This window comes from Ctenopharyngodon idella, chromosome 14 (genome assembly GCF_019924925.1).
Source record: "Ctenopharyngodon idella isolate HZGC_01 chromosome 14, HZGC01, whole genome shotgun sequence".
NCBI lineage: Eukaryota > Metazoa > Chordata > Actinopteri > Cypriniformes > Xenocyprididae > Ctenopharyngodon > Ctenopharyngodon idella.
Genome location: NC_067233.1, coordinates 2969893 through 3041981, shown reverse-complemented (window position 1 = coordinate 3041981; position 72089 = coordinate 2969893). Strand labels below are relative to the sequence as shown.

Genomic DNA, 72089 nt, shown 5'->3' with positions numbered 1-72089 from the left:
GGTGTAAACAGGGTGTGAAATGTTTTGAGCTTGTCCACTTTCAACCACTTCCATAGGTAGTCGAAAACGCATTCAACCAGATTACTTTCGTAAACATTCATGTGGTTGAACAGCGCAAAAGACCTATGATACTGACTTAACATGTAAATGTTATGGAAAGTGCGCTATTTAAACTTTGTCGACTGAAGACCCAAGCTTGGTTTGAAGATGAAAAATGTACCAAGCACAATGATCTCTCACCATTCCTGATTACTAACACACACTCACCGGGTTCAGCGTGGTCTTGCAGCTATTAAAGCAGAAACAAAAGCTGATGCTCTCCGTGTGTTTTTCCGTTATCATGGGCGTGTTCATATGTAAACTGCGCAAGCTTATTTTGTCCTATTAGATTGATAGATCTGAAAAAACCTATACATTTACCTTCCCATAGACCCTCCCCTCGAAGAAATCAAGACAGAAGTGGTTGAAAGTGGACAAAAGGGACGGATTAAAACACCAGGTGTCAACGGCAATGTGTCTCCCTCGTCCATTTGTGATCCGATCAATCAAAACGCATCTTAATACCAGGTGGAAACAGGGCTTTTGTTATCCTCAGTTGTTGGTTTTACTCCTGTTGAAACCAAGAAAACAATGTGCTTCTTCATTCATGAACATGATTTCTGCTCCCATCAGACTGATTCCAAAGATGACAACTCCCATGATTCCACACTCCTTCACAGGATCATCAAGCTACAGCTTTGTTAATGCTTGAATAAGAGACCTCTAGTGGCGAAACTTACCTGCAGTGCATTTAAGCATAAGCATGTTTCCAATTCACTAGATAAGCTTTAAGCAACAAGCATGTTCCTGAGTTAAACACAGCATGCTGGCAATAATAATCAGAAAAGTTTAAAGAAACAAGAATGTTTCCAATAACCAGATGAGCTTTAAGCGCAAAGTATAGTTCACTTTGTATGCGTACGCGAGGGTGAGTGTACGGTGTGCGTGGCGCGAATTTCATCATCAGAAGCGTACGCTCGTACACTTGTACATGCACATTGATTTTTTTTTTTTTGCAGTAATTAGTTTATCCACGTTGATTGGCGTTGATTCAAAGAAAAACTGCATAAACAGAACAGATTGGAACAGATGTGAAGAAGTTAGAAAGTACCCTCATTTGTACAACTCTAGCATGAAAGAATACAAAGATGTTTACATGGGTTGTAACTCGTGGCGAGAGACTGCTCAAAACTGCGCACGTGTTGAATGCTTGCAAAGGTGACCTGACTTTAAAGGGTTAGTTCACCCAAAAATGAAAATTCTGTCATTTATTACTCACCCTCATGCCGTTCCAGACCCGTAAGACCTTCGTTAATCTTCGGAACGCAAATTGAGATATTTTTGTTGAAATCCGATAGCTCAGTGAGGCCTGCATAGGGAGCAATGACATTTCCTCTCTCAAGATCCATAAAAGTAATGAAAACATATTTAAATCAGTTCATGTGAGTACAGTGGTTCAATATTAATATTATAAAGCGATGAGAATATTTTAAGGTGTGCCAAAAAAAAACAAAATAACGACTTATATAGTGATGGCCGACTTCAAAACACTGCTTCATGAAGCTTCGGAGCGTTATGAATCAGCGTGTCGAATCAGCGGTTCAGAGCGCCAAAGTCACGTGATTTCAGCAGTTTGGCGGTTTGACACGTGATCCGAATCATGATTCGATACGCTGATTCATAACGCTCCGAAGCTTCATGAAGCAGTGTTTTGAAATCGGCCATCACTAAATAAGTCGTTATTTTGTTTTTTTGGCGCACCAAAAATATTCTAGTCGCTTTATAAAATTAATATTGAACCACTGTACTCACATGAACTGATTTAAATATGTTTTTAGTACATTAATGGATCTTGAGAGAGGAAATGTCATTGCTCCCTATGTAGGCCTCACGGAGCCATCGGATTTCAACAAAAATATCTCAATTTGTGTTCCGAAGATTAACGAAGGTCTTATGGGTGTGGAACGGCATGAGGGTGAGTAATAAATGACATTATTTTCATTTTTGGGTGAACTAACCCTTGAAGCACAGTATTTGGCAGCAACAAGCATGTTGCCATTGACAATAGATAAGTAACGCACATTGTCAATAGGATCGCAAGCCTTGCAACAAGCATGCTACTGAACATCTAGGTAAGCCTTAAGCAACACTTGTGTTGTTGATACCCAGATAGCCTTAACCAACAAGCATGTTGCCAATAATCTGATAAAAAAGAAAAACTTAGCTTCATAAAGATGTTCAAAGATTAATGGAGGGTGAAATACAGCCAGCTGTGACATGGATGCTTGATCTCTTTCTTAAAAACTTTCTCCTTCATTTGTGGAGTGCAGATCTCATCTAAACTTGTTCTTGAGGCAGTCATGTTAGTATAACTTAAGCGAGATTGCAGGCAAAGAGTCCACGTCAATAATGCAGTGATGCGAGAAGCAGTGCTAACTAAGGTCACTTCCAAGTAAAGCAGCTTATGATCAATGCAGTGAATTTGCATGTTCAAGTTTACAAACTTGAATCTGAGGTGAAATCCATATGGGGAACGAATCCCTCTTGCTAAAATTCCAGATTGCACAATTCCTATTGAGATGATGTAGTTTTGTAATTATTGAAAAGTAATTATATTACAGTAATGAATTAATGCATTACACCCGTAGATGATGTAAGAGTAATACATTACACTCATAGATAATAAATAGCAATAATAAATTATACCAAATTTCCTTCAGTGTTTAGTGTCTCTATCAATATTTAGGACAGATGTGATTACATTCTATTAAAATTTCATTAAAAAAATTATTAAGGAGAAGTGTTTAGATTTCATCCATGCTACATTTTGAGTATTTATCTGTTTATTTGTGCAGTTACATGTCGGTCACATTCAAAGCACCAAAACTAAGTTGCTACATAAAAACGAAAGAAATTTTAAAAACCACCAAAGAATCAGATGAAAAACAGCCAAAAGGAAATAAATGCGCTGACAAAAATGCATTGATAATGAAAGTCTATGTACAACCGCAACCCATAGATTTATGCTGAAAGTGTTCTTACTAACTGGTACAAGAGAAGAATCAAAATCAAGTCCTATCAACAGCATAACGGACGCTATCTGATTTTCTAAATTGTTGAGCAAGTTTCATGACATACTCTACAATCTCTTTCTTTTTACATTTGATTAAAATAAATTAAGCTCAGGTACGTTTATTTATCATTTAGTAAGTAGCTATTTAATAATCAGTATATTGTACAGTCAAAATTACACTGAAACGAAGCCTTTCAGGAACAGGCATTGCTGGGCCCTCAGCAGGTGTAAATATTCATTTGATGAAAACCTCTGCTTCACGTAAGGGTCCTGATCACACTGTTGAGTTTCATTTCGACTGGTTACCTTTACATTATGCCTTATGTACTTTTGCAGTTTGACGAAGCTAGTTTAATTAGAAGTTTTGCATTTTAAAATGGTATACTTGACCAAAAAAAAAAAAAAAGCCCTACTAGAAGCAATTTGTTAGAAGTTTAACTTATACAATATGGCAATTTGGAGATTTTACTTTACAATATGGCAATTTATATATGCCTTAGATATTTGATTATGCTTGTGTCATATGTAATATATTTTTAAAAATATAAATGTCAGCACATTTTTATGTATTGTAAAGATGCAAGTTTAAGTGCTTCAAATGAACATGGGAAAGAGAACTGACTCATTTCAGGTGATCAGCATGATGAGTCTACATTTCTACTACTTGTCTTGTCTTAACACCATCAGCTGCTTAAAAAAAAAGAGGTTTAAGTGTTGTCAACCCACAGTCTCTATTTAGTGGAATTCACCCTATGTGGTTCTACCCTACTGAAAAAACTCAGCAGCCTATGGTCACACTAATTTTGTGTGTATGTGTGTATGTGTTTTATATATATGTATATATATTTAATACAGTATATAATATCTGCATATAATGTAGCACTTGACTTTTTCCAAATTTGCATCGCTAAGCACATTTGTCATCAATGGGCTTCATGAAACATTTTCATGAAACATTTTTGATCTTGAGGTCAATGTGGTTTGTGAACTGAGAAATCCATGGATCATTCCATTAAAAAAAGGAATAATCAGACTCATCCGTACCAGCTGAACTTCCCCGGCTTCATTTTCTCAAGCCTCTGGAGACTTTTTGGGCCATGACAGCATTAGCGTGAGTGTCACTGGAGGTAGCGGTTGACACTGCGTTGTTGAACTTCGAGGGAGGGCAAGCATTTTTGCATACATAACAGAGATGGTGCGGTGATATGCCAAACACGGTAATTTCAAACCCAGGTTATACCATTGCGCTCCTTCTCCGCAAGGGAGAAAACAGCTTACCGAAGAGGAAGCAGCTAACACGAATACGAAGATATGACTCACATTTTAGATCTTCAGAGGTGCAAGGACATGACAAATCATGGACATTTTGTGCAAATTCCTACATGCTTAAATGCTTAATTAATGTTCCACTAATTCATTATTAAAATCAAACGTTATATCTGTTAATATTATTTAATGGACCTGAGCTAACATGAACTATAATAATGGATTAACGTTAATGAAGATTTCTAAACACTGTAACAAACGAATTGGGACCCACTTTATAGGCCTATTAGGTGTCTTTACTATGTACTTACTTAAAAAAAAAACATTTTTTTTTTTTTATGTATGATACACTTAATGTGTTTATGCTGCTATTGAGGTTTGGTGGTCTGGTTAGTTTTAAGGGTGGGTTAAGGGGTAAATGAAGGTCAACAACAGAGGCAAATTACAGCTGTATTTACATAAAATGTTTGTGAACATTACAGTCTAAAAATCTTGGGTTTTCTACCCAAGTCCTGGGCCTTTTGGCTCTTTTTTTTATTTTATTTTATTTATTTTTTTTATTTTTTTTTGTTTGGGGTTATTTTTCAGAGTTTTTTGGTAGTTTTTGTGTTACCCAGATCTTGGGTCAGACGTAATAACCCAGGGGTTGAGTTATTTTTCGCGGGCTTTTTGCGACCTCTTCAGGGGAGAGCAGTGCAGCTCCGTCAAATTGGTGCATGTCTTCGGTAAAATACAGGTTTGTGTATGTTTTATTTGATCTAAAAATGCCTTATTGTTCTGTATATCGTTTAATTTTATGCAAAGCAACGTTCAGGGGCGCGATGTGAGTCACCTAAATGAGTGTCGCGTCGGTCTTTTCGCGTGATGGAAACGCCTGATGCCTTGCATAAAATTGTATGATTTTATTAAAAAAGATACAGAATTTAAATAACAAGGATGTTTAAATCTGTTGTCAGAATTGTACACTGATTATTTATGGATAGGTTATGGAGTCAGTCACAGCATTTTTCGGCTACGAGTGAAACGCAGGCGGCGGTCTGAAGTTAGCAGCTCCCCCGCCGAACGCGAGCCATCTCCGGCTCGAGAACCAGCGCCGTTACGGTGGAAACAAGACAACAGAAGACTGGTCGATTACACTTGAATTACTTCTAAATGTTTAAGTATTACTTGTAATATTTGTTAAACGAGCTTAAATGTAGGCAATATGTATTAAAAACTATATAAAATATGCTATACTATAAAATATGATCGAAAATATAGGAACCAGTGGTTGCGTGGAGTGTTTAAAAAAAAGTTTAGAGGATTTAAATTAATCCACAAACATCAATTCATGTATGAAGTAAAAAAAATAGAAGCAGTATTATAGGAAAAAATGAATCAACCTAATTTGCTGGGTAAAATTAACCAACATGTGTTCTGTCCTGTATTTACCCAGCCCTTGGGTTGTTTTTAACCCAGTTTTTTTAAGAGTGTAGTAAAACATATATACGCCATAAGTGCACTGTATCAAAGGATTAATTAAAATTTTAGTACATAGTAGTTAAAGATACTTAATATAAAGTAAGTCCATGATTTGTGATTAATATAATGTTTATATACTACAATGTTTATTTTAAAAGGGACACTGCACATTAATTGACATGAGCACATTGACAAGTCAAAAATGCTAAAAGTGTTCAAACTAGCATAGAGATGCAAACACTATAGTGAGAGTTATTTTGAGTTTCCGGAATGAAAATGTGTCTTAGTGCAGATATTTCTGATTCAGAGCTGTAAAGAGCTGAGAGCTGCAGTCTTGTGTAAAGTGTGATGAAATGGCTGGATCATTTCACCAATGAGGGACAGAGAATGTGAAGGGCTGGAAATGTGCTAGTAATTCCTAAAATGCGGAGGTCATGAACTATCATCGATGTGCGCGAGTTGTGGTGAGGGGATGACGCTCTGGATCATATGCATCAGCTTGAACTTATAATGTGGGCAGAAATGACATACTCATAAGTTGCTTGGGGTCAGTGATGTTAAACTGTAATTGCACGTAAAACACAACTAAAACTGCTCAGGAAAATCTTGTGGTTTTTAACCTATTAATGACAACACAACAAAGATGTCACTTCCCACTGACAGTGTTGTGCATAAATTTTAAGTTGTTGCTGCTGCTTGATCAGGCTACTAAGATGACCAGTCAGGTCATAAGAAAGTTTCAGCTCTTCGGCTAATTGCAGCATAAGACTGAGAACTTCAGTGAGCAGAGCATCTCCACATCAGTGCCACTAGAGAGCACTATATAGCCATAGAAACTAATGCCCAGCACAGCACCAGCACTTTCTTCAGGTCTGTGTGGTTGGCTGATGTAGAAAGGCTATTGTATTGCATCAGTTGCATTACATTAGGGGGCAGTTAGCATCCCTCAACAAAAACCCAATAGGATTTTTCCATAGGCTTATTGGATTATTGATGGACATTTTGTCCATCAAGATAATTTTCACAGATGAACACAACTTTGATGAATTGTTCAGTCACCAGAAGAATTAAGCTAAAGTTAGGCTATAAGCGAACTACGCCACAGTTGCACAATTTCAACGTCACCATCAAAAATCCTCCGACAACATTTTCAGTCTTTATTTAAAAACATTTTCCATGAATTGGCCTCCATGGATCGGACTTGTTTGTTCAGCACATCCCACAGATGCTTGATTGGATTGAGATCTGGGGAATTTGGAGGCCAAGTCAACACCTCAAACTTGTTATTGTGCTCCTCAAACCATTCCTGAACCATTTTTGCTTTGTGGCAGGAGCATTATCCTGCTGAAAGAGGCCACAGCCACCAGGGAATACCGTTTCCATGAAAGGGTGTACATGGTCTGCAACAATGCTTAGGTAGGTGGTACGTGTCAAAGTAACATCCACATGGATGACAGGACCCAAGGTTTCCCAGCAGAACATTGCCCAAAGCATCACACTGCCTCCGCCGGCTTGCCTTCCCATAGTGCATCCTGGTGCCATGTGTTCCCCAGGTAAGTGACGCACACGCACCCGGCCATCCACATGATGTAAAAGAAAATGTGATTCATCAGACCAGGCCACCTTCCTCCATTGCTCTGTGGTAAAGTTCTGATGCTTACGTGCCCACTGTTGGCGCTTTCGGCGGTGGACAGGGGTCAGCACGGGCACCCTGACTGGTCTGCAGCTATGTAGCCCCATACGCAACAAACTGTGATGCACTGTGTATTCTGACACCTTTCTATCAGAACCAGCATTAATTTGAGCTACAGTAGCTTGTCTGTTGGATCGGACCACATGGGCCAGCCTTCACTCCCCACGTGCATCTTGGCCGCCCATGACCCTGTCTCCGGTTCACCACTGTTTCTTCCTTGGACCACTTTTGATAGATACTGACCACTGCGGACCGGGAACACCCCACAAGAGCTGCAGTTTTGGAGATGCTCTGACCCAGTCGTCTAGCCATCACAATTTAGCCCTTGTCAAACTCGCTCAAATCCTTTCAACTTTGAGGACAAAATGTTCACTTGCTGCCTAATATATCCCACCCACTAACAGGTGCTGTGATGAAGAGATAATCAGTGTTATTCACTTTACCTGTCAGTGGTCATAGTGTTATGCCAGATCGGTGTAACAAATGAGGGTACTTTTAAACCTTTTTGCACAATTTGTTGTCTATGTAGGCCTCCATTGTTGCACTTACGCTGACCCTCGTGTACGCGTAAAAAGTAGTATTGAAGTATACTTTGGGCTTTAAGTTTAGTGGAGAAGGGATAATGGTATGGGGCTGTATTTCAGGGATTGGCCCCTTACTTCCAGTGAAGGGAAATCTTGATGCTTCAGCATACTAAGACATTTCAGAAAATTCTACGCTTTCAACTATATAGGAATGGTTCTATTCCAGCAAAACAGTGCCCCCCTGAACAAAGAAAGGCCCATAAAGACATGTTTGGATGAATTTGGTGTGGAAAAACTTGACTGGCCCGCACAGAGCCCTGACCTCAACCCCATCCAACACCTTTGAGATGAACTGGAATGGAGATTGCAAGCCAGGCTTTCTCATCCAGCATCAGTGACTGACCTCACAAATGCTCTACTAGATGAATGGGGAAAATTTCCCACAGAAACACTCCAAAATCTTGTGGAAAGCCTTCCCAGATAAGTGGAAGCTGTTATAGCTGCAAAGGGATGAATGTCTATTTATTTAGAATGCGATGTCATTATGATCAGGTGTCCCAATACTTTTGTCTATATTGTATATTGCTCATGTTAGCTAATGCATTCACTGATGTTAACAAATGAGACCTTGGGTGTGTCTCAATCAGCTCCCTAGTTCAGTAATCAGGACACTGATCAGGGAGTCGGACATTTTAAGTGCCGTCTAAATTGCAAAATCCTTCCATTGCACTGAAAAGCACCCAAAAAAGTCCCATAAAGAACTGTAAACACCAGGGAGCAACAGTGCTCAATATTTTCCCTTTACGGAAATTCTGATGTGTGAAACATAAGTCACAGAACCAACTTGTAACATACTATGACACATGATAGATGTTTTTCAGAACGAACCATTATTAAATTATATTTCAGCATTGATAGCGAATATAAGCATTATGTTGCTGGAAAGAGAGGAAGGAAATAAATCCTTATCAGTGTTTGTTTCATGCACATGATATACTAACCTAAGGAGCTGATTGAGACGCACTCCTTATTGTAAAGCTCTACCAAAGTGGCATCTTCAGACAAACAATGCTGGAGCTTTTCTCTGAACTAACAAGATCATTTTAGTGAAGGAAAGCCTTCCCAGATAAGTGGAAGCTGTTATAGCTTCCACTTCCCTTTAAGGTCCCGCAGGTGTCGCAGCAGAGTAACCACAGATCTAGTTCATCACGATAACTGTGAATATAATCCACTAATGTCTGACACATAAAAGAGCCAAATACTGTTTGTCCTCAGCATTATATCTGTTTTGTCATTTAAAGTGTGCTTGAGCTAACTTTCTCTAAAATAATTGCCACTTGGTTTGATATTGTGTATCTAATACAATGATATTCATATGGTTTAAAATGTAATTTAAGTGTTCAAATACTTTTTGGGGTCATTGTATGTACTTTACATGTGTATTATAACATTTAACAATACGAATTGGGAGAACCTTGGAGAACTTTTCCATTGCACAAAAGATTATGTATAGTGGGAAAGTGTTCTTTGGATTTTTAAAATGTTTGCCAAACTAAGAAAAACAGGGTTCTTTTAAGAACTGTTCCCTGAAAGGTTCTTTGGGAAGCCAGAAATGTTTCTTCTATGGTATTGCTGTGAAAAACCCCTTTTGGAATCTTTATTTTTAAGAGTCAGCATTTTATACTTCAAAAATTATTTCGGAAATTAAGAGTTATGGTTTCCGTTTTGTCCCCTAATCATTTCTTTATCTTTAATTGATTGTAATTATAACTGCTTGGGATAAATAAAGAGGTGTTTCATATTAAATAAATCAACATGAACAGTTATACTAACGCTTATTAGGCCGAGAGCAAAGTCAGCAGAGAGCATTGATCACACAGGAAACTGCACAGAGCATTTCTAGAAACAGAGATAGGAATCACAATGCAAAGCCACATCTGAGCAAGAGCTGTAATACACGTCTGACTAAAAATGCTGAAGCCTGATTTCATAGACAGTTATTAAATACACACCGACAGTTATTTTTTCCACTCAAAAGCCATGCGGGCTTAGAAAAGTTTTATGTATAAATTAACAATTCTATACACAATACAAGTATTGTGCTGTGAACGAAGTGCTACGTGAATTTCTTCCGTGCTTCAGGACTGGTGTAGATCATATATGTTAAAATGAACAGATATGATAGTGTGAGATGCAGGTTTTTATCAAATGGCGTACGCTTACTTTACAATAGTTTAACTTTAAAACGGACTTATTCAGGTCATTTGTATACATATGGCTAAAGAGTAAAACCAAGTAAAGAGATAAAACTAGAGTAAAACTAGATCCCAAATTTAGCTTGTAGACTGATCACAAACAACAGTTCAGTTCACTCTAGTTTATAAATAAAGTATTGACTGTTTTGTGTTTTAGTATATATTCCGAGAGTTGAAACGGTGATTTGTTTTAGTTTTAGCAATGTTAATGTATTTGGTTTTGGCGGACTAGATCTGTTACGCTGCTGCTGCAGAGCAAGTATAGACTTGCTAGTGCTAATAGACAAACAGACACATTGCAGATCTAGGTAGGTGGAGCTGGGGACGTGGAGGGGTTCAGAGGAACGTTGTTACAGCAAACAATGAACTAGACTATTTAAATGTTGAGCAAGCAATCTCATTGGCTGCAGGATCAGCAGAGGCCAATCAGCTTGTGCCATGTGGTAATGATGCGATTGCATGTAAAGTATCAGGTTGCATCCTCTAGAGTTTCATGACATTACCTTCCGATTTCGCAGACGAGACTTAAGCCTAGTCCCAGACTAAAATGCATGTTTGAGCTGTTATAACTGAAAGTAGCTTGCACTGACATATCTTAAAATAGGTCAGTGTCATTGTTTTGTCTCAAGATGAACACCAGTAATGTTTTTTTCTAAAGCACATTTATAAAAGCTGCCCTAAATGAACTAAGGCCTATTCCTGGTTTAATCGAAGCCCTGTCTGTGAAACCAGGCCTACATTAGACTATATTTAGGATTATAGTTTCTCTTTATTTACTACCTGAAGGCACACTAAGCCTGATCAACTGCTAAGGCACTTTCTAAGAACTTTTTCTAAGATCTTTTAGCTTCTCATAAAACAACTCTTGTACTTTTGTGACAAACTGTGAAACTTTCACTTGAGACCCTTTGATGTTAACTCCTTACATGACTAATGACTTATACTTTCCTCAAGTTGAAGTGCTAATATAAAAGCATTCATGAAAATGTAAAATATATGTAATGTCTATGTATTTATATCATCATACATTTACAAAACAGTGTAAATAACTTTATATTGAGTGTCTTCAACTACTATGTACTAGCATTTAAATTAAACATTTGACAATGAATTTGTGTGTACATATATCTAAATTTTTAACAATGTACTTCTATTTAAGTACACATTACTACATGTAGTAATAACAGTAAGTTATGCATAATTACAAGTAACTAACCTTAAACCATAACCTAACCCTAAACGTAACTCTATAGTCAGTACATGTAGTTAATTAATTCATTTTTAAAATTTTCACAAATAATGATGTGTGATATGTCTCTAGAGTTGAGAATCTCACACTATCCAGCAGGCGTCAAACTGAACATAGAGAGACAGTAGAGCGACAGCACCCCCTGCAGATAAACATTCAACTAGATTATTAGTTTTTTTGTCATAAAAATCTTTAAAGGAATCATATGCTTACACAAACGGATATAATGTTATTTTTTTCAGGTGTAAATTATGGATGCACCTGTATTAACCATACTAAAACTAGTTTTAAATACTGCTGTAATATATCATGGATGCAAACTTTTCTAAAGTAAAGTCTAAAATAAAATAAAATGCAGAGTAAGTTTCAGTAAGACTGTGAGCTTATTTCTGTCAGGACCACTATCATCAAATATGATTGATAATAGCATAGAGTTTGTATTGGCGGTATGGTTCTGTTCTGGGCAAGAACTCCCTGCGCATCCATGCAGCCTAGCATGGATAAGAGCAGGGAGAGCAGCAATAACCCCCCTAGGGTAAAGAGAACAGAACCAATATATGCAGATATAATTAATGTCAATATTTTAACATGTACACATATTTCAAGGATTAGTCTGATTCAGGGGAATCCTAAGGCCAATCCTGACTGAAGAGAGGAGGAGCTGGGGATGGAGGAGGGTAATTAGCTCCTGAAAAATGCAATAGCTGCTGATAATACTGAGGAGCTTATGGATGCTGTGATAGGCATCGTATTCCCATAGGTAGACGTAAGTCACCTGTGAGTCAGCTGATCTGATGCGAGCTTGACTGACGTGGCCTGCCAGAACTGACTCTAACGCTGGATTTTTATGCATGATCGCACAAAATCATTACAAGCACAGAAAACTGCATCCAATCTTTACAATATGGTGCTCTTACTAGATTAAATATTTGCCATAATCCAGTGTTATTTTAGTATTATTTATATACACTGAATAAGTTGGCAAAACTCAAAAAATGAGCCAATCAGTTTGTTCTTAACTTGAAATATTTGAATACACTAATTCATACATTTAACTTAAAAATTTAATGTAACCTCAATGTGAACATTCTTATTAGTGTAAACTTAGCTAGCTATAACAAGCGAATTCAGAAAATGCTAACTTGCTAATATGTTAACAGTATGGTATAGCGCTTGCTGAATGCGCTGAGTGCAGCAATATAAGGCATTTAACATACTGCTCTCAAACCAAGCCGCATGCAGCACTTATCATCATGATGGTAACACTCCAAAACCCACATTAACAGAAACTCTTCTAAATTAGCATAACAAAATATTAATCACTACTAAATCTACCACTTAGCATTAATCTTGCACAAAAAAATCCCCCACACAACACCTAATTTTAGCATTTACATTTCGAAATAGAAATCCCAGCCTGGTTTCAGTTAAACTTAAGTTCGTCTAAATTAAAAGAAATAAGTTCATAAAACTCAAAACAATGAAACAGTTCAGTTTACTTAAAATACTCATAAAAGTTAATTTGACTGAACTAATTTAAGTTTGTCCTACTCAAACTTAAAAATGTATTATTTTGAGCATTAGGGTATACAATGCACTATTATAGTATTTATTTATGTTTTGAATTAGCTTTTATTTTCATATTTTCAATTTTCTTTTTAATTTAGGTTAAGATTTAGTAAAGTATCAGTTTTAATATTTCTATTTAGCTTTATTTTTATTTTAGTTCTAGTAATTTTAGCACTTATGTTTTCAGTTAGATGCCGAGGCAACATTCCTTACTACCTTACTAACTATTAATAAGCAGTAATTAGGAGTTTCTTGAGGCAAAAGTTGTGGTTAATAGTGAGAATTGGATCCAAATCTAAAGTGTGACGCCGTGACCGAACTTGGTTTGGGGTTAGTTGCATGTAATTATGCATAATTTATTTTGGTATTATTATATTAAGTACAAATAAGATGTATAAGAGGGACACTGCAAAATAAAGTGTTACCAAAAACACTAGTATCAGTCGGAAACTTCCGACTGACTTGTTGCGGTTAAGATGAAAAAAAAAAAAGATTTTGGATTAGAGAGGAAGTCAAATTTACTGTTTTATAATGGCAATATTTGATTGAATAGGCTAGCAATACCAACAGCAACACCAAAAATAATTTATCTAATTAATGACATAATGAAAACGAAACAGTAAATCTTTCATTACTTTCCGAAAGTGCTAAATCTGACCTAGATGCAGTTTTTTTCTTGGTACAGCATGATAAAGCAATAATGTGTTGTGGTTTTGTGGCATCTTTAGAGGACGTGTGAAAAAAAAGGTAAACTGGCTTTTACATCACTGTATGTATAGTCTGTCTGATACACTGTCCCTTCATGTAAAATGAAAGAAGGTCAAAGGGAAGTGGCAGACGGTTCTTTCAGAAGCCCACATATGATGATCACAGCTGTATGACAGACATTAATGGAATCTCTCATTACCACACTGGACAGAATTAGTTCCTAATTTAAGAGAAATGACTAAGAAATGGTGTCTTCTTTTGTTATGCATAAAACATAGCTTTGGTATATTACAAGTTGCGCCAGATGCCTCCAGCATTCTTTATATTAACCTATAATAGCAATGAGCTAAGTGTCTTCCTGCTTCTGTTGGAGTGAATTCTGTAGTTTCAACATTCTCTGAAATCTATTAGCGATTGAGAGGGTGGATGTATGTGTGACGTGTAATCAGCTCCATCACGGAGATCACCTCAGCATCACATCCTCTTCACTAATATAAGTAGACCAACTATCAGCACTGAAGCTATGAAGACCAGCATCTCAGCATCTACTCACCTGAATAGGGATCAACGAGAAACCAAGCATGAGGACTTTCTTGCTCTTGGCACTGACATTTGTAGCCGTTAATGGATCAAAACTTGATGCTAAGAAGATTCTTTTAGACAACATCATAGTGTTTGTGAACCAGACCCTACATAACCATTCAGAGAAGGTAAGAATCAAAAATTGATCAGTTGGTCTTGCTCTGTAACTGCTCTGAAGAGGTAAAAAGTGATTCGCAAAGTCTAACAACGTTCAATCTTTCTTCCATAGAATCTTGACAAATCTGTGAAAGACATATTTCAGAGCGTGAGATGCTCAGTAAGTTGAATTTTATATCAAACTACAGAACTAATTTTGGTAATGTTGTAAAAACTTGATTCCATGATCTCAACAATTCACAATTACTTCTACGGTTACATAGGGTGAAGCCCTTTGCCAAGCAGCAAAGGTCCTGAATGGGGTGCATCTAAACACAGGTCCATATAACTTGATATATAGGAATCTGTTCGCCTATGCAGATTTAACCGGGGTAAGTCAGATATTTATTCAATGAATTAGATGATAAACAATAGATCATATTTATAACCCTCACCATATAGTATGTCTGTAATATTGGGAGTAGCATTCTGCTTAAACTAATGCTGTGTGATGATACTATTAGCATGATTCTCACACTATAGAAATAATAGAATTTCATATCCATTTTCCATTGAAGAAAAATAACAGTAACAAAAAAGCCAATTACCTGTTATAGCAGGTAAAATTACTACCTTTATTGGCTTTTTTGTTACTGTAAACCCTAACAAAATAATCAATAATTACAAAATAAGTAATTGGTTTGAGTAGGACAAACTTAAACAAATTAGTTCAGTCAAATGAACTTTTATGAGTATTTAGCACTTTATTTTTCTTTCAATTTCACAGAACTGATATATTTTAAGTAAACTGAACTGTTTCATTGTTTTGAGTTTAATGAACTCATTTTATTTCATTTAGATGAACTTAAGTTTAAGTGAAACTGGGCTGGGATTTCGGTTTCCCAGCATGCTTTGCACATAGCACTTGAAAGGGAGAGTAAACGCTAAAATTAAGTGTTATATAATGTTTTTTTTGTTGTTGTTGCTGTTTTTTGTGCAAGATTAAATGTTAAGTGGGAGATTTAGTAGTGATTCTGTAGCATTTTTGTTATGCTAATTTCTAAGAGTTTCTGTTAATGTGAATTTTTAGAGAGTTACCATGTGGTGCATGCGGCTTAGTTTGAGAGCAACTCAATTTTTTTGAGTTTTGCTAACTTATTCGGGTTTACAGTGTATCAGTGTAGCGCCAAATGGAACTGACTCAACTAATTAATAATTCCTTTTTAATAATTTGTTTAAACAACCTCAGTTGCTTCAAAGTATGAACTATGCTTACACTGTAGATTTACTTATTTTAGACTGCTCAAAAGAAAAAGGTGGAGTGTAATCTAACAGAGCTGAATGTGTTTTTCTCCACAGCACCGGACCTGCAGCATTACAGCTTCAGAGGAACGTCCAGTGAAGGTTTTTCTCGAAAATATCAAAGACTGCTGCCAAACACTTTTTTCTAAACCTGTATCACATCCAAAAAGAGTGAAATGACCTTAGACTTACAGCTTATACTATATTTTTGTATGTTTTTGTGATATTTATATCATATTTATTGTATTTATGAATAAAAATATTTGCTGAATTTGGAATTTGAAATTATTATTCAACACTAGATTTATATTAACCTATAATAGTAATGAGCTAAGTGTCTTCCTGCTTCTGTTGGAGTGAATTCTGTAGTTTCAACATTCTCTGAAATCTATTAGCGATTGAGAGGGTGGGTGTATGTGTGACGTGTAATCAGCTCCATCACGGAGATCACCTCAGCATCACATCCTCTTCACTAATATAAGTAGACCAACTATCAGCACTGAAGCTATGAAGACCAGCATCTCAGCGTCTACACACCTGAATAGGGATCAACGAGAAACCAAGCATGAGGACTTTCTTGCTCTTGGCACTGACATTTGTAGCCGTTAATGGATTTAAAACCTGATCTTAGGAAGACTCTTTTAAAGGACATCATAGTGTTTGTAAACCATGTCCTGCGTGACGAATCAGATGAGGTAAGAATTTAAAAAATCGATCCGTTGGTCTTGCTCTGTAACTGCTCTGAAGAGGTAAAAAGTGATTCATAAAGTCTAACAACATTCAATCTTTCTTCCATAGAATCTTAAACAATTTGTGAGAGACATATTTCAGAGCGTGAGATGCTCAGTAAGTTGAATTTTATATCAAACTACAGAACTAATTTTGGTAATGTTGTAAAAACTTGATTCCATGATCTCAACAATTCACAATTACTTCTACGGTTACATAGGGTGAAGCCCTTTGCCAAGCAGCAAAGGTCCTGAATGGGGTGCATCTAAACAAAGATCCATATAAATTGATATATAAGAATCTGTTCACCTATTTAGATTTAACCGGGGTAAGTCAGATATTCATTCAATGCATTAGATGATAAACAACAGATCATATTTATAACCCTTACCATATAGTGTGTCTGTAATATTGGGAGTAGCATTCTGCTTAAACTAATGCTGTGTGATGATACTATTAGCATAATTCTCACACTATAGAAATAATAAATTTCATATCCATTTTCCATTGAAGAAAAATAACAGTAACAAAAAAGCCAATAAAGGTAGTAATTTTACCTGCTATAACAGGTAATTGGCTTTTTTGTTACTGTAAACCCTAACAAAATAATCAGTAATTACAAAATAATTGGTTTGAGTAGGACAAAACTTAAATTAAACAAATTAGTTCAGTCAAATGAACTTTTATGAGTATTTAGCACTTTATTTTTCTTTCAATTTCACAGAACTGATATATTTTAAGTAAACTGAACTGTTTCATTGTTTTGAGTTTTATGAACTCATTTTTTTCTTTTAGATGAACTTAAGTTTAAGTGAAACTGGGCTGGGATTTCGGTTTCCCAGCATGCTTTGTACATGGTAATCGAAAGGGAGAGTAAATGCTAAAATTAAGTGTTATATGCTTTTTTTGTGCAAGATAAAATGTTAAGTGGGAGATTTAGTAGTGATTCAGTAGCGTTTTTGTTATGCTAATTTAGAAGAGTTTCTGTTAATGTGAATTTTTAGAGAGTTACCATGTGGTGCATGCGGCTTAGTTTGAGAGCAACTCAATTTTTTTGAGTTTTGCTAACTTATTCGGGTTTACAGTGTATCAGTGTAGCGCCAAATGGAACTGACTCAACTAATTAATAATTAGTTTAACAACCTCAGTTACTTCAAAGTTTGAACTATGCCTACACTGTAGATTTACTTATTTTAGACTGCTTAAAAGAAAAAGGTGGAGTGTAATCTAACAGAGCTGAATGTGTTTTTCTCCACAGCACCGGACCTGCAGCGTTACAGCTTCAGAGGAACATCCAGTGAAGGTTTTTCTCGAAAATATCAAAGACTGCTGCCAAACACTTCTCTCTTAACCTGTATCACATCCAAAAAAAGTGAAATGACCTTAGACTTACAGCTTATACTATATTTTTGTATGTTTTTGTGATATTTATATCATATTTATTGTATTTATGAATAAAAATATTTGCTGAATTTGAAATTTGAAATTATTATTCAACACTAGATTTATATTAACCTATAATAGTAATGAGCTAAGTGTCTTCCTGCTTCTGTTGGAGTGAATTCTGTAGTTTCAACATTCTCTGAAATCTATTAGCGATTGAGAGGGTGGGTGTATGTGTGACGTGTAATCAGCTCCATCACGGAGATCACCTCAGCATCACATCCTCTTCACTAATATAAGTAGACCAACTATCAGCACTGAAGCTATGAAGACCAGCATCTCAGCATCTACACACCTGAATAGGGATCAACGAGAAACCAAGCATGAGGACTTTCTTGCTCTTGGCACTGACATTTGTAGCCGTTAATGGATCAAAACTTGATTCTAAGAAGATTATTTTAGAGGACATCATAGTGATTGTGAACCATGTCCTGCATGAGAAATCAGATGAGGTAAGAATTTTAAAAAAATCGATCCGTTGATCTTGCTCTGTAACTGCTCTGAAGAGGTAAAAAGTGATTCGCAAAGTCTAACAACGTTCAATCTTTCTTCCATAGAATCTTGACAAATTTGTGAGAGACATATTTCAGAGCGTGAGATGCTCAGTAAGTTGAATTTTATATCAAACTACAGAACTAATTTTGGTAATGTTGTAAAAACTTGATTCCATGATCTCAACAATTCACAATTACTTCTACGGTTACATAGGGTGAAGCCCTTTGCCAAGCAGCAAAGGTCCTGAAGGACATGCATCTAGAAAAAGATCCATATAACTTGATATATAGGAATCTGTTCGCCTATGCAGATTTAACCGGGGTAAGTCAGATATTCATTCAATGCATTAGATGATAAACAACAGATCATATTTATAACCCTTACCATATAGTGTGTCTGTCATATTGGGAGTAGCATTCTGCTTAAACTAATGCTGTGTGATGATACTATTAGCATGATTCTCGCACTATAGAAATAATAGAATTTCATATCCATTTTCCATCGAAAAAAAAAAACAGTAACAAAAAAGCCAATAAAGGTAGTAATTGTATCTGCTATAACAGGTAATTGGCTTTTTTGTTACTGTAAACCCTAACAAAATAATCAGTAATTACAAAATAATTGGTTTAAGTAGGACAAACTTTAAACAAATTAGTTCAGTCAAATGAACTTTTATGAGTATTTAGCACTTTATTTTTCTTTCAATTTCACAGAACTTATATATTTTAAGTAAACTGAACTGTTTCATTGTTTTGAGTTTAATGAACTCATTTTATTTCATTTAGATGAACTTAAGTTTAAGTGAAACTGGGCTGGGATTTCGGTTTCCAAGCATGCTTTGTACATGGCAATCGAAAGGGAGAGTAAATGCTAAAATTAAGTGTTATATAATGTTTTTTTTGTTGTTGTTGCTGTTTTTTGTGCAAGATTAAATGTTAAGTGGGAGATTTAGTAGTGATTCTGTAGCGTTTTTGTTATGCTAATTTCTAAGAGTTTCTGTTAATGTGAATTTTTAGAGAGTTACCAAGTGGTGCATGCGGCTTAGTTTGAGAGCAACTCAATTTTTTTGAGTTTTGCTAACTTATTCGGGTTTACAGTGTATCAGTGTAGCGCCAAATGGAACTGACTCAACTAATTAATAGTTCCTTTTTAATAATTTGTTTAAACAACCTCAGTTACTTCAAAGTATGAACTATGCCTACACTGTAGATTTACTTTTTTTAGACTGCTCAAAAGAAAAAGGTTGAGTGTAATCTAACAGAGCTGAATGTGTTTTTCTCCACAGCACCGGACCTGCAGCGTTACAGCTTCAGAGGAACGTCCAGTGAAGGATTTTCTCAAAACAATCAAAGACTGCTGCCAAACACTTCTCTCTTAACCTGTATCACATCCAAAAAGAGTGAAATGACCTTAGACTTACAGCTTATACTATATTTTTGTATGTTTTTGTTATCTTTATATCATATTTATTGTATTTATGAATAAAAATATTTGCTGAATTTGAAATTTGGAATTTGAAATTATTATTCAACACTATATTTATATTAACCTATAATAGTAATGAGCTAAGTGTCTTCCTGCTTCTGTTGGAGTGAATTCTGTAGTTTCAACATTCTCTGAAATCTATTAGCGATTGAGAGGGTGGATGTATGTGTGACGTGTAATCAGCTCCATCACGGAGATCACCTCAGCATCACATCCTCTTCACTAATATAAGTAGACCAACTATCAGCACTGAAGCTATGAAGACCAGCATCTCAGCATCTACTCACCTGAACAGGGATCAACGAGAAACCAAGCATGAGGACTTTCTTGCTCTTGGCACTGACATTTGTAGCTGTTAATGGATCACAACCTGATCTTAGGAAGACTCTTTTAAAGGACATCATAGTGTTTGTGGACCAGACCCTACATAACCCTTCAGAGAAGGTAAGAATCAAAAATTGATCAGTTGGTCTTGCTCTGTAACTGCTCTGAAGAGGTAAAAAGTGATTCACAAAGTCTAACAACATTCAATCTTTCTTCCATAGAATCTTAAACAATTTGTGAGAGACATATTTCAGAGCGTGAGATGCTCAGTAAGTTGAATTTTATATCAAACTACAGAACTAATTTTGGTAATGTTGTAAAAACTTGATTCACAATTACTCTCACTAATTCACAATTACTTCTACGGTTACATAGGATGAAGCCCTTTGCCAAGCAGCAAAGGTCCTGAAGGGGGTGTGTCTAAACACAGATCCAAATAACTTGATATATAAGAATCTGTTCACCTATTTAGATTTAACCAGGGTAAGTCAGATATTTATTCAGTGAATTAGATGATAAACAACAGATCATATTTATAACCCTTACCATATAGTGTGTGTCATATTGGGAGTAGCATTCTGCTTAAACCAATGCTGTGTGATGATACTATTAGCATGACTCTCGCACTATAGAAATAATAGAATTTCATATCCATTTTCCATTGAAAAAAAATAACAGTAACAAAAAAGCCAATAAAGGTAGTGATTGTATCTGCTATAACAGGTAATTGGCTTTTTTGTTACTGTAAACCCTAACAAAATAATCAGTAATTACAAAATAATTGGTTTGAGTAGGACAAACTTAAATTAAACAAATTAGTTCAGTCAAATGAACTTTTATGAGTATTTAGCACTTTATTTTTCTTTCAATTTCACAGAACTTATATATTTTAAGTAAACTGAACTGTTTCATTGTTTTGAGTTTTATGAACTCATTTTTTTTTTCATTTAGATGAACTTAAGTTTAAGTGAAACTGGGCTGGGATTTCGGTTTCCAAGCATGCTTTGTACATGGCAATCGAAAGGGAGAGTAAATGCTAAAATTAAGTGTTATATAAAGTTTTTTTGTTGTTGTTGCTGTTTTTTGTGCAAGATTAAATGTTAAGTGGGAGATTTAGTAGTGATTCAGTAGCGTTTTTGTTATGCTAATTTAGAAGAGTTTCTGTTAATGTGAATTTTTAGAGAGTTACCATGTGGTGCATGCGGCTTAGTTTGAGAGCAACTCAATTTTTTTGAGTTTTGCTAACTTATTCGGGTTTACAGTGTATCAGTGTAGCGCCAAATGGAACTGACTCAACTAATTAATAATTAGTTTAACAACCTCAGTTACTTCAAAGTTTGAACTATGCCTACACTGTAGATTTACTTATTTTAGACTGCTTAAAAGAAAAAGGTGGAGTGTAATCTAACAGAGCTGAATGTGTTTTTCTCCACAGCACCGGACCTGCAGCGTTACAGCTTCAGAGGAACGTCCAGTGAAGGTTTTTCTCGAAAATATCAAAGAGTGCTGCCAAACACTTCTCTCTTAACCTGTATCACATCCAAAAAGAGTGAAATGACCTTAGACTTACAGCTTATACTATATTTTTGTATGTTTTTGTGATATCTATATCACATTTATTGTATTTATGAATAAAAATATTTGCTGAATTTGAAATTTGAAATTATTATTCAACACTAGATTTATATTAACCTATAATAGTAATGAGCTAAGTGTCTTCCTGCTTCTGTTGGAGTGAATTCTGTAGTTTCAACATTCTCTGAAATCTATTAGCGATTGAGAGGGTGGGTGTATGTGTGATGTGTAATCAGCTCCATCACGGAGATCACCTCAGCATCACATCCTCTTCACTAATATAAGTAGACCAACTATCAGCACTGAAGCTATGAAGACCAGCATCTCAGCGTCTACACACCTGAATAGGGATCAACGAGAAACCAAGCATGAGGACTTTCTTGCTCTTGGCACTGACATTTGTAGCCGTTAATGGATCAAAACTTGATGCTAAGAAGATTCTTTTAAAAGAAACCATAGTGATTGTGAACCATGTCCTGCATGAGAAATCAGAGGAGGTAAGAATTAAAAAAAAAATTGATCAGTTGGTCTTGCTCTGTAACTGCTCTGAAGAGGTAAAAAGTGATTCACAAAGTCTAACAACGTTCAATCTTTCTTCCATAGAATCTTAAACAATTTGTGAGAGACATATTTCAGAGCGTGAGATGCTCAGTAAGTTGAATTTTATATCAAACTACAGAACTAACTTTGGTAATGTTGTAAAAACTTGATTCCATGATCTCAACAATTCACAATTACTTCTACGGTTACATAGGGTGAAGCCCTTTGCCAAGCAGCAAAGGTCCTGAATGGGGTGCGTCTAAACACAGATCCAAATAACTTGATATATAGGCATCTGTTCGCCTATGCAGATTTAACCGGGGTAAGTCATTGCCCGATATTCATTCAATGAATTAGATGATAAACAACAGATCATATTTATAACCCTCACCATATAGTATGTCTGTAATATTGGGAGTAGCATTCTGCTTAAACTAATGCTGTGTGATGATACTATTAGCATAATTCTCACACTATAGAAATAATAGAATTTCATATCCATTTTCCATTGAAGAAAAATAACAGTAACAAAAAAGCCAATAAAAGGTAGTAATTTTACCTGCTATAACAGGTAATTGGCTTTTTTGTTACTGTAAACCCTAACAAAATAATCAGTAATTACAAAATAATTGGTTTGAGTAGGACAAACTTAAATTAAACAAATTAGTTCAGTCAAATGAACTTTTATGAGTATTTAGCACTTTATTTTTCTTTCAATTTCACAGAACTGATATATTTTAAGTAAACGGAACTGTTTCATTGTTTTGAGTTTTATGAACTCATTTTTTTCATTTAGATGAACTTAAGTTTAAGTGAAACTGGGCTGGGATTTCGGTTTCCAAGCATGCTTTGTACATGGCAATCGAAAGGGAGAGTAAATGCTAAAATTAAGTGTTATATAATGGGGTTTTTTTGTGCAAGATTAAATGTTAAGTGGGAGATTTAGTAGTGATTCAGTAGCGTTTTTGTTATACTAATTTAGAAGAGTTTCGGCTTAGTTTGAGAGCAACTCAATTTTTTTGAGTTTTGCTAACTTATTCGGGTTTACAGTGTATCAGTGTAGCACCAAATGGAACTGACTCAATTAATTAATAATTCCTTTTTAATAATTTGTTTAAACAACCTCAGTTACTTCAAAGTATGAACTATGCTTACACTGTAGATTTACTTATTTTAGACTGCTCAAAAGAAAAAGGTGGAGTGTAATCTAACAGAGCTGAATGTGTTTTTCTCCACAGCACCGGAACTGCAGCATTACAGCTTCAGAGGAACGTCCAGTGAAGGTTTTTCTCGAAAATATCAAAGACTGCTGCCAAACACTTCTCTCTAAACTTGTATCACATCCAAAAAGAGTGAAATGACCTTAGACTTACAGCTTATACTATATTTTTGTATGTTTTTGTGATATTTATATCATATTTATTGTATTTATGAATAAAAATATTTGCTGAATTTTTAATTTGCAATTTGAAATTATTATTCAACACTAGATTTATATTAACCTATAATAGTAATGAGCTAAGTGTCTTCCTGCTTCTGTTGGAGTGAATTCTGTAGTTTCAACATTCTCTGAAATCTATTAGCGATTGAGAGGGTGGGTGTATGTGTGACGTGTAATCAGCTCCATCACGGAGATCACCTCAGCATCACATCCTCTTCACTAATATAAGTAGACCAACTATCAGCACTGAAGCTATGAAGACCAGCATCTCAGCATCTACTCACCTGAATAGGGATCAACGAGAAACCAAGCATGAGGACTTTCTTGCTCTTGGCACTGACATTTGTAGCCGTTAATGGATCACAACCTGATCTTAGGAAGACTCTTTTAAAGGACATCATAGTGTTTGTGAACCAGACCCTACATAACCATTCAGAGAAGGTAAGAATCAAAAATTGATCCGTTGGTCTTGCTCTGTAACTGCTCTGAAGAGGTAAAAAGTGATTCACAAAGTCTAACAACGTTCAATCTTTCTTCCATAGAATCTTAAACAATTTGTGAGAGACATATTTCAGAGCGTGAGATGCTCAGTAAGTTGAATTTTATATCAAACTACAGAACTAATTTTGGTAATGTTGTAAAAACTTGATTCACAATTACTCTCACTAATTCACAATTACTTCTACGGTTACATAGGATGAAGCCCTTTGCCAAGCAGCAAAGGTCCTGAATGGGGTGCATCTAAACACAGATCCAAATAACATGATATATAGGAATCTGTTCACCTATGCAGATTTAACCGTGGTAAGTCATCGTCCGATATTCATTCAGTGAATTAGATGATAAACAACAGATCATATTTATAACCCTTACCATATAGTGTCTCTGTAATATTGGGAGTAGCATTCTGCTTAAACTAATGCTGTGTGATGATACTATTAGCATGATTCTCACACTATAGAAATAATAGAATTTCATATCCATTTTCCATTGAAGAAAAATAACAGTAACAAAAAAAGCCAATAAAGATAGTAATTTTAACTGCTCAAAAGAAAAAGGTGGAGTGTAATCTAACAGAGCTGAATGTGTTTTTCTCCACAGCACCGGAACTGCAGCGTTACAGCTTCAGAGGAACATCCAGTGAAGGATTTTCTCAAAAAAATCAAAGACTGCTGCCAATTACTTTACTCTAAACCTGTATCACGTCCAAAAAGAGTGAAATGACCTGAGACTTACAGCTTATATTATATTTTTGTATGCTTTTGTGATATTTATATCATATTTATTGTATTTATGAATAAAAATATTTGCTGAATTTGAAATTTGAAATTAATTATTCAACACTAGATTTTTACCTTGTAAAATAATTTAATAATTTAAAGGAGGAGTACAGACAAAAACAAAACAGTAAATGTAAACATTTTTACATAATACATAAAACTAATGGTTTTACTACAGTGCACAATGGAAATACATTACAGTTAGAGTAAACGGAGCTAATGGCACTACAGCCAGGGGAACATGGCATGCACATTCTCGCTATAAAAAATTAAGTAGCATAAGCTTGTGTACAAGGAGCTAAAGTAATTGCACGCTGCCAATTTTATAAAACATTAAGATTAGATTGGTTTCTCAATAGCATGTTCCTTGTGTCAGACCAATAAGCTACTCAACACATGCCAGCACAGCCATCAGTGTCAAGCAGAATATACAGTAACAGTGTTTATGTTGAAGGTGAAATGTGCCTTTTGGAGTGCTGTCATGATGGACATTTTACAGAAAACTTTCCTCAGCTTTGGAGTTTCTGCATATAAACACATGATTTCTTTTCATCTACACTTATGTCAGTGTCAAAGAATCAGTATTCTCTAAGACATATACTGGACTGGCCTTGAAAATGCACAAAATATGGTGGTCTTCATTGGACAAAAAGGCTCACTGCAGCAGGGATTCAATCACCGCCTCTGGTTTGGAGGAGCGTTTCCTAAAAACAAAAAATTTGATTGGGGAAAACAGACATTTAAGATATGTTTTTTAAAAGAAATTAATACTTTCATTCATCAAGGATGCATTAAACTGATAAAACTAACAGTAAAGACAAACATTTATACAAAAAAATATATATATTAAAAAAAAAAAAAAAAAAAAAAAAAAAAAAAAACGCTGTTCTTTTGAACTTTCTGTTCTTCAAAGAATATTGAAACATGGTTTCAAGAAAAATATTAAGCATCACAACCATTTTCAATATTGATATTTAAAACATATTTGATATATAACAGATATTTAAATAGTAATAATATTCCACAATATCACACATTTTCACAATTTTTTACTGCTTTTTATCAAATAAATGTGGCCTTGGTGAGCATAAAATACTTTTTTCAAAAACATTAAAAAAAAATCAGAATTATTCTAACTTTTGACTGGTAGTGTATTGACTCAAAAAGGACGAAATATATAAATTGTAATATTTCACAATTTTACCATTTTTACTTTCTATTTTAACTATTTTACTTTAGTATAAAGGTTTCATTAGTTAGCATTAGTCAACATGAACTAATAATGAATAATACTTCTACAACATTTATTAATCTTTGCTAATGTTAATTTCAACATTTACTAAAACATTTCTAAGATCAAAAGTTGTATTTGTTAACATTAGTTAGAACTAATATGAACATTAAGTAACATTAACTAAGATTAATAAATGCTGCAAAAATATATTAGTTCATGTTAGACCATATTGTAGTTGTCTTTTTTTACTATTTATGATCAAATAAATGCAGTGTTGTTCAGCATAAGAGAGTTCTTTCAAAAACATTAAAATCTTACTGACACAAAACATGAGAAACACTGTTAAAGCTTCAATTTTATTTGGATTATTTAATTTAATAATGATATAAAATTAAAAAAAATAAAAAAGGTTCTGAATCACTTTTCCATAAAAAAAAAAAATATCATGATATATAATTATGTACACAGAATATTGAGATATACTGTATGCTTAAAGTGTCCATTTCAACAATGTACTATCAACAGCTTGTTAATGTATCATGCACTGAACTAAACTGAAGAATTATTTAAATGTAACCGTTGTAACAGTCAGATGCATTTTTATTATGACTGTGCAAAGGTGCAAAAAACAAACTCAAGCAACACCTCACCTACGACTAGTTTTAGGCCTGGACTTTCCACTCTTTGATGTCCGAGGCCTTTCTAGTTTCATTAGGGACTGTCTCATGCTCTCCTCCGTGTAGGCCAGATAAACATGGGAGAGGTCCACTTCAAATGGCTGAGTCACGAAAGAGGAACAGAGGACAAAAATTAAACATGAAAAGGTTTAAGCATGTGCATGTGTGCCTCTGGAAAACATTCAATATGAACCATCACTTACATCTTTTTCTTTCTTGTCTGACACCGGTGTTTGTTTTCTCATGTTGTTGCCTGTATAGGCCACACATTTCTGAAAACAGCAAACAGATCAGCTGTATTATAGAATTCATCATTGCTGATTTGAGAGAATCACAGGATGAAATGTGTTAAAGAAGCTCACCAGCTGCCACTCTCCAATGTCCTCATTCCAGTGCACATAGTTCTCAATCATCTCCTGTACACAAGACAACAAACAAGATGTCGTTTGCACCTGTTTTCATAGTAGTAAAACCTGAAACGCTGAGATAAAAAAAGCTCAGACACTCTGGATATTCTTTTAGGGACTTTTGAAAGTCTTGTGAAATGCGTAAAGCTAGTTAATACCACTCATTATCTGAACTGCATTTGACTTATTCAGTTCTTAATCGTTCCAAACCTGTATGACTGACTTTCTTCCCTGGAACATAAAAGATGATATTTAGAAGAACGCTCAAAATGTTCCACAGAAGAAAAAAAAAAAAAAAAAAGATCATACAGGTTTGGAACGACATGAGGGCAAGAAAATGATGACAATGTTAATTTTTGGGTGCACTATCCCTTTAAGACTTTCTATACAGTGTATTTGCCAGCTCAGTTCTGCTCTGTTGTGCAAGAGCAGCAGTTCACACTTTAAATTATCTGCAAAAATATCTGATTAATCAAATCCTGATAAGCAGGAAAAAGCAAAAAATGATTAGCATTCTTACTTATGCATGTGCAGCGGCCTGAAGCATGAAGTGCTGTTTTTGTGCAGGAAAAGAAATAAGTAATGCTTCCTTTTACAACTATTGAAAACTACAGTAGTACTGTACTAAAGTATACTGTAATTATATATATATATATATATATAAATATACGCATACATACATGTATAAATATATAAATGTGTGTATAAACACACACACACACACACACACACACACACAACCAGTCAAAATGACTCAAAATGAGTTTGGTTTTTTTAAAATAGGTAACACTTTACAATAAGGTCTCATTTTTTAACAGTTAAAGTATCAACATGAACTAACAGTGAGCAAGACATTTATTTACAACATTTATTAATCTTTGTTAATGTTAAATAACAATCATAGTTTTCATTGTTTGCTCATGTTAGTTCGCAGTGCATTAACGTTTAGTTAACGTTATTAAGTGCACTGATGTTAACAAATACAACTTTTGAATTAAAAATGTATTAGTAAATGTTGAAATTAAGCTTAATAGATGCTTTAGATGTCTTGTTCATTCTTAGTTAGTCAATTAATGTTAACAAATAAAACCTTATTGCAAAGCGTTACCGAAAAATATAAAAAACAAGTGTTCAGCATACATGTGAACTCCTTCAATACTGTTTAAAAAGCATATCGGGTGGTCGGTTGAGCTGTGATCTAGATTGTTTGTTTTTAAACATCATGGCGAAATCATACATATTAAAATAAAAAATAGAAACTAAATAAGATAAATAAGATAAGACCCCTTTTTTCATAAAACTTCTATGACTAAGCTTTTCTCAGAGACGTAGAAATATTACAATCCAATAAAATATGCTTGACAGAGCTCTGATATGTACATATGGGAAGATTTTGTTGTGACCTAGAAAAGGGTGGTTTATAGAAGCTCAAGTTTAAGATCTTTATCAACAACATCTTATTCATCACGTAATTCCTGTACTTCTGTAGGTATTATTTGATAACTTCACTGTTGTTATAAAATGTCAACAATAAAGAATAAGGTTTTGACTGGAGTTCCTGTGCAAGAGCATAAATATAGACCTGATATTCCTGAGGAATAAAGTTATCAATGATGAGCATCTGCAGACGCAGCTCTCGGCTCAGCTGTCGGATGTTTTCCAGCAGACCTTCGATCTCCCTGTGATGCTCCTGCTGCAGATCAGCCATCTGAAACAGAATAGACGTTCGTATCGGAGTAGTTCAATATCATGTCAACTACACTATTTGAAAGCCTAAGAAATCTACCGCACCTCAGATTTTGCTGCCATCAACATGGTCCACACTTTCTTCAGCTTCTTGGTCTTGCCTTGAGCCTCTTCTTGTAAACTGGTGTATTTCTCCTCAATGTCCAAGCGCTCTTGCTGTTTTAGAGACATTTGCAATCATGAATCACTGTGTGAGGAAAACTATACAAGAATACTGGTCAAGTATGAAGTCTTATCATCTTTACCTCCTTTTCTTCCAGTTCTCTTCGGAGCTGCTCGGCCCTCTTCCTCCTCTCCTCCAGTTCATTGTTGGATTCTTCCAGAAGCTTCTCTTGTTCCTCGGCTTTAGCCAGTAAATCAACTCCGCCAACAATGACCCTCTTTTCTAGAGCAGACAGCTTCTCGAGTAATAAGTGATGTTCCTGTCTGAGATACAGGAAATGACACAAAGTTATATTAAACTCGTACACCCACTATATTAATATCTACACTAATGTTTCTCAACCGGTGGGCCGCAAGACCGTTTTGAGTGGGTCATGGATTGTGTAGTCAAAAAAACAAAAACAAAAACAGTAACTGTAAATGTTTTTTTGAAGCAAGACTTTTATTTTGAAAGACTCTTGGCTGTTGACTCTTCTGGTCATACAGGGTTTAAGTAAAAACGTGTTGTCCTGATTCAGTATCTGCGGTCAAGCAAGATGTCAGTGTCATTATTCTAACGTTATTTTCGTAACATGTTACGGAAAAAAAAAAAAGTCACACCTCAGAAATACAAACTTTCCTGTCAGACGTTGTACTGTGCTTGCTGCGCTCACTCTTCAATCCAAATGTGGAAGCGTGCACTGCATATCACTTCACTATACTATATATTGTAAATTACAAGCATGCAACATCATAGATACATCGTCAATTAGTACGTCATGAAATTACCAAAAAGTATCAAAAGAGGGTATGCAAGTGACGTCACCATCAGCCGGAGTGATTGTGGCTACACCCACTGAGTGGCAAAAAGAAGCATTGGTTTTCAGTGTGAATGCTGCAAAAGACACAACATCTAAAACAGGAAAGAGCTTTGTGATTGACTGTACCAACAGATTTGACAAGAATTCTGAGCTATATTTTTACAGACTGCCGAAAGCTACAGAAAAGATTAGCAAATGGATTGCTGTAATTCACAGAAACGTGGATTCCAAGCAGAGAAACATGGATTTTCAGTTATCATTTTGTGTTGAATTTTGATGTAAAATTGTATTGTATTAACAGACGCTAGTTTTGGCTGTTATTTAATAGCTTTACCTTATACTATATATTCATGTGTATGTATATTATGTATATTTATGTGTATGTTAAGAAAAGTGCAAATTGTAAAGCAAATATGTATATGCATATTTGCTTGGTTCAAATTCCTAAAAATTGGGTTGCAGCTTAATGATCATTGGAAAATGTGGGTCCCACGGCCAAACCAGTTGAGAACCACTGATTTATACTCTAAGGCACTGACATTTGTGCTGGTAGGTTTAGAGAGCACCATTTCGGTGGACAGATCCAAGATGCCTGCACCTGTTCAATGACTTGTAGTACCATATTAATATCTTACTGGGCTTTGAGAAGGTCCTTCTCTCTCTTCTCAAGCTCTGCACGCGCTTTGTTCCTCTCTTCCTCCTCCATGTCTAGTTTGGCCTCCAGTGCCTTTCTTTCCTCCTCTATCTTCGCCTGCATCTCCACCATCTTGTCAGGAGACACCTTCTTTCTCCCTGAGCGTGACACATTCAGAAGATATAACAACAGATAAAAAACCTCAGAAGAAACACACTTAGCACACGAAATATCACATCAGATGCAAACACAACCACTTTGTAGCAGCGATCTTATGCTGCTGAAGTTCATTCCAGTTTCATTGTAAGCTGACTGACACTGCTCACAAGGCACCATAAAACAATACAGTATTTCATGACTATGTGATGTTTTTGCACAGTAAACTTATTACAAGCTCAGACTTTTTTTTTTTTTTTTTTTCTCCACGATAACAAAGTGATTAACTGCAGTCATATATGGGTGAATCTCACATGTTCAGGTCTTATTTCAACCCAAAATGAATGAATAAATAATATTTTGCATTAAGAAAATGGAGCCTGTATTAGTATTACTAACACTAACAAATTCATGACAGGCAGACATTCACTGGAGGCTGCAATAAATGTCAACACATTTTTCTCATCTTCAGTGTTAAAGTCCCTCTGCAGTCAATAATTTTATCCCTTAAAACACTGTTTTTGTGTGTGTCCCTTTAAATGCGAATGAGCTGCTGCTTCCGGCCCCCTTTCCAGAAGAGGGCGGAGCTTTAACAGCTCGCGCTTCGGTTGCTCAACAACAACAAAGCTGGAGAATCTCACGCAGCCAAAATGAGGATTGTCAGTAACGGTGTTCAGCCTTACATTGTTCAAACCGGAGTCGACACTGATGGAGAGACTCAGGAAGAAGTTACAACTTTTAGACGTTTCTGAATGGTTAGTGGATAAATTTATGTAGTTGCTGTGGAGTTGATTCAACTCATCCACTAGCATGTGCCGTCATGTTAATCTTTTGTGCAAATCCAGCTTTGAATTGACCCTCGTTTGTGAAGCAGTCCGGCGTGAAATGACATCACAAGTAATACAGCGTATGGAGGCTAAGGGAAAGCACACGGAAAGTGGGGCCGTCTAAACTGAAGAAACACATTGAATTACTTAAAAATGTACATCTGCAGCTTTGCCTCGTTTGCGAAAACAAAATGGCGGCACGTGGGTGGAAACGTGCAGATTAAGGGGTGGTAATATTATAATAAGATCCCCTTCCTACGTCACTAGGGGAGCGAAATCTGAGCGGCTCGTTTTTTCACATGCTTGCAGAGAAAGGCTTGCCAAAACAAAGTTACTGGGTTGTTCTTTTTCACGGTTTCTGGGTTGGAAGTAGTCTCAGCACTTATCTGGAAACACTTCAGCAGTATCGAAGTCGTCATCTGGTTGGTTGAATTCTACAGGATATCCAGGAGACGTGTGTGCTGCGTTCTTTAAGGGTCCGCTTGGAAACAAACGCCGTGACGCCAAACCCCCTCATAGAAGAATGCCGTCGTGTTTACAACTGTGACAACGAGCGCTTACCGGGATCAAATAAACGCTGGATTTTCAAAAGTATGTGAAGTTCGCGGCTCCATTGTTGCAGTAAACTTGCACAACGTTCTTGAATAAATAATTTATAGATGCACGCCGGTCTGTTATTGTAGGGACATTGACTTTCATTTTCACGCCCCTAAACATGACGTGGAACAAAACGAACTCTGATTGGTTGCTTTACATGTCAGTCAAATGTCCTCTTGGGCAGTCCTTAGCCAACGAAGCTGCGATAGAGTCCAGACCTTCTGCCGTCAGTCTGAAGGTCTGGCTACGCGAAACAAGGTTGGAAGATGCACCGGGGACCCGATTATAACACTTAAACATGGGAAAAAGTCAGATTTTCATATGCCAAACCCAGCCAAACTTGGCAGGTCTCATATATTTCATTTTTGAAGGTGAGCAAGAAGCTTTAATGATCTCAGGGCATTTGTGACTGAGGAAGGAGCAGGAAAATAAGATGCTGAGCACTAATGAGCTTGTGAGAACATTTTCCACAAAAGTTTGCATAATGTGTCTATGGTAAAGTTTTTAAAGTGACATCCACTAATGATGATTGAGTTAAATTTCACACACTTAATTTGAAGACTAGAGTTTAATTTGTAGAGTTTGGAGGTGGGCTGGTGAAGAGATCGCGACACCACGCACGTTGCACAAGAAAAGAAAAAAAAAAAACAAGCACATATCATATCATATCATCTAAAAGCCTTTTAAAGAGGAGTCATGTTTGCAATTGGGTTAGCATGAAATGACACCGCAGTGAGTGGCATTAGAATGATGCAGAAAAACTGAGGTGCACCAGAAAGGAAGTAATCAGATTCGAGTTTCTGTAAGAAAGGTGATGCCTGTGAACCATTTATAGAGTTCCTGTCGGAAGAAGTATTGTGTCCTATTTTCAGCTTCTGCTGAGTCACTTAGTCTGCTGCTACCTACTGATTCAATTTATTACACATCTGTTTTATGGTAATTAAAATAAAGGCTTGACTGCTGAATAATTTAATTCATGTCATTTATTAAAAGTTATTAGAAGCTGGGTAGATGTTATGATTAGCAGCAGGTGCCACATTGGAGCTTGTGCATTCAAGATTAATTTAAGTTTTTTTTAATTTAATTTCCATTGTGTAATATGCATTGCACGGTGAGGCTTTGAATACAGTTATGTACAATACTGTTCAAAAGTTTGGAAAGAAATTAAAGGGGACCTATTATGCAAAATGTACTTTTACACAATGTTTGAAAATAAATGTGTGTCGTAACCACCCTATAATGTTAAAAATCCACCTACTCCTCTTTTTTGATCCCCATAAATCATAAGCAGTGAAATAATTTTATTTCAGAATATTACTGTTTTTAATGTGATTTTGATCAAACAGATGCACTCTTGATGAGCAGTCTTCTTCAGAAACACTAAACAAATCTTACCGACCCCAAACTTTTGAACAGTAGTGTACATTCAATTGAGCACTGGAGTGTGCTGATGTAAGGGTGCAAGAGGGAGTGTGTATTTGGGAAAAGTGATTAAGGGAGTACAAGAGGTGGGAATGAAACAAATTTTTGGTGGTCGACCAATATTGTCTTTTTGATGGACGATGCAGATATCTTAGAGAGAAGGGTGGCCACTGGCCAATATATATATTTATTTGAATTCATATTTAATAAATTAGAAATAAATATGAAAATGAATTAAAAATAAAATCTCTAAATTAAACATACTTTAGATGGCTACAAATCCACAATTCAGAATATCTGACAGCTGGATTTGACTAAGTTTGCAAGGTTTGTGAAATTTAATGTGTATGAGATAATCAAAGATTAGTTTAAATAATGGCCTATAAATGCGTATTTGCTGAACGTTGATGGTAAATGAGAAAGTATATTAGTTGCCTTTCTGTTACCAATAATATAAAAGCAAACACTATAATACTTTTACATATACAGTTTACTAGTAGGGATCTAGTAGGGATGCACCGATATGAACATTTTGGCCGATACCGACAACTCTTTATATTTGAAAGCCGATAACCGATATATCGGCTGATAAATCTAAATCCAAATTGTTATATAATTTGAGAGCCTGATTAAAAAGAATAAAGTTTCACCATTAAATCCATGTCCCAAGCAAACGATTAGAATGTTCTCATTATAATTTTATATAGCCTATGAGACAGACCTGCGCTGTACGTTGCACTGTATTTTCCTTTTTAAAGTGATTTCAATCATATTTTTAAACAATTCAAAACCATAATGGCGAACAGTGCGCATCTGAAGTGTCTCTGCTAAAGGAAATAATCCATTATTTATCTGCCTTAATATATTTCAGCCGAATTTTCCTATTGGACCCATATCGATAACATTAAAAATGGACATATATGGACCGATACCGATATGGTGGCCGATATATTGTGCATCCCTACTATTTAGTTAAACAGAGACCATAACTAATGAAGATGGAGAATGGGAGAGCTGCGTGCTCAGGTGCTGGCATTCTCAAATAAAAGCTTCGCTTTCAACACATCGGCCATGCCGATATTTAAAAAATATGGGCCTTGGCGATATATCGGTTGACCACTACTCACATTATCCATGTGCTGCTCTCACTAACTAGTCTGGGATCTCTCTACTAAGTGCCACAAGGCAAGCTAAGATGCTTCTCAAATCATGCTGGAGAACATGATCATCAGGTGCAGCTTTAGTGCTGCTTTCATTAAAGCAGACCAAATACTAAAACATCCTTAAATTCATGCTTATTTTTCAGCTTTTCACTCAAACTGAGGCTGATAATGTTATCTTATAATAACAAAAAATTGCATTTGTTTGCATTTTCACTAGTGGTCCCAGACTGTTGGACTGCATGTGGGCACAGTCAGAGTCATTGCCAGGCATTAACTGTTTGCGCTCATGACGCACAATGAAACTATATCTGCACCATCTGATGGTCTAGACAAGCAAACCAAAGCCGCAATGTTTCTTCCTTCACTGATATGTGATATACAAAAATTTTAATCTAGATGACATCAGGGCATGTGCAGAGATTCAGAAGGTTTATAAAGATAAACTTTCATTCAAGTTTATTTATAAAAACTTTTTCAATTTAACGTCTTTATGTTTTGCCATAAAAGCAACATTATCTAATGAGGTCAAAGACAGAAACAACACAGAACGACCCTGCCATGTCAGCAGCAGACTATGAGAGCAATACTTGTAAAAAGGCAAAACCACGAACTGCATCATCTTTTTAAGAGATGTCTATGACTAACATTGTCCTCTCATGAAATGGAGAAAAAAAAGGGGAATTCATACCTCTTCGTTTCCTGCGTCTCTCTCCTCCATCACCGTCTTCATCTTCACCCTCATCCATGTCATCTGATCCACTGCCATCAGAGCCAGAGATCTCCTCACCTAAGCAGTAATAGCATAGTTCTGTATCACTGTGGATTTCTCAGTATGAAACATGTATAAATGCTCTGACTCTGTACCAAACCCTAAACTGAACTGTAGGAACCACAGATGTACTTATCAAAGAAAGCAAAAAATTATGCTGCCTTTCAAGACACCATCTTTGGTGTCAGCTTTGGTTTTAACAGAAAATAGTAAGAATTGTAATTAGTACAAGAGGTGGGAATGAAACACATTTAGTGGTCAACCAATATTGTCTTTTTGATGGATGATGCAGATATCTTAGAGAGAAGGGTGGCCACTGGCCAATATATATATTTATTTGAATTCATATTTAATAAATTAGAAATAAATATGAAAATGAATTAAAAATAAAATCTCTAAATTAAACATACTTTAGATGGCTACAAATCCACAATTCAGAATATCTGACAGCTGGATTTGACTAAGTTTGCAAGGTTTGTGAAATTTAATGTGTATGAGATAATCAAAGATTAGTTTAAATAATGGCCTATAAATGCGTATTTGCTGAACGTTGATGGTAAATGAGAAAGTATATTAGTTGCCTTTCTGTTACCAATAATATAAAAGCAAACACTATAATACTTTTACATATACAGTTTACTTCTATCTAGTAGGGACGCACCGATATGAACATTTCCACTGCCATCAGAGCCAGAGATCTCCTCACCTAAGCAGTAATAGCATAGTTCTGTATCACTGTGGATTTCTCAGTATGAAACATGTATAAATACTCTGACTCTGTACCAAACCCTAAACTGAACTGTAGGAACCATAGATGTACTTATCAAAGAAAGCAAAAAATTATGCTGCCTTTCAAGACACCATCTTTGGTGTCAGCTTTGGTTTTAACAGAAAATATGGTTATTTATAACTACATTTTTACTGCTACTTTACTTCTTACATTTAACATATTAAATTGCATTTCTGTTAGATTGAAATTATGGTAAACTGTGAGTGTTAATTAGGGAGTCTTAGGCACCTCACATGTGACAGTTAGAAGCTGGCTCCCTATGTAGACAACTGTGCAGCTCCATAGCCAATGAGCCACATCCTGGAGACCAACTCTGACATAAAGACATTATGAAACTGAGGTGTGGTACCTTCTTCCAATTTTTTCTTGAGCTCTTCAATTTCCTTCTGAAATTGGCGCAACAGTGCATCCTTGGGGTCCTCATTAATTCTGGCCTTATTCTTAATATTTTTGGCACGGTTGGCATAACGGAGAGTACTGATGGTCTCATCATAGTTGTAATCTGCAGGGCCGATGTTTGCACACTGCAAAGTAAAATTAAAACAGAATCATACTATCTGCGGTGCTTTGATTAAAATCTGAATTTCTGCAGAATTTGAATCATAACTAGTAGAAAAGGCTCATATCAGTGTGTGCACAACAATTATCGTACCATCATGGTTTTAGAGTTTCCTCCCAGAGAGTCTTGTAACAGTCGGGTGAGTTTTGAGTTCCTGTAGGGTACGTGGGTGCTTTTCCCATCCACTAGTGCAGAGATAACATTTCCCAGGGTGGACAGGGACAGGTTGATTTTTGTGGCCTCTTTAAGACGTTGACCTGTGGCACCTGTTTTTCCTTGTCTTTCAGATCCCTGAGCAACAAAACAGTTTATTCAGTAACGGAAATGAAACTAAAACACTCTAAAGTTAATCCACGTGACGTGGGCCGCTTACCGCAAGATCAACCAAGTGTAGCTTGCCCATGCGCACATGTTGATTTCCATCTACACCTTTCTCACTGCACTCAATAGTGATGGTGAAGATGGCATGAGAGCGAGAACTGTGCTCGTTCATATTAGTTGCACCTACAGAACCTGGACATGGACAAACAATGCAAACTTTGGTTATCTTTGGGGCTTCCTGTCTAGAGAACACCAAGTAATGTTGACCCTTGCTCTTATATATTTGCTTTGGTCAACACATAATAATTATTCATTAAAATTCATATTGGATTTTTAAACCAATAAAGAAATAAAGCAGTCGTCCATGCTCATATACGCTCATGAATATTACATACTCATACCCACATTTAAAGGGGACCTATTATACCCCTTTTACAAGATGTAATATAAGTCTCTGGTGTCCCCAGAATGTGTCTGAAGTTTCAGCTCAAAATACCCCAAAGATCATTTATTATACCATGTTGTAAATACCCATTTTTGAGTGGAAGGAAAAACATGCTGTTTTCGTGCATGTATCTTTAAATGCAAATGAGCTGCTGCTCCCCGCCCCGTATTCAGAAGAGGGCGGAGCCTGTACAGCTCGTGCCTCGGATACTATAACATCTGTTTGGTTTTGATTATCTCTTTTGCGGTCACACTCACGTGACATTGCAGTTCATCATCATGAAAGTTTAATCTAAACTTCTGATATATGGTTTTCTGGCGCGTCGTGTGAGTATTATTGCACTTAAACTGTCAAAAACACACAAAGTTCACATAAACAGTCGGTTATGTCTGAACGTAAACAGCAGGGAAAGAAATCGCATGTGTATATTAGATCTGTATATTAAAGTGACAGCAGTGTAATATAGAGTACCTACTGCTGTATCTGCTGTTAATATGAATCAAACAACAAAAAAACAGAAAATCACCCACTGCTCTTGATTGAGTAACTTTAGTAGCTTTAATAAGAATGAAACAAACTTGGAGGACTGTGTTCAGGGCGGGGTCCATGCTAATAGGGCGGATTCCGTCGCCAGTCGTGGGCAGGGCTTCTTACGTAAGAGTAGGGGGAAATCTGGAGAGACTTATGATTTATTGGGATTATAAAAAAAGAATTGGGTGGATTTCTTTTTACCATTATAGGCTGGTTGTTTACACACACTGTGGACACACATCTGTGTTCAAACACCTTATAAAAGTGAATTTGGCATAATAGGTCCCCTTTAAGGTCTATTTTCTAGACTTACTGATCTAGCTCTAAATATTACTTTGCATGCCAAAACCAAACTAATATGTTTCACTTTTTAAATAAAATTTTAAGGTATACTCACGGTTTTTGTGTCCAAGGGTCATAATCCGGTCCATATCGTCAGCATTGTTTACCACATATCCAGAAAGATCCTTGATGTAAACTCCTACATCAGGTCTCTCCTTGACCTATATTTTGAGTTTAGCATTCATTACTTGCATTTCTGGCCTTTACAATTCTGAATTTAAGTTGCACGACAAATGATGCTTGCCCTAACCGCCACAACATGAAAAAGCGCAAAAGAAGAAGAACAGACGATCTATACATAGAAGATTGTTGATCAAATAAATGCAGCTTTGCTGAACATAAAATTAAAAATAAGGCTTATTTCAAAAACATTCAAAAATCTTATCGACCCCAAACTTTTGAATGGTAGTGTAAGTTGTTTTTTATTTTTTATTAATTATGATAAATATGGTCAAATATGTTATGTTATATGACAGTACATTCCAATTTGTAGCTGAAAACACTTTAAAATTAAACCAAATATAGAAAAGTCTTTAATAAACAAACCAGCAAAGAGTGTGTAATTTTCAAATTAGTCAGATGTGTTTAAATTCAGTGGAAATTGGTGCTATTTCTGTAGAATCCTGTGGGTGCAGATTAAGCGAATGCATGCATCATGACCTAAATTGAGTGTCTGATTAATGGCACATATATTAAGTTGCTGGGGGACCCCCAGAAGCAGGATTGAGAAACCCTATCATCTCAACCTTGCAACTTTCAGTCATGATGAAATATGTTGGTTTCTCACCTCCAGCCTCTGCATCTGGTCCTTTCCCAACAGATCTCTCACCTCCTCATTGTATATTTCCAAATATGAAACTCTTACCAGAAATCTGTGGTCAGATAACACACGTCAGAGTTTATACAGGTCACATCTCTAATAAGAATCTCTAATAAGCTGAGAAGGTGAATCATAAGAAACATGGCAAATTATGATAATTCATTAATTCAACACATTTAATATACACAGCACAGCACTCAAAAAACACCCCCGTTCTCACCTGGTATCTCCTTCTGCTTTTGCAATGTGGCCAAATATGTGAGCAAATGAATTTGGAATGATGCCTCTGAGTTCAGGCACTGCCCTGACACCCTCCATGGTGAACGTTTTCCCTGTGCCTGTCTGACCGTATGCAAATATTGTTCCTGGAAAAGCAAAAACATTTACTCATCATCATCGTTTCATATTTGCAAAAACAGCCAAATAGATACAAAAGGGGACGATATATGCAATAAATATTTATATTGTCTTTTACTTACCATTGTAACCCTCTAATACTGAGTCAATGATGGGTCGAGCTGTTAAATTATACACATCCAGCTGTTTGCTATCTGGGCCGAACACTGTGTCAAAGGTGAACGTCTTTGGTGGCTCACTAATTATATCAAGTTTGTTCACAGTAATGGTTCCTCGGATCTCGTCCACAGTGACGGCCTGCTTGTGTGCCATCATCTTCTCCTTCTCGTTGAGTGGACGACATCTCACCACCACCTTCACGTTATCGCTCACCTCCATCTTCTCCGGTTTATCCAGCTTATTACTCTGTACAAATACAAACCAGATTATAAGCATTATGACTGGACTATCTGTTTGTCACCACAATGAAAGTCGGCCATAAAAATGTGAAAATTCATCATAAAAATATATTTTTTGTGTGTGATTGTAACCAATTTTGTAAAATCTAAACTATGAGAAAAATAAACAGACAATTTATAGGCGCATTTATGCCTTGTCGTAATTACATAATTACGAGGTTCTGACTTGTAAAAATTACAACATGTAAACTCTGAATTTGTATTACAGTACTATTATTATAATCATCTTATAAAAGCAATAAGCTCAGTGAAGCTGTGGTTCAAAGTGAATTTAGAACAGCTAAGGCTGTTTTAAACACTCCGCTCCGCATTGTGCCTAATAACACCCCTTAGCAGTGCTAAATTCACTGTAAACTATGGCTTCTTGGAGCTTACCATGCATTCACGGCATGTCGCAATTACTAGGGATGTACAAAGTACAAAAGTCGGTACTGAAATTTTAAAAATGTGACGACACCAGCATTTCCCCCTAGCATTTTGAGCGCTGTTGAGAAGATTCCTAAACACCTCTGATTGGCCATTGTGTTCACAAGCTCAACAGATATGTCTCTTATTGGCCACTGTGTTCACACGCTCAACAGATATATGTCTCTTATTGGCCACTGTGTTCACACGCTCAACAGATATGTCTATGATTCGCTTCAAAACCATGTTGTAAATAGACATCTTTGACGCCCTTCACCAAGCATTTACACAGATACTCATGGATGGGATAATTTGAAAGCAGGTGTATTTCAGCGGATCCGTCTACAGCAGATATATTAGGGATCCACTGACAGACACCTGCTTTCAAATGCTCAGTGAAGAGCGTCAAATGAAGCATTGATTATTGTTTCACATTTTTTAAATTTCAGTACCGACTTGGTACCGAAAATCAGAACTTTTGACAACCCTAGTAATTACTGTAGTCTCGAGATGACAACACATGACGTCCTATGCTGTTTACATCCTGGGACTGGGAATTATGTGTTTGAAAGGTAACGCTATCAACGACTAATGCAGAGTTCACAGTGCACGATTTTCACTCGCCGACAGATTTAGCAAAATCGCAGACAATCACGCAGTTTAAATTATCATAGACGCGATCTGAGAGAATCGACGATGCATTGCCAACGCCCATGAGATATTCGATATGCTAAATATCTGGACCTGTCTGCGTGAAATGTGTTCTGACTGAAAATGACATTGGCGATGACCTACAGCCAATGATATAGCAAGCTTCTTGCGGGCTAACATTTTTAATAATTACGGTCTCACACTTGACCTTGCGTTATTTTCTTATCACTTCTCACGTGTGTTTGGTTGTAAAACGTAGTTTGCGGACCGGACAGAGTTGTCGTCGATTCTTCCTATTGTAAAGTCTCAAACTGTGAAACCCCCGTCGCGCAATGTGCTACCCCAGATAGTCGTGCAGTGCGAAAAGAACAGCGATCTAACCACTTTGAAAATCATGCAGTGTGAACTCGGCATAAATGAATCTGCAGCAGTCAGATGGTACAGCGGTCATGAGGTACAAGAAAATTCCCATCTCGCAAGCTGTAATTACGAGCTCTGCGAGGACGTGAACGCTTTTTCTACAAGTTGAAATCTTGCGATTACAGTAATTACAAAATGGCATAATCGCACCTTTATTGCTGTTTAGTTAATTACCACAATGGGTCAAAGCCATGCATTTCAACTTCCAGTCTGTTTTAATGAATCATTAGCTAATGATTTGCAAATATTTCAATCTTCAGTACTGAATCATTGACCACTTTATTAGGTACACCTGTTCAACTGCTCGTTAACACAAATATCTAATCAGTAATCAACAAATCACATGGCAGCAACTAAACGCATTTAGGCACGTAGATGATGGCTGCATCCGAAAACTTAAAAATGCAGCCTTCGGAGGACGCATTCCAAGGTAGGAAGGCATCAAGGCACGTCCGAATCCAAAGTTAGCTTCACTTCCTGTCTCCTGATATACCTTCATCTGATCGATTTTTGAAGGCAGCATAGATGTATCCTTCGCTTCCTTTGATATCCCACAATCCTATGTGTTCCAATTGTGACAGTTGTAAAATAAAAATAAAGATGGCATCTGAAAGTTGCGGTTTCTGGTCAGTTTGTGTGTAAATGTACATTTTTGATCAACGTTTTCCACTTCTGATGTCATTTCTATCGAAAAAATTACTACTGTAGTATTTAAATATTTGTTTAGTTCTCACCAAAGCTTGCTCTATTTTGCTATAGATCATTAAACTGTTACGCTGCCTCAAAAGTCTGTCCGAAATCAGTTTCGTGAGGTGCCTTCGTACGCAAACGCTGCCTGCAAAGTCATTGCCTGATTAGGAAGCGAGGCAACAAGTCAGCTGCCTAAGTTTTCGGATGCAGCCATGGTCAAGACGAACTGCTGAAGATCAAACGGAGCATCAGAATGGGGAAGAAAGGTGATTGAAGTGACTTTGAACGTGGCATGGTTGGTGCTGCCAGACAGGCCGGTCTGAGTATTTCAGAAACTGCTGATCTACTGGGATTTTCAGGCACAACCATGTCTAGGGTTTACAGAGAATGGTCAGAAAAAGAGAAAATATCTAGTGAGTGGCAGTTCTGTGGGTGAAAATGCCAGAGGTCAAAGGAGTGTAACAGGAGGAACAGTAACTCAAATAAACACTCGTTACAAACGAGGGGCAGAAGAGCATCTCTGAACACACAACACGTCCACCCTTGAAGCAGAAGACCCGGTGTGCCACTCCTGTCAGCTAAGAACAGCAAACTGAGGCTACAATTCACATGGACTCACCAAAACTGGACAATAGAAGATTGGAAAACAGTTGCCTGGTCTGATGAGACTCAATTTCTGCAGCGACATTCAGATGGTAGGGTCAGAATTTGGCGTAAACAACATGAAAGCATGGATCCATCCTGCCTTGTATCAGTGGTTCAGGCTGCTGGTGGTGGGGGATATTTTCTTGGCACACTTTGGGCCTCTTAGTACCAATTTAAACATCACAGCCTACCTGAGTATCATTGCTGACCATGTCCAACCCTTTATGACCACAGTGAACCGTATTCTGATGGCTACTTCCCGCAGAATAAAGTGCAATCTCAAATCTCAAACTGTTTTTTTAAGCATAACAATGAGTTCACTATACTCAAATGGCCTCCAGTCACCAGATCTCAATCCAATAGAGCAGATTTGGGATGTGCTGGTTCGCATCATGGATGCGCAGCCGACAAATCTGCAGCAACTGCATGATGATATCATTCATGTCAATACGGAGCAAAATCTCTTGAGGATTGTTTCCAGCACCTTGTTGAATCTAAGCCACAAACAAAGCAAAAGGGGCTCGGTACTAGCAAGGTGTGCCTAATAAAGTGGCCGGTGGGTGTAAAATATATATATATATATATATATATATATACACATACACACACACACACAGTTTCACTATATAAACTAGTGAAACTGTTAAGCGTTTCTAGGAGCTTATTTTCTTAGTCACAGTAAACACAGCCATATTTAAAGAAACACCCAGTTAGGGTATTTTGGCGTGAGCTGTGGGTTCTCCTGTAATAGTAGGCTAACCTTTATTGTAAAGGTCACCGGTTGCTGATGTCTTTAATAGGTGGGGTCAACGCTGTTGCTAAGCAGCGGATATACGTCGAGCTAACAGCTAAATTAATTAACAATATTAATTTTTACACGCAGAACATAACCAATTATCTCTTGTAAGCGGATTTATGAATGAATCCAACGTGAATGGGACTCGTTGAGATATCTTAATATCGCTAAACTTGCTATGATGCTAATAACTAGCAAGCTGCTAGCTTGATGTGCACAAAACCACTCTAGTTATTGAAAGGACAAAAACATTACATTGTTAAATACATCATATAATTGAAAGATAACGGCAAACGCGTGGTAGAAAACGCTGTCATGTAACAGTCCGTGAATATCTGCATGAGATTCCGGTTGCAACGCGAAGGAATGATGGGAAGGTGGGGCATAACAACAAACATATTACACAGCGATACATAAAGATATGATATTACAATCTTACCGGCATTTTAAGATGCGGATATACAGCTCTTTATTAAGACTTTAATAAACGCGTTTTGTGTGGAATGATAATCGATGAGCTCATTCGGGTGGATGGTGTGTTTTTCCAGCTCCAGCGCCGATCCCAACCTGCCTGCTGCTGCTGTGGTTACTGCACATGCGCGGTAATGCGCGCTCCTGATACATCACCCGGGCATTTACATATTTATGTATGTCAATAACGTCCCAATACAATAGCCATTTCATTCTTTTAACTGCATGGTATCCTTTTGCCATCTGAAAAAGTATTATCACAATGTCACTGAATCATTTATTTATTGTCGTGTTTTAGTCTGTATCTTACTGAAATGGCAAATGATTCATGTTGAGGGGGTGCAATAGTAGAAAAACGTTTTTATTTTATTTTTTAATATAAGCAATAATACCCAGTTTAACCCCTTAAGCGTCACCGGCCCACCGGTTGGCCGCTTGGCGCTCTTTTTATTTAAAGAGTACCTCAGAGATGACGTGTTTTTGTAGGCCAACCCGGAAGTTAGCGGTGCACGGGTTCCCTCGATCGAAAGCCTATGCATTTTTCCCATAGACTTTTTGGAAAATCGCAAAAAATAAGCTCTGTGTTTAACAAAGGGTTATGACACTTACATGTTTTGTCTATCAAGATAATCTTTACAAGTTAACACAACATTTATACATTTCGAAGCCTAAATAATGTCGTCAGACATAAAAAGCTAACAGTAGGCTATAAACGGACTACAGCACACCATGGTCGCGGATCAACGTCACCACCACCAAGCTTCCTCAAACTTTATTTAGAAAACAACTTTATTTAAAAACATGCTCGCTGATTATGAATACTTATCCACTTTTTCATGAGAAATGCTGTCCAAATGTCCTGTTTGTCATGATGACGTCTAAAGTCCCCGCCAAAGGAAGTAGTCCCTTTTAGCAATTTGTTAGCAACCGCCGTTTTTAAGACACAATAAAGGTTTAAAAAATCACAAGCGGGTTATAATTGGTGTGTTTTATGTCATAGATCAAAACGTGAAAATATTTAGAGGCTTTGTTAACCACAGACCTTATTTCAGGTGATTTAGCAAAAACCCATTAAAAAAACCCATTGACTTCGGGGTGATGGAACCAGAAGTCCTAAAATGCTAACTCGCTTTCGGGTTTTGCCTACAAAAACACGTCATCTCTGACGTATTCTATTGCCTTTTTTTCATATCACATATTTTAGTAGTCATCATAAATGTGTCATTCGAAAGCTTACGAACTCAAGATTCAGCCGGTGAAAACCGGTTTGAAATCGGATGTACCATGGAAACAGTACTTTAATTTCTTTTAGCAAGCTCCTCCCCTAGTGGGTGGTGTCAGGTTTCATATTACAACTTTTATTTTAGCTACTTTATAGACCTCATGCGCCAGAGAAACGTGCGAGCAGCCATTTTAGAATTTTGTCTTTGAACTTCCGTTTTGCGGTAGCCCTGTACATTTCTATGGCATCGCTGTGAAAGAATAATTAGCTGGTAAAGTGGATTTACTTATTGTAGAGTTAACAAAAGTTATCATGAGCATTGTAATGTTTAAAGCAGATGTCGTAACAAATGTCAGTAGATCGGGAAGATTTTAAAATTAACAGTTCATTCATAAATACATAAGATCGCTGTGGAAATACAAACCGGAAACGAGCGCAGCGGTGAAAAGGGGCGGGGCTACACAAGGTCTATAGTCAAAACCTTTTCTAATCTTGACAAAACACATATCGTCGGAAAGGTCTGAATCTCACCGTTCCATATTTGACAACTGTCTTGTGATAGAAGTGATATTTGGAAAGAAATTTATCAATTTATAACAGGAGAATGCATAAAAAAAAAAAATGATAGAATGTCGAAGACACCCAGTGGCTATTTTTGGTACAGCGCCTAAACAAAATCTCATGGGAACTTCAATTTTTGTGATATCAACTTCAAATTTGGAACACAACTTGGTTGGACATGGCTTTCATTTGATAGAAATTTTAGAGTCAAATATATTTGATAAAATATAAAATATATAAAATATAAATTGATCAAGTATACACAAATATCTCCGGGGTTTACAAAAGCTACCGCTCACCTCATCTTGGACAGTCGGACCATCTGTCCCTGATTCCAGCCTACAAGCCACTCATAGGCAGAATAAAACCACAAGTCAAGACAGTACAAAGGTTTCCTCAGCCCTCCAGGATTGTTTTGAGGACACTAGGTGGGAGCTCTTTGAACAGCCAGACTTAGAGCTCTACACCTCTACAGTTTTGTCTTACATTACGTTTTGCACAGATACTGTAACTCAGAAAAAAACTAATTAAGGTGTTCCCAAATCAAAAACCCTGGTTTAACAACAGAGTGCGGGAGCTGCTCAGAGTTCGGGATGTAGCGCTACGATCACAAGACAGGGAGGAGTACAGGAGAGCCAGGGCTAACTTACACAAGGGCATCTTATCAGCGAAGCGGGAATAAACAACACATTGAGAAGAACTTCCCTGCAGCATGTGGCAAGGTGTAAGGAACATCACTGACTATAAGAAGAGGAATAGTCACCCTACCTTCATCGACCCCTCCCTTCCTGATCAGCTAAACACATTCTTCTTCACCCGCTTTGAGAACAGCCCCAGTTTTGACATAAGGACAGACCCAGACCCAGATATCAGTTTCTCAGAGAGCGATCAGCCACTCACTCTCCAGAATTACCAGGTTAAGAGGGCACAATACAACATTAATTGCCATAAAGCCATGGGGCCGGATGGCGTTTCAGGGTGAGTATTGAAGTCACGTGCTTATGAGCTTTTAAAGGATTGTCGGCTCTTCTCTTCCAAGCTTGGGTGACATCTACTCAAACCGTCTTTTCACACGAGCTACAAACATCCAGCAGGACTCCTTACATCCTGGGAATCCTTTTTTTGCCACCCTCCCCTCAGGTAGACTAAGAACCCCAGGAACATGAACAAATAGGCTGCGGAACAGTTTCTCTCCCAGGGCTGTGGACAGGTTGCAGAAGCTTAAGTAACCTCAGACCAGTGGCACAGTTCCTCAACAAACCGTCCATACCGGCGTGATGAATACGATCCTCAACTGGATGGAACTGGAATAATTACTTTGACTGTTGCGATCCCATTGGACTTATGATAGCTGCCTGAATCGTAACAAAGCACGGTTCTCCAGAGGAGAACTGGCCCCCTGACTAAGCCTGGTTTCTCCCAAGTTTTTTTTCCTCCATTTTAACACCTGTTTGCCACCTGATGTCACCTGTTGGAGTTTGGGTTCCTTGCCGCTGTCGCCTTTGCCTTGCTTAGTTGGGGACACTTGACATTTGATATTCAACAGTGTTTTGATCTGCCTGCATTGACACCATTGTATGAGAACTGAACTGAGCTGGATGATGGCATCACTGATAAATTATAGATAAATTAACTAAATTAATAACTATTGATTCTTACATCGGAATGAATCAATACTGAATTTACTTAAGATGGATAATGACACCATTTTCTTTAAGAGCTGCTGTGCAGCCAAAATTATATACCAGTTATCTCTGTAAAGCTGCTTTGACACAATCTGCATTGTTAAAAGCGCTATTTAAATAAAGGTGACTTGACTTGACTCAGACATAAACATGCAATGCACTTTATGCACACATAATAGTAAGCTGTATTCAATCGGACTGTGTACAATAATTGGGACTCTGGGGCAATAACTAATTTTGACTGTGTGTATTCTTAGTTATCTATCTATCTGGGCTTTTATCTGGGCAATAACTCATTTTAACTGTGTGTACTCTTAGTTATTTATTTATCTGTTCTTAAATATATTTTTTTATTGTGCTGCATACTGGATTGCTCCAAACTGAATTTCATTGTATTAAATATGCAATAACAATAAAGACCTTGAGATATAAAATAAAAAATGTTTAGTACAGTACATTTGATTTACAGTAAATTTAAACTTCCATAACTTTTTCATAGGTTGTTTTAATGTTTTCAAAAGTGTTTTCATGTCAGCAATAATCTGCTGGGTGTCTTTTTTTAAACAAAATGAAACTTAGGTCTGTACTCCAAAGCATTCTTGAATTATAATCATGTAGTTTGGATAGTACATTTTCATGTCTATTCTCAAAAATGGGGGTGACACTTAAAGAGTTAATTGAACAAAAGTCAAAAAGCCCATCAAGAGAAAATTCTTAAGTCTTTTTTTTATGTTTATTATTATTAGTTTCGTCATTTTCCCAAAATTAAAAAAAAAAGAAGAAGAAAAGGGAAGAAAAGGACTGAGAACAGGAAACCTGATAAATCAGGATATAGTTGCTATGACATTTTATAAAACAAAACAATTCCACCTTTACTATATTGAGACAACAGGATTTGTGCGTGAAAAAGACAATCTTGAGGCCTTACTGGTTTCCCAGAATTAACAAACTTCTCCATCTCTCACTCCATCCAAAAGTGCAAACAGTGATTCAACATACAAAAAGGCACATTTTTTCAGTCATAACTGAGTAACGACGAAGGAAAAGCTTACAGGTTTTTGTGCCGGATGGGTGTGTATGAAAAATGATCATATCATTTACCCTATAAGTACACAGGATATTGCTTTTAATTTTGGTTTATTACACAACAGGCTAAAACAGTGTGACTCTAAACATAGCACTGATCGAAGAACAATTACATAACAGAAGAAACTGTGGCACTCAAAGGACTCTGTCTAGTATTTCCAGAATGCTGCTGTGGAAAAGGCCCGTTTTCCCACTGATCTCCTGGGTCACAAGAAGCCTTCCATCTGCTCGAGGCCTTTGAACGATGACTATTTCACCTTCGGTCAGCGTGAGCTCTGCATCTGTTTTAGCGTTGTATCCCTTCATTACCCTATATCTAAAGAAAACAACATCTGTGAACATCAAAAACAGTATCAACCTCTTTCAGAATGCACCACATCAAGCATATCTGAATGGATCTTCTTGACAGGAAATGTTTATCTGTTTCGGTGCATTATCTCGAGAGATCTCTCGTAATATTATCTGCTGACTGACAATTTTCAGGAGGAGGGAAAAAAAAAAAACTGCAACTAATTTCTAGGTAACTTTCCCACACATGAGCAATTAGATCAGATAACGCAATACTTCCTCTTTAAAGACCCACTCAAAAAAAACTTACCTATTAGAGCCCGACTGGTTGTTGATCAAGACTGGCTTCATATTTAGCGAGAGGCAGTCCGTGGCGGCGTGATCCTGACCTGTGCTCTTTCTGGCTGGAAGTGTTTTTGTGTCTTTAAGAACTAATGTACTTCCATCCCGACCTAAGATGGCTGACGGGTTCCAGTGGTCTAGGGCCGACTGCGAACTAGAGATATGTCCTGTGGTCGAGGCGGATGCCATTTTTGATGTTGTCTGAGAAGCATCGTGAGTCAGGAACCGCACTGACTTTACTGGCTAAAAGAACATAAAAAAACACATTCAGTCAGCTGATGTAGTTCATTTGAAATCCTTACGAAGCATAACTATTAGGGGTATACATGTCACATGGGTACATGTATTCGTCCCGAACCGTCCCGTTTTGGTGCATACAGTCAGACGATGAATACATTCAGTCACAGGCGATTCAAACCCCAATCCAGAAGGGGGCGCTCGTGATAATGCAATGCTGTAGGCTAACCGTCACAACAGGAAAAAACGCAGAAGAAGAAGAACAGACGATCTATGCATACATTTGTTTACATGCAATCTCTCAACCAGTCTTTCAACTGCGGAAAGACATCAATAAAACAGCTTGAGGATAATATCTCACGTAGCATTACATTTACCTCAGGAAAGTCATTTAGTGTCCACAGCATGTTAGTTCACTACAGAAATTAAGCATTTCACTAAATATATGCACTATATTAGCATATATATTCATTATATTTACTTTACCTGTTAGTAATGACTTGAATATTTAACATATGTTTTAATAAATTTGTCATGAAAACAAGTTATCACAGTAACTGTGTAAATGATTATTTGATATTTCAAAAATTATTTGGAGTAGAAAAATAATTAGGGCCCAAGCCTTGAGGATTATTTTTTTTTTTTTTTTGCGACTTCTCGGGCACTTTTGGGGTCCTTAACGTGCTCGAAAACTCTTGAAATTTTGCACACGTCGGAATCGTCAACCATCAGGGCCGGGCCGAAGCTGGTCTGTGAAAGGATTCTTGATATCTTAAATACTGTTGCCATGGCAATGCATCAAACTTTAACAATCTTTTTGGATGTTTTTGAGCCCCTTAGCATGCTTCAAATTGCATGAAAATCGACACATATGTCAGAGTTGTTGGCCAGTAGACATGGGCAAAGCCTTAGAAGCAGGTGGGGAGAAGGGCCTTTATAGCGCCACCTTTTGACAAAAAACCTTTCGAGGTTAGTTTTGCCTACAGTAACCAAACTCGGTACATATATTGATCTCATTGAGCCGGGCAACTTTCTAATTTACAGTCATTAGCTATTTTGGTTTGAATTTGGATATTTTTGAAAAAGCAGGCTCTGAATTTTAAACTACTACTCCTAAGGGATTTGTTAGATTCACACCATTTTTTTCAACATGATAAGACATTCAAGATTGTGAATGGATGCTGGATGTTTCGAATAGTATTGCCATGGTAAGGGATTTAAGTACCGTCAAAAAAGGGAAACAGGAAGAGTCTTATATCTTTACATAATTCTTTCACATTCACCCAGTTGAAATGCATATTGCCAGTGGTGCACAGTTTCCCTAAATCCTCCGGGGTGGAGGTGGCACTGGGGCTTGGGCCCGTCATCGCTGCTTGCAGCTATATTTTTATAATTAGATTTAGAAAATAATGCAAAACCTGTAATTTACTTTTTTTATTGTTGATTATTATATCTAAAAAAAATAAATAGCAACTGAATTTAATAGTTTGGGCTCTGTTGTTAATTTATAATCTTTAATGTTATAGTAATGTGCAAGAAAGGGCTCCTTGTATATAGTTTACAGCATTGGCTGAGATAGATTTTTTTTATCCTAAAGAAAATGTTAATTTATTTAAAGAGAGAGACACAATTTGTTCAGTAAACAACTGTTTAAGAAAAAAATAAGAAAAAATAAGCAATTTTATGTTTAGTTTTCATGACTTCAATATTGAGGTACGTACCGAACCGTCATGTTTGTGTACCGTTACACCCCTAATAGCTATTATTCCTAAACACTTCCAAGATAATTTTTTATTTACCTTCTCTGCATTGTGCTTATGAGCATCTGGTTTAACCAGAATGGATTGAGGAGCTGTGCTGGCCTCTTTCTGGACAGGATCCCTGCTGACTGGTTGATATCCACCAGCAGAGGGAGCTGTTGTTTCATATGCCCAATGCTGCGTCTTGATGGGGTTTGAGAACAAACCGTTTCTCTTTTTGGGAAGAACAGGTGAGCGACCGAAAGTGTAGATCTGTCCCAAATCCTGAGGTGGAGGCTGAAGGCTTAGGATGGAATTTGAGTTGTAGCTTCCGTGGTGAGGCAACCCTAAACGAAAGGCCAAGCAGAAGTGTGTCAGTGCATCTGACTGAACAAATACACAAATATACCTGCTGCAGGAGAAACACAGCCCATGCAAGTTAATGTCTGTATGTCTATATGAAGAGAAAATAATCCATATATACTTTTTTCAATCAAAATTAACTCAAAATTATTATTAACGAAGTACACAAACATGTACCTGTTTTGTAAAGAGGGCTGATACACAACCAGTAAAACGTTTGGAATAATTAAGATTTTTTTAATCGTTTTGAAAGAAGTCTCTTATGTTCACAAAGGCTGCATTCATTTAATACAGTAAAAACAGTAATATTGTGAAATATTATTACAATTTAAAATAGCTTTCTTCTAGTTTAATATACTTAAAAATGTAATTTATTCCTGTGATCAAAGCTTAATTTTTTAGGATCATTATTCCAGTCTTCAGTGTCACATGATCCTTTGGAAATCATTGACCAGCGTGGGCTGGGACCATCAGGTGCTGCACCACAGCGTGGGCCAGCAAACACCTGCGCCCTAGAGCATCATGGGAAACCACACGCACCCTTTCACTCCCATCTCTGTTGCTCTTTTTCCATCAAATACGCTCATCTGTGATGATTCATGTGTTTCAGTAAGCAGAACATGTATTTTTAATGATTTTTCAATGATTTGCTGATCAATTATCAATTATTATTTCGTTCTTATTATCAATGTTGAAAACATTGTTTTTGCTGCTTAATATTTTTGTGGAAACTGCAACATTTTTTTAAATATTCATTGATAAACAGAAAGTTCAAAAGAACAGCATTTATTTGAAATATATCTTTTGTAGCGTTATAAATGTCTTTAATGTCATTTTTTCAATTTAATGTGTTCTTGCTAAATAAAGCTATTCATTTCTTTAAAGCGAGACACTACAGGTTAAAACGCTGTTTTTTTCGATTTTGATATCAAAAAGGCTTTTAATAAAGTGTTTTTTCAGACTAGTGGTAAGAAAACATCCAAAATCCACCTTTAAGCATTTATTTTTTTGGCACTTTATCTATTTTTGTCTATAGATTTCAATTACAATACATATTTTTTAAGGCCGTTTTCTCAAAATTAGTTTTTTCTCCTACACTGAGCCATATATCTTCACTTCAGAAGCACTTACATACACTAAACTTTACAGTTTTTTTTTTTTTTTTTTTTTTTTTTTTACAAGGGATTTGTTCATATATAATTGTACAGATTATATACAACATTTTATTTCAAAGAAAAATTGTGAAAATGTATTTTTTTCTGACTGTTGACAGTATTTTCTGAATTTATGGAGTGATAAAAAGAGATATCCTCTGTAAAAACCTGTAAAAAAAAATGAAACAAAAACTCTGAAAATGACTTCATCCAATGCTCAGATTTTTGTACTAGAAATTCTGTCAGGACCACTATCGTCAAATATGATTGATAATAGCATAGAGTTTGTATTGGCGGTATGGTTCTGTTCTGGGCAAGAACTGAGCAGCAATAACCCCCCTAGGGTAAAGAGAACAGAACCAACATATGCAGATATAATTAATGTCAATATTTTAACATGTACACATATTTCAAGGATTAGTCTGATTCATGGGAATCCTAAGGCCAATCCTGACTGAAGAGACGAGGAGCTGGGGATGGAGGAGGGTAATTAGCTCCTGAGAAATGCAATAGCTGCTGATAATACTGAGGAGCTTATATATGAATGCTGTGATAGGCGTCGTATTCCCATAGGTAGACATAAGTCACCTGGGAGTCAGCTGATGCGAGCTTGACTGACGTGACCTGCCAGATCTGACGCTGGATTTTATGCAAATTAGTGCATTTTTAAGTAAATAATGCCTCATTTGCATATTTAAACAACATTTTAGAAAACTTGTAATACAAAAAAATTTTTGCAATTCTTATTGTAATCAGTCCACTGGGGAAGTATGGTGATAACTATCAGTTAATTTTTTTACCCTATTCACCTGCAGTGTCTCGCCTTAAAACAAAAATCTTACTGACCCTTAAACTTGAATGGTAGTTTATCGCTGTTTCCACAAAAATGTGAAGAGTTTTCAGCATAGATAATAATCAAAAATGTTTCTTGAGCAGCAAATCAGCATTTCTGAAGGATCATGTGACACTGAAGACTGGAGTAATGATGCTGAAAATTCAGCTTTGAATCACAGGAATAAATTATGTTTTAAAATATATTCAAATAAAAAACAGTTATTCTAAACTGTAATAATATTTCACTGTTTTTACTGTATTTTTGATCAAATCATAAGAGACTTTCAAAAACCTCCGACTGGTAATGTATATTGACTTACAAGGATGACATGTGTAAATAAAACACTAATTCGACTAGTTTTTGATTTATAACAGTTTCAATGGTTTAAGGTTGACAGCGTGCTGGGGCTTGTCGGCTCTCACCTCTGTGTGTGGCATGGAAGGCGCGCCTCACTGTGCTCCATCCCTGCTTTCCACCCAGCTGCGGTGCTCTCCCAGGACTGGCAGATGACATCACAGCCATTGTTGCTGAAGGGGTGTCGCCGTTTACTCTGTCTAGGGCCAGGACAACAGCCTGCGGCTTGTGTGGGGTGTGTCGTTTTGTTGACAATGTGCTTGTATTAGGAATGGCAGGTTTGGTTTGCTCAAGAAACCTTGCAGATGTTCTGTGAGAAAGTTAGTATGTTACCTTAAACTTGATTATCAAGATAATAGGCGTGTGCTTGTAAAAATAAAAGTGTTCCTAAAAATGTTGCACTGTTTAGTAGTTCTTCAGGTCTTCCATGCACTAATAAACTGATCTAAAGAGCCTATATCAATCGATATTTCTTAATAATGTGTTTATTATATTAAACAATGTAAGAAGTTGTTGTAACTGTTCTTCTGCTCACCTGAGCACAGGTGTAACATAGTTAGCCGGCAGGATCCCTACTTTGCCTGTTCTGAGAGACAGTCCACGCAGCCATCCCTCTTTGAATTTCCCATAAACCCCCACCATTTCACCCTTCCTCAGTTCCAGCTCCTCAGAGCGATGGGGTGTGTAGGAATACAGCGCTGCGCACCTAAACAGATCATACATCAAGGTAAAGAAATATTTCAGACAAACACCCAAAAATGAAAATACTGTCACTGTTTATTCACTCAAACCCATACTTTTTTTTTGCTGTATGAGCAATGTAAAGATTCTTCAAAAATGTCACTTTAAAAACCCAAGCAGTAACTAAGCATCTTTACAATCTACAAAATGTTTTCGTTTTAATGCAAGAAAATCTTTTAGGTGTTCTTAGAAGGTACATATGATCTTAAAAGCACTTACACACTGATGGAGAGCTGCTGTGTGGCAGACATCTTGCTCTCTGATGGCATTGGGGACGCCTGGGGGTTAATCAGTGCCATGGTGATGGTCGGCGGACTTTCACTGCTCATTGTCCTGTCCCTCTGTAATAGTCAGAAAGTACTGTAACTGGTAATTTTCCTGTCTTTGCAAAAACACTGACAGCAATGTAATCTCTTCAATACAAGTTTTCGGAAACACTACAATAGATTTGTTGAACTCTAAACATTCATGCTTATGTAGACCCTTGACAACACGTCTTTTATTATATGCAAACAATTATGAGTAGCACTTTATGATTACTTTATAATAATGAATTAACAAAACAAACAAATGAGACAAAATGTAAGACAAGATCAAATAAAACAAGGCACAAAAAGACAAGAAAACAAAATAAACAAGACTGAAAACAAAACAAGACAAAGCAAATTAAAACAAAAAAGACAAGACAAAAAACAAACAAAATAAAGCGTGAAAACAAAACAAAACAAAGCAAAAAAAACCAAAAAGGATAAGGATAAGACTAAAAACAAAAGTAGAAAACAAAACAAACAAATAAAAAAGAGAAAGTAAGATAAGACCAAACAAAATAAGGCAACACAAAAAGACAAGGCAAAAAAACAAAATAAACAAAGCCTGAAAACAAAACAAGACAAAAACAAAGCAAAAAACAAGAAAAACAAAATAAAACAAAAAAGACAAGACAAAAAACAAAATAAAGCGTGAAAAAAACAAAGCAAAAAAAACCCCAAGACAAAATAAAATAAAACAAAAAAGACAAGACAAAAAAAAAAAATAAACAAAGTGTGAAAACAAAATAAGACAAACAAACCAAAAAAAGACAAAACAAAATGAAACAAAAAGACAAGACTAAAAACAAAAGTAAAAAACAAAACAAAAACAAATAAAAGAGACAAAAAGTAGGATAAGATAAACAAAACAAGGCAACACAAAAAGACAAGACAAAAAAAAAAAGGCTAAAAGCAAAAAGGAAACAAGACAAAAACAAAATAAGACAAAAATGGCAAGACTAAAAACAAAAGTAAAAAACAAAAACAAAAAAAGAGACAAAAAGATAATATCAAACAAAACAAAGCAACACAAAAAGACTAAACAAAAAACAAGACGAAATCTGATAAGACAAGACCAAAAATAATTGAAAGACCATGAGGAACTTGAAATGCTCACTGTACTTCTGCAATAGCTTTGATGACTGCAAGTTTAATGACACATTACTATTACTACTGTAAAGAGTTAATTATGTAACAATCAATTATTTCCAACTTTTATGCAATCCCTAACATTAACTATAAACAGATAAATCAACATTTCACAAATAAATTATAATGAAGTTTTATGGTTAATTCAGGAGTTATTTTGTATAGTTACATAACCGCAAATGAAACATCTGACATCAGTCACAGAGCTGACTCAGAAGACTGAGACTTTTCCTCACTGATAACAAACGACTAATATTAAGGCCGTGGGCTCATGGAAGAGAGTCACATGGGTTGTTGGAGAAATATGTCTGGGCAACTGAGTCATGAGTCCTTCTCTTCTACTGAGATCCAGTCAAATAATAGTGCATTACAAAAGCATGATGAAACGAAAGCGATCTGTGAATCCTGTAGAGTTTCTGTATCTTTGACAATTTCCACGCCTCACTTAAACACTTACACCTACAGTATTTCCCATAATTATCTTAGAGAGAGCAGGTGATTACAGCTTAGTTACATCAGCACTGCCACAGAAGACACAGAAGACACAGAAGGCCTAAAGAGTTATAAATTAACACATTTTATTCAAAGCGACTTACAAAGGAGAAGAACAGCACAGGTGATTCATCCTAGCGAGGCGGTAACATTAACATAAGAAGTGCTGCAATCCAATATTGTATCTTAACAGTGCCGCAAGAGTACAATAGAGCATTTATTTTAAGAAAGTAAGTTCAGTCCCAGCTTATATCACTGAAAAAATTTGGTGTAGGATTTACTTTGAAATCATGTTCAATAATTACAAATGAACAGCAAATAACCCATTGAATTAAACATGAAATTTTGAAATAGAAAGACTGAAATAGTATTTTCTTGTAACTTTGAAAAATAATTTTTTTAAAACATATGTGTCTTTGTCTTTACTATGTACTTGTGTAAAAGAAAATTATTAAGTACAATGTACTTATTGTGTTGCTGCTATCTAGGTGAGATATGGGTAAGGTTAGGGACAGGCTTTATGGTACGGTTAAGTTTAAAGTTGGTTAAGGGAAAGGTCAGCATAGATGTAATTACAGAAATTATTTACAACTGTAATTACATGCAAGTATTTGTGTACATTTATGTACAAAGTAAATGCACTGTATCACACTTAATATAAAGTGAGCCCATCATTTATAACTTTCTTGTATCTATTTAATTTTCGCCTTTTAAAAAATGTAATTAGTATGGAAGCTTGTTTCTGCCACTAAATAAAAAATAAAATAGATAATTGCGACTTTTTATCTCACAATTCTGATTTTTTTTTTTTTCAGAATTGCGTGATATAAACTCACAATTCTGAGAAATGAAGTCACTTTTTTTCCCTCTGAATTGGACTTTACAACTCGCAATTGCGAAAAAAGTCAGAATTGCAAGATATAAACTCGCAATTACGAGAAAAAAGTCAGAATTGCAAGATATAAACTCGCAATTACGAGAAAAAAGTCAGAATTGCAAGATATAAACTCGCAATTGCGAGAAAAAAGTCAGAATTGCAAGATATAAACTCGCAATTGAGAAAAGAGTCAGAATTGCGAGATATAAACTCGCAATTGCGAAAAAAGTCAGAATTGCAAGATATAAACTCGCAATTACGAGAAAAAAAGTTAGAATTGCACGATATAAACTCGCAATTGAGAAAAAAAAAGATATAAACTTGCAACTCGTAATTGCGAGAAAAGTCAGAATTCAGAGATATAAACTCGCAATTGAGAAAAAAAAGTCAGAATTGAGAAATATAAACTCGCATTTTGGGAATTTCACATCTAAGGGCGAAAGATTTCCCCGTGCATACGAGTTCAAGTTGGTGATGCGAACTCATCACCGCCTTTAACATCCCACAATCCTGTGCTTTCCATTCCGTGACAGTTGAGCTATAAAAAAAAGATGACGTCTGAAAGTTGTGGTTGATGTTCAGTTTGTGTCTAAATGTACATTTTGACCAGATTTTTCCACTTTTGATGTTATTTCTAGAGAGAAATTTCTTATGCTTCCTCAGAAGCCTGTTTCGTGAGGTACTTTCATGCACAGATTCTGCCTACGCAGTCATTGCCTGATAAGGCAGTGAGGCAACAAGTCAGCTGCCTATACGCTTTCGGAAGCAGCCCATATTTGAATATATAGCAGCACAAATTCGATTTGAGATCTACGAAATAAGATTTTTAATAACTTGAAGTTTCAATCTGCTCCTCACAGCATGTCATATTGCCTCCAAATACTTGGAATAAACTGCATATAGGTCACATTTACTGTTGTCCAGCAAATTTTCAAAGGTGAAATCCAGTAATTTCAATCAGATTGGGAATTTCACTTCTAGGGGCGAAAGATTTCCTCGTGCATATGAGTTCAAGTTGGTCGTGTGAATTCAAAGTGTAGGGTGCTGCTTGGTTTGAAAGTGACTTTTGTGTGAGCGGTGCTTCATATATAACTACACTATAGACAACGGACCTTTTTTGCCCTCAAATTTTTGGTGAAATTGTATGGACTATTTTTATACGGCACCTGCCCCAGTTCACTTTAAATATATGAAAAAGAGCGGCCAGCAAATTCTGCAATATATCTTCTTTTGTATTCCATTAAAAGCTCATGAAGGGTTTGCACCAAAGATGAGTAAACACATTTTTTATTTTTTTATTTTTTTTTGGGCGATCTATCTCTTTAAATATTTTCCTTCCCATCGGAATGACACTGCTGAGTCAGAAAGCAGTGGGCATGTTTCCTGTGACTTCACACACGGTTGCACAACCTGAAGAAAAAACACAAATAATGCAAAAATCCAGTGTTAGCCGACCCCCCGAGTGATTCGCCTCCCCATGATGTGATGTTCTCCTCGCCATCTATTAATGACACAGCTGATGGCGGGAGGAGAGAGAGAGTCACTGCTCAGTGGAAAGGAATGAGCCTTTCAACCAGATAAGAGGAAAGTGTTATGTAACCCTATATGAGTCATGAGCTTATAAAGCAGCAACAGAGAATGGGGCATTTTTAGCACTCAAGCACGCTGGCTTCCTCTCGTATAGGAAAACATCTCAGACTGACAGCAGAGAGAAACATTTTTACTCATTTTTAAGGGGAAAATGCAAGAAGGAATTGCTTATTTTAGGTAAATCACATTCATTAGCAGTGATTTCAAAGCATATCTAATTTACAATACTGACAAAATCTTTTGCGTCATGGGCACATTAAGATATTATAATTATCGTTCCTTTTCTATATAAGATGGATCACAAATAACCAAAACAAACATTGCCTCACCAAATCTAAAAATGAAGATCTGACTCATCATCTCACTCTGAATCTGAATAGGATGTTAAAACGCATGATTTATCATCCAAAACACACTCAGTGTAGCTAAATCACACGCGTGGCTATCTAATCGCATTTCTGCGTAGCAAATAAATAGCCAATCATCATTCCTACACAAACAAAATGTGATAAAAACACAGCCGCACAGGGACTGCTCACCTTAGGCAAGTTTCTGTGAGAGCTCCTCAGACGTGGTTTGTTAAATGTGGCGAGTTGTGGCGTCTTGCTGGAGGAAGGCTGTGCGGTGGAGCTGATGTGAGGTGGCTGCTGGCTCTGGCTGAGGGGAGGATGGTTCAGGCTGTTCAGGAGACTGACATTTGGAGGCCTGGCTGACTTGTGAGATGCTCCAGCGAGCCGCCTGTGGATGTAAGCATCCGCGTTGACCCTAACGCCGCTCCGTGGGTGCGATTCCACCGAGTCCCTCCTCTTGCGTTTTTCCAGAAGCTCGTATGCCGCCGGATTCGGCTACAGCGGAAAGACACAAAAGCAGGTTAAAAAGAAGCTGAAGACATGCTGGTAAGCCACTTTAGTTTGCCAGTAGGAAAAGTGCAAGTTCAAAGCTATTAGTCCCACCTGCTCACCCCAAACTTCCTAAGTGGCAGCTGGAGCTGCTGATCTGAGGAACGCGACGTTAAGATGGACTGGTGCAGCACATGTGGGCAGGAGTGACGCTCCCCCTCCCTTTTCCCATGATGTGCTGCTCTGCCACCAAAGTAAAAGACAGCATTACTGTGCCTTCACGCTTGGCTGGTCACCGCTGAGATGCCCGACTGGCGCTGAGAGGGAGACTGGCTGTTTTATCTTACTAACCTCAGATATAATCCAGTGCACGGATAATGAAAAGAGCTCCTATCTGGAGCTCGATTATCCAGCGGCACATGAAGTTCACTGGAGCAGAATGCACATGTCAGTCACAGGACTGCAGCGTCACAAATAGCAAGCTCAATAACCACGTCTGAAAGCCCGTTATCACACTCCGTAAGTGGCTACTGACACCACGAGTGCTAAGAGATGAGGGCCTATTGTTCTGAATTTAATCGTGACATTAAACAGAGAAACGATTAGGGAAAATTTAAAAGATTGCCAAATAGTGACGGAGATTTCACGTCACAAAGCAGTGAGTGATGCAATTTTAAAATATAGCTGCAAGCAGCCATTAAGGGGCCAAGCACAAAGAAGGCACAAGTCATGCCACAATTGCTAGGAGCATCAGACCAAGTGCAACAATGAGCAATTAAAGGCATATTAAGATGATTTTAGGCAAAATGCCTGAAAAATCATAAATACAGTCACAAGATTTAATGGTTTAATGGCTTTTGACCAATAGGTGGCGCTGTGACCAATTTGATGTGGTGTAGTCAGAGGGAGGTGACAATGACACATGCAAAGTTTGGTGTCAATATTCCATAGCATTGCAGAGATACGGCCTCAAAAGTAATTTTGTTTGAGTTGGTTGAGTTTGAAAAAGTAGGTTTTTAAAGAAAATCGAAATGGCGGACAGGAAGTTTGGCTGATGATGGCAAAATTGGTATCTATGTTCTCGGCATGACCCAAAGAATCTAAAAAGACCAGTTTTTGTAAATTTCATTATAATTTTTGACCACAAGGTGGCACTGCACCGTAACTTTTTGAGTGCCTTCTGGGCATGGTGCCAAAGACACATACCGAGTTTCATAATGATACACCAATGCGTTCGTAAAATATAGCATTTAGTAACAAAATTCAAAATGGCCAATGCCCAAAATGGCCGATATGGGGAAATTGGATATCATTGAACTCGGCATGACGCCCCGAATCCACTTTTATCATTTTTGGACAAACAGTTAATTTTTCGTATCTCCGGACCAGTAGGTGGCGCTGCGCTGAAACATAGCATGTAGCCTCAGGTCATGCTTGTGATGACATGTACCAAATTTGGTCTGAATATGATAAAGTGTTGAGGAGATACAGTCTTGCGACAATTTTCACAAGCCCTACGTAAAATTCTTTCGCGTGTTTTTCAAAAATGGTTTAACAAATTGACTTGAATTCCATAACTTTTTGTCGGCATGGTCTGAAGATGATCTGGTTCAATTTTCGTGAAAATTGGAGCAATGGCCTAGGAGGAGTTCGAAAAAGTAGGTTTTTTGGAAAATTCAAAATGGCGGAAAAAATTTAATGACGGAAAATGACGTTGTTTCTAGCCATTATTAGCATAAATGTGAGTGCAACTTCAGACAGCTGTTGGTGCTAGAGGGATTGAGTTAGAGACTCCAAATTTGCTATGGTGACAGTTCAGACTGTCCTCTGTCAGTGTGCCAAATTTCATAACTTTCCCGCAAGTGGTTCTATGGGCTACCATAGACTTCCAGAGCGGAAACGGAAGAAGAAGAAGAAGAACGCCAATGATTACAATAGGTGCCTTTGCACCTTCAGTGCTTGGCCCCTAATTATTATTGCATAAAGGTTTAGAAAGTACAAAACAGTCAAGAAATGTCTGGGTTATTTTTAAAACTGAAAGAAAAATATGTTATTTTGCACAAAGAAGTCTATTTTTAGGATAATTAATTTTTTTTTGTTGTTGTTCTGTGACATTATTTTCATGGCAATTAAGCAAATATCCCTCATTCTCAATGGTCCACAATATTCTCATTACTGTAATTGCTTGAATCAGGGGTCATCAACAGGAGGTCTGTGGCGGCACAGCAGGCGTCTGCCAATTAATTTTTGATCTCAAACTAATTTGTGCTGAAGAAAATATAAAAATATTAAGTTAACTCCAACCAAACTAAAGTTAAGAAGCTGAAGTTCAGGAGTCCACTACTATATTTAATCAAAGATGAAGTTATTTTTTTCTAAGAAACTAATGTCCATTAGTTTTGTTTGTAGGTTGTTAAAAATCAAAAAAATTAAAAAGTTGCTAAAAATGACCAAATATAAGATTCTAAATTCAGCATGCTTCATTATCCCTTTCACATTAAAATGTGTTAAGTAAACTTAAAATGTATTGCACAACTATATGCACATTAACAATGATTATTTTAGTGGCTTTCAATTGTAATGTAAGAACCACAACAAAGTATGTGAATATAGTAATATCTAGTTATTATAGGCCAGGCTTAAAGTCCAACACTAACTTTTACACAAAATATAACAATAAAAGGTTGAAGAACCCTGGTTTAAATTTTAAAGCAGATTTAAAGGGGACATATAATACAAATCTGACTTTTTCCGTGTTTAAGTGCTATAATCATGTCCCCGGTGCATCTACCAACCCAGAAAACATGAAATAGGACAACCCAGTAACTTTGTTTTGGCAAGTGAAAAAACAATCCACATTTTTGCTGCGTGAGATTCTCCAGCTTTGTTGTTGTTGAGCAACCGAAGCGTGAGCTGTTAAAGCTCCGCCCTCTTTTGGAAAGGGGGCCGGGAGCAGCAGCTCAGTTGCATTTAAAGGGACACACACAATAAATATGAATATAGAGTAAATAAATGATTTAAACATTTCTTAAAAGATTCTCCATGTTTTGAAATCTACAATAAAAACTTGTTGTCTTACCTCTGTGAGCTGCAAAGGAAAAATCCCAACTTTGTCTCCAAGTTTACCTTCAACCCAATTTTCATTGACTTGTTTAATGAGAGTAATGCTGTCTCCCTGTGGGGGGGAAAGAGAGACAGCCATGTGTTAGGCAGCTGAGGGTGCATGGATGTCCCTGAAGACATTTACTTGGCTCGAATCACTCTAAGCCGCAGGCCCATTACACCCTTAACTCGGCTCCAGACCCATTTGAACCATCTGCTCTCAAAAAAAAAAAAAAAACACTCCAGGAAAATGTCCTTTAATGGAAGCTGTGCCTGAGTCAAAACTGTTATATAATTCAAGTCCTGTGGTGTGACTAACAATACTGCTATAAAAGAGCTTGAAGAAAAGAAATGTATTTGCTTCCCAGTTCCCACTATATAAATCACAGAAATGGGGCATGTAATACTCAACATACAATAGCCAAAAGAAGTATTTTGACACTTCAGTCACATGTAAAAATCAATGAATATCATTAAAGCAAGCACAGCTGGGTAGCAACCGAGTACATGTAATCTTGATTACGTGATCAGATTAAAAAAATTACTTTTTAAAATGCATGTAATCAGACTACAGTTACTTTTTTATCAATTACATAATTACATGTTATTCTCACAATGGCAGTAAATTATTCATAATTCATTGATTCTCACTACTGTCTTTTTTTTTTTTTCTTTTAAATTTTCATTTCTAAAAAAGCCTAAAAGTGTTTTCTTAGCATTGCAACACTGCATATCTAATCAACTCCTGATAAACATAATTCAAATAATAATTAATATCACTCACTGAGTCATTTAACCTTGTATTACCCTGTTTTTGGAAGGCTTTTGTCTTTCAAACACATTAAAATATACAAATTCACGTAATTTCATATTTACATAGGAAACTTTTTTGTCAGCTGAACCTCATGAGATTTAAGTCCATAAGGTAGGACAATAATAAAAGTAAGTCAATAATAAATAATAATAAAATTAAGTAAACAGTTCTCTGATTTCATTTAATGGTCACATGGCATGCATGTAAATGAATAAAAAAATTTTTTTAAACTTTTTTATATATTTTATATTATATAATACAATATATTTTCTTTGCATTTTTATATCAATATGGTACAAGATTATCCTATTTAAATCCATGTGATAAACGTGTAAGGTCAAAAGTAATCTAAAAGTAATCAGATTATATTACCTTAAATGTGTAATGTAATGTATTATGTTACTAACTACAATTTTTGTCATGTAATTTGGAATCAATAAAAATTTCTAAGTAATCTACCCAGCACCGAAAGCAAGTGTAATTTATATTTTAAAAAAGACAGCGCAAACACTTCTCACACAAAACATTTCACAAAAAGAGGATTGTTTATATTATACAAAAAATATACAGACAGAAGTATTTAGATACTTTCTGGCTGTATAGTTGCAAAGTCATTGCAAAAAAATGGCAGAAAAGTTTGTTTTGAGAGATGGTCTAGCATCATTTTAGCAGATGTCACATTTGTTAATGCAATGAAATTCATACATTTTTTAGTGTCCGAATACTTTTCGTGGTCACTGTACCAACAAAACTGAATAGTTGTAGTACACTGATTAAAGTAGAAGAGATTGACCTTGAAGAAGGTTAAGCATTCCTTGCTGTCATCTGGATCCAGATTGTTAGCGTTGAAGTCATAAAGTGCTCGGCAGAGGGCCAGGGGCTGCGGCTGCTCACTTATGACTCGCAAAACACTGACTGGAACCAGACCGCTGCTGTCTTTGCTTTCCCCATAATACCAGTTATCGTCTACTTTCCACCGCAGATAAATGATGTCACCTGACTTCATTGTGAGCTCCCCAGGTTTGTTACCATGGAAGTCATATAAAGCTTGGGCTTGCACCTGAAAGAAATAAAAATGATGCCGGTCAAGAACATATCTGGATCATATTTTACTCCAACTTCTAAAGAAAAAAAAAGATTTTACATTGTGGCATTATCGGCATGACAATTAAAGGGGACATATCATGAAAATCTGACTTTTTACATGTTTAAGTGCTATAATCGGGTCCCCTGTGCATCTACCAACCCAGAAAATGTGAAAAAGGACAACCCAGTAACTTTGTTTTGGTAAGCCTTTCTCTGAAAGCATATTAAAAAACGAGCTGCTCAGATGTCGCTCCCCTAGTGACGTAGGTAAGGGATCTTATTATAATATTACCAGCCCCTAATCTGCACATTTCCACCCACGGCGCCGACATTTTGTTTGTTTTCGCAAGGAAACGCCGACTGCTTCACAAACGAGGGTCAATTCAACGCTGGATTTGCACAAAAGATTAACATGACGGCACATGCTAGTCGATGAGTTGAATCAACTCCACAGCAACTACATAAATTTATCCACTAACCATTCAGAAACATCTAAAAGTTGTAACTTCTTCCTGAGTCTCTCCATCAGTGTCCGACTCCGGTTTGAACAATGTAAGGATGAACACCGTCATCATTTTGGCTGCGTGAGATTCTCCAGCTTTGTTGTTGTTGAGCAACCGAAGCGTGAGCTGTTAAAGCTCCACCCTCTTCTGGAAAGGGGGCCGGGAGCAGCAGCTCATTTACATTTAAAGGGACACACACAAAAACGCTGTGTTTTTCCTCAAATTTGACAAGCTATAATAAATGATCTGTGGGATATTTTGAGCTGAAACTTGATGGACACATTTCGCGGACACCAGAGACATCTTGTGAAAAGAGGCATAATAGGTCCCCTTTAAATGCATCCAATTCTTATTATCGTAATGCACAAAAATGATGATATGTCATTTAAATTATTACACTGACTTATATATATACTTTTGGGATGATTTTGAGATCTTGGGAAACTTTTCCCTCTGCATTTGCCTCTATTTTAGTAGACATGCATTTGACGTACTAGCATCCCAAAAGTTATCTCTCTAGTATGCATGTCTACTAAATTAGAGGCAAATGCAGTGGGGAAAAGTTTCCCAAGAGCTCAAAATCATCCCAAAAGTTTAACAGTGTTACTCTTTGTGGCTGCAAATGCAGTGGCTTTTTTCCCAAATGAAACTCAAATCCACCGACCTACTTAAACTAAACTAAGGCCCAGTGTGTTTCAGTGGACATTGTTAAACACACACAGAGATAAGTGAGCTCTTAAGCAAGTCGGAAAGGCAAACTGATCTCCCATATATCCCAACACAAAACCCATACTGATGTATTTATAAATACATAATTTACGCAGCACAGGATTATTGTTCTATCGAAAAACAAACATCATGTTTGACGTGGCGTGACAGAACAGACGCAATGTAATATAATACATTCAGGACAGATTTTTGGAAATATTCATATTTAACAACACTAATGATAAATCCACATCAAAGATAAAAACTTTTGGTCCCACTTTATATTGTGTCTTCAACTACTATGTACTAACATTGAAATGAATCATTTAATATAATGCACGTATTGTGCACATACGTGTTTTTACAATGTACTTATATATTTTTTTTTTAAATACCTGTAATCAGTTTCTGCAAAATCATCTATAATTACACTGTCAACCCTTCCCTTACTCCTTAAACCTAACCATACCACTAAACCTGTCCCTAACTTCACCCGCATGCACCTCAAAAGCAGCAAAAGTGCAGTACATTGTACCTAACAATTAATTTTTTGATGCAAGTACACAATAGACACCTAATATAAAGTGTGACCAAACTTTAAATTCACAAAGAAAAGCAAAAAAATCTCGACATGCAGGCAAGACCGACTCAAGTGCATGTCACAAAAGTGCAGAAAAAAAAAGACAAAAGCTGCATTCAAGCTCTAATGCAAGCAACATGTTGTACTTCTTACCCCCTGTGTTTCGGGCAGATCTTGAATGTAACTGCTTGAAAGGTCCTCCTGGACTGTAGAGCTCACATATCTGGATCGGTCCCTAGGTGCGCCCAGTGGACCCCGTTCCTGGAGGTTCTCTAGGAGTCTCAGTAGCAGCGGATTGGTAGGAAGCTCCTCCACTGATCCTGGAACAGCAGCTCTGCACTCTGGGCAGCACATCTGATGAGGGTGTGATGCCTCGTGCTGCTGAAGGCATGATTTACAGAACGTGTGCTGGCATGGCAGGACCTTGGCAGACACGTCCAAGGGCTCCATACACAAAGGACACTCCAACAGGTCCAAAACCGCCAGATCCTCCATCATGTACACTCCTCCTGCACACCTGACACATGATCACACGTGTTATACAGTATTCGATAACGTATTCAGAACTACTTTAGCAAAAACACACAATATTATATAATTATTTCTGTTTCTAATAGCTCGAGCTACTTCCGTCAACACCACCTCATCACGCTATTGTATGCTAATATGTAAACAGATGTGAACGCCGACAGCTTTTGTAAACACAGACACGACACATGATTATTTTTTACCTTGTATAACAATATTCTACATTAATTAAGCTTACATTTAGATTCATGTGTGTTATTTTGATCCCGCAGAAATGAAAAGCAAGTTTTCATTGAAATCAAGATCGGTCGAGTCGTCAGCACGTGACCTCAAGTCTACCTGGTTACACGAAACACGTCCACAGCGAAAGTGAGTTAGATATAAAACTGAACATTGTACTCAAATACAGTTAAATATTCACATACCTTATGGTCAAAAATAGAAAAACTGAGGGAAAAAAGGCCGACAGGCGACTGAGAGAGCAGGTCTAAACTGGATGTTTGCGGACAGGTGTCATCTTACACCGCAATGTCAATGAGATTCGGCCAGCAAAAACATGACGGAAAACACTACGGAATCTTCTTAAGTCAAAAAGAACTGTTCACCTAAATAATAGGTCATTATTTAAATGATAATTAATTAGTGAATAATGAATTATAGTCAGACTTTAGACAGATATTTTTCAGTGAAGTTGCTCTTAAGCTTCAGAAAAGGTTGGTTTTAAGAGGTCAAACTAAATATTATTTGATCTGTTTTATTTTCTGTTCATTTTAGAGTCAAAGACAAAGTGCAGTTTGTGATATTTTACAATAATTTACAATTAACAATAAAGATGACGTAATCATTAAAATGACAAAATTTGTAAAATATTTGTTAAATATAATGATAATTTTAAAAATGTGAGGGATTGCAAATTTTGCCACTCACTAAAAAAAATGTTGGGTTAAAAATAACCCAACAAGTAACCCAACTATGGGTACAGCACCTTCCCAACTGTGGGTTATTTTTAACCCAATGATTGGGTTATGTAAATATACATAATTGTATATTAAATTAAAAAAACACAAGTGTTTACATACATCAATTCAAAACCTATGCAAATTTGTACAAACAGTACACATTCGAAACCTATACAAACATGTACAGAGTAAACTCAAAACATAAATAAATATGTATACAGAACACAAAAATACAAAATGTTAATACATTTAAACCTACACAAAAGTGTACAGTACAAATAATTAAGCTGTCACCCAGTAGTAGTTTGCGACCAAAATGTAAATTTGTAGCCTACTATTGATACAAAATGCTGGGAATATTAATTAAAAACAACCCAAGTTGGGTTGAAAATGGACAAACTCGGCGATTGGGTTGTTTTAACCCAGCGGTTGGGTTAAATGTTTGCCCAACGTGCTGGGTAGTTTTATTTAACCCAACTATTGTTTAAAAATTACTATATGGCTGACTTAAAATGAACCCAAAATAGATTGGAAATTAAAAATCAGACACATAATTACTAGAGGCAACAATAATAATCAAAAGGTGAACATTTATTAATAAGCAATTTAAATGTGTACATTTTTAGCGGCATCTAGCGGTGAGGTTGCGAACTGCAACTAACGGCCCCTCCCTTTAGGAGAAGCTACGGTGGTCTCTGGCCGACACGACATATTGTCGTCTGAGACAGCAGGGAGTACATTAGCCAGTGAAGCAATGAGGTTTTTAATCTTACTTCTAACAAAGAACGGTCTCTGCTTCTAAAAAACTAGACGACGACTACTACTATTACTACTACTTCGTGCGTATTCAACGTAGTGACGATGCAAGCTGCCTCTAAAACACCAACGAACATAGTGACGAAACGCGATCTGTAAAGTAGTTTGTCCGTTTAGGGTTACCGTAGAAACATGCCGGCGCATAATGGCGACTTGACATGGATGGGGGACCCGCGGTGTATGAGATAGAAATGGCTCATTTGAAGGTAATAAAAACATAATGGTACATTATGTGAAGTTTTTGTGCGCCACTTAAAACATAGTTATGTATATTATATTGCATTTCTGTCAATAGATCCTCCCAAATGTTACACATTGCACCTTTAATTATTATTCAATAAACTTATTAATAAATGTTAATTTCCAACATTTGGGGGGTTCATTTCAAGCAGGCAATACAGTAATTTTTAAGCAATAGTTGAGTTAAATAAAACTACCCAGCAGGTTGGGCAAACATTTAACCCAACTTCTGGGTTTGTCCATTTTCAACCCAACTTGGGTTGTTTTTAACCCAGCATTTTTTAGAGTGAATAAAGATGACATAATCATTAAAAAAATTACAACATTTGTAAAATATTTGTTAAATATAATGATAATTAAAAAATATATATATGTGAGAATGGCTTCCCATCAGACTGTAAAAAGTGTTTTAGTAGTGAATAACAATTAAACAGATAATCAAAATTTCAAAAGTATGACATTTTGTGAATTACAACATGATTTTAATCGTTGAATACAGTCGAGAAGGTCCAGACCTCTGAGGTGGACGTCAAAATCAACATTTTAGAGTGAATTAGGCCTATAATATTTTTCAAATCGGTCTCACAAAAAAAATTTGATATGTGCCTGTAATGGTTTTTAAGAATCAAAGTTTGCTGTAGTTGTGGAATACACCATATACGCATAAACAAGACCCAAGATACACAGAGATCAATAGCTGGATGAGTTACATGGAAATTAATTTTATTACAAGGTCCAAAGTTAATTTTGAAGTAATACTGCCGCCCTCTAGTGGTGAACATGTTTTATATAAATGTAGCATTGCCTTATGTGTCATCTAAGTTTTTCATTGAAGCAACCCCATTAGGGAACTTCTTATCTTCCCAAGATTCTCCCTACATGAATAAGCATATGCTTCAGTCAGACAGATTAATGAGCAGTAGATGTATTGACAGATACGACAAGACAAGCCTAATGATGATGGGAGTTCTGGAGCCTTAGTCAACGCATAAATCATCTCCTACTTTACCCTGCAATGAAAAAAATTCAGACATCTGTTTTGAATCTATGGGATTTCAATTTCACACATTCCTTAAACCCCAAAGTCCCGTTAACATCTCACGGTTAAATTATTCATTAATATTGGCTCTGCGTTCTGCACAAGTTCAGGACATTCACTTGAATTTTTTAAGGGTGCATGAATTTTTTATCTGTTTTGTAAGTCTGCGGAATGTGGGAGGTTTTTAGAGATTCTTTAAAATAGAGATTCGTTTGTGATTTGATGTATAGTTTGATTTTCAGTGCTCCTTGTCTGATCTATGCATGCTTTTAAGTGATTCTTGTAATCAGTTTGTTAGGTTAGGTTAACATCATTTGCTGCTGTAAGGTTGAGTGTTTGTGCTGGAGAGTAATTGCAAAAGTTTTAATGGGCTTTTACTGGGTTTTTGTAATTTTTTAGCCTCTTTTCTGATAGAGAAGCAAGGAGGAGAAGAGAGATTTCGCCAGCAGAGGGAGCAGTTTGTATGGCTACACATAAAACCAGCTGATAAGACCCACTTCTTTTCTATTTAAACAAAGATTATCACTGGCTCCTAATAACGGTATTCCATTACTTTTCTCATTTCATTTTTCATTCGGCTGGTTTGTTTTGTTTGTTTTCGATCATTCATTCAGATTTGTGCTTTCTCTGCAGTTTGAAGTAATCAAGTCATCTGAGTTCTGTGGGAACGGGTCTATGGGTGTTTATAGGCTTCCATTACAGTCCATCAATTATTCATGGGATGATTATATGGCTATTGTTTCCTGCCATTATTTCTGAGAGTTTACATTTATCAAAATTGTCCACCCACATGTAGGATACGCTCTTTCCTTGCTCGGCTCGATGCATAATTTACTTTTGTAACTATAGTCACTTATAATGATTAAAATATTGAAATCTTTGCAGGGTTATCCAGGCCAGAGAGAGAACAACAGTAAATCTAAACATTGTTAAGGTGTCTCTAAGTAGTGTCATTCACGTTTCCTGCTTGCGGGTGTCAATCTGTTGTTTGTATCTTCTTAGTTGCCGTTTCTGGGATACTACAACACCTTCTGTTTGTCCTGCTTCTGATGTTTTGTTAATTATGGCTACATCCGTATGTGCAGCATGTGTGGTTATGGAGCTCTCAGAGTGTTTAACAAAGAGCCTGCTGCACACGACCAACCTGAATAACAACATTTTTCAGGTTAAAAGCCACTCTTGTATTAGTGAAAAAAGGTTAAAACAATTTCCCCAAATCAAATTGTATATTACCTACAGAGTCAAAACTGAGTCTGTAAGATTAGTAAGAGTATGATAGATAGATAGATAGATAGATAGACAGACATGGATGGACGGACATGGATGGATGGATGGACGGACATAGATAGATGGATAGACATGGATGGATGGACGGACATGGATGGATGGATATACAGATAGACGGACAGACATGGATGGATGGACAGA

General features: G+C 36.5%; 3 protein-coding genes across 4 annotated transcripts; 1 reads left to right on the top strand and 2 right to left on the bottom strand.

The window, feature by feature from the left end:
• Positions 1-16004: 16004 nt before the first annotated feature.
• il4 (interleukin 4) lies at positions 16005-25164 on the top strand. Its single transcript, XM_051860954.1, has 11 exons — positions 16005-16512; positions 16616-16663; positions 18698-18805; positions 21729-22365; positions 22472-22519; positions 22623-22730; positions 23647-23760; positions 24138-24290; positions 24392-24439; positions 24546-24653; positions 24951-25164. The coding sequence occupies exons 4-11, from the start codon at positions 22237-22239 to the stop codon at positions 25071-25073; spliced, it is 831 nt and encodes a 276-aa protein (XP_051716914.1). The 5' UTR covers positions 16005-16512; positions 16616-16663; positions 18698-18805; positions 21729-22236; the 3' UTR covers positions 25074-25164.
• Positions 25165-25197: 33 nt separating this feature from the next.
• kif3a (kinesin family member 3A) lies at positions 25198-44570 on the bottom strand. The gene is made up of 17 exons (XM_051860242.1): positions 44393-44570; positions 40011-40293; positions 39752-39896; positions 39499-39583; positions 38767-38872; positions 37446-37585; positions 37166-37363; positions 36863-37037; positions 35643-35741; positions 30791-30947; positions 29439-29619; positions 29239-29349; positions 29030-29155; positions 27403-27456; positions 27244-27312; positions 27014-27141; positions 25198-25833 (listed from the first exon to the last, which is right to left on the bottom strand). Exons 1-17 carry the CDS (start codon positions 44396-44398, stop codon positions 25785-25787), a joined length of 2112 nt encoding a protein of 703 aa, XP_051716202.1. The 5' UTR covers positions 44399-44570; the 3' UTR covers positions 25198-25784.
• A 4033-nt stretch (positions 44571-48603) lies between these two features.
• Positions 48604-68175, bottom strand: sh3rf2 (SH3 domain containing ring finger 2). 2 transcript variants are annotated; one of them, XM_051860667.1, is made up of 12 exons: positions 68033-68175; positions 67846-67946; positions 67233-67596; positions 64996-65262; positions 63366-63461; positions 59987-60292; positions 55251-55372; positions 54826-54996; positions 54359-54600; positions 51645-51931; positions 49577-49851; positions 48604-49294 (listed from the first exon to the last, which is right to left on the bottom strand). In XM_051860667.1, coding segments are annotated over exons 2-12 (2313 nt in total). In that variant the 5' UTR covers positions 67848-67946; positions 68033-68175; the 3' UTR covers positions 48604-49113. The 2 variants fall into 2 exon arrangements, with proteins under 2 accessions (XP_051716627.1, XP_051716628.1); XM_051860668.1 differs by lacking the exon at positions 67846-67946.
• Positions 68176-72089: the final 3914 nt, after the last annotated feature.

What these genes read in the sequence shown, in the direction of transcription:
- kif3a (XM_051860242.1), bottom strand. An exon ending in GAGACGCAGGAAACGAAGAG is followed by an intron (nt 30,948 to 35,642) that starts GTATGAATTCCC and finishes TGTCACGCTCAG; the next exon opens with GGAGAAAGAAGGTGTCTCCT. An exon ending in GAGAACTGGAAGAAAAGGAG is followed by an intron (nt 29,350 to 29,438) that starts GTAAAGATGATA and finishes TCTCTAAAACAG; the next exon opens with CAAGAGCGCTTGGACATTGA.
- sh3rf2 (XM_051860667.1), bottom strand. An exon ending in CTCACAGAAACTTGCCTAAG is followed by an intron (nt 55,373 to 59,986) that starts GTGAGCAGTCCC and finishes TGACTATTACAG; the next exon opens with AGGGACAGGACAATGAGCAG. An exon ending in TATGTTACACCTGTGCTCAG is followed by an intron (nt 54,601 to 54,825) that starts GTGAGCAGAAGA and finishes ACTTTCTCACAG; the next exon opens with AACATCTGCAAGGTTTCTTG.
- il4 (XM_051860954.1), top strand. Translation starts at nt 22,237, where the DNA reads ATGAGGACTTTCTTGCTCTTGGCACTGACATTTGTAGCCGTTAATGGA. An exon ending in TGCATGAGAAATCAGAGGAG is followed by an intron (nt 22,366 to 22,471) that starts GTAAGAATTAAA and finishes TTTCTTCCATAG; the next exon opens with AATCTTAAACAATTTGTGAG. An exon ending in TTCAGAGCGTGAGATGCTCA is followed by an intron (nt 24,440 to 24,545) that starts GTAAGTTGAATT and finishes ACGGTTACATAG; the next exon opens with GATGAAGCCCTTTGCCAAGC.